Here is a 72,089-nt window from a genome sequence, read left to right on the forward strand (position 1 = left end):
TTAATCGCCATGCCTTTAGGACAGCATTAACCTATATTTCAATTCGTACTGACATCTTTCACTGCAGGTTCCTGTAGTACAATGAAGGCACATCTAAAAGTAACTTGAGGCAATTTTCTTTAGGTTCTCTGTTCAATTTTCTTCTTTTCTTTCACCTGAAAATGGGGACTCAGGCTAGTGTGAGATTCCAAGCACATTGGCAGCCTATGTATAGATCCACAGTGAATGTTATCGAGTTAAACAAACATACATGTGAATGTACAGACTGGGAGCAGGAGTAGACCACTCAGTCCATCGAGCCTGCTCCACAATTCAATAAGATCAAGGGTGATCTGATTGTAACCTCAACTCCACATTCCCGCCTACCCCCAATAACCTTTCACCCCCTTGTTTATCGAGGAACTATCTACCTCTGCCTTAAAAATATTTGAAGAAGCTGCTTCCACTGCCTTTTGAGGAAGAGCTCCAAAGACTCTCAATCCTCTGAGAGAAAATAATTCTCCTCATCTCTGCCTTTTTTACCACAAAAGCAACCACTTTTTAAAAAATGGTGACCCCATGTTCTAGATTCTCTCACAATGGGAAACATCCTTTCCACATCCACCGTGTCAAGGCCCCTCAGGATCTTATATGTTTCAATCAAGTCGCCTCTTACTCTTCTAAACTGCAGCGGATATAGGCCTTGCTTGTGCAACCTTTCCTCATAAGAAAATCCACCCATTCCTGGTATTAGTCTAGTAAACCTTCTCTGAGCTGCTTCCAATGCATTTACATCATTCCTTAAATAAGGAGACCAATACTATACACAGTACACTAAATGTGGCCTTAGCAATCCCCTGTATAACTGAAGTATAACCTCTCTACTTTTGTATTCAATTCCCCTCACAATAAACAATAACATTCTATCAGCTTCCCCAATTACTTGCTGTAGCTGCATGCTAATCTTTTCCGATTCATGTGCTAGGACACCCAAATCCCTCTGCATCTCAGAGCTCTGCAACCTCTCACCATTGAGATAGTATGCTTCCTTTTCATTCTTCCTGCCAAAATGGACAATTTTACATTTTCCCACATTATACCCCATTTTCCTATATTATACTCCATTTGCCAGATCTTTGCCCACTCACCTAACCTATCTATATACTATTGTAGCCTCCTTATGTCCTCTTTGCAACGTTCATTCCTAACTATATTGGTGTCATCAGAAAATTTAGCAAACATACCTTCGGTCCCTTCATCCAAGTCATTTGTATAAATTGTAAAAAGTTGAGGCCGCAGCACTGATCCATGTGGCACACCACTCGTTACATCTTGCCAACCATAAAATGACCCATTTATGCCTACTCTTTGTTTCTTCAATCCATGCCAATATGTTACCCCTAATGCCATGAGCTTTTATTTTCCTTATCAAATGCTTTCTGGAAATCTAAGTAAAGTGCATCCACTGGTTCCCTTATATCCACAACATATGTGACTCCTTCAAAGAACTCCAATAAATTAGTCAAACACAATTTCCCTTTCACAAAACTATGTTGACTCTGCCTGATTCCCTTGAATTTTATTAAGTGCCCTGTTTTAACATCCTTAATGATAATTTCTAACATTTTCTCTAAGGCAGATGTTAAGCTAAGTGGCCCGTAGTTTCCTGCTTTCTGTCTCCCTCCCTTTTTGAATAAAGGAGTTACATTCGCTATTTTCCATTCTAATGATACCTTCCATAAATCTAGGAAATTTTAGAAAATTAAAACCAACACCCAACCATATCATTAGCCGCTTCTTTTAAGACCCTAGGATGAAGTCCATCAGGACCCAGGTTGGTATATTTGTATGACTTGTCAGCCCACAGCTCCAGCACTTTGTAGAGTGCCACATTCCTGGTGATTGTAATTTTCTTGAGTTCCTCCCTCCCTTCCATTTCCTGATTTACATCTATTTCTGGGATGTTACTTATATCCTCTGTAGTGAAGACTAATACAAAATACTTGTTCAATCCATCTGCCATTGGCTTATTTTCCCTTATTAATTCCCCAGTGCTAACCTGTATAAGTTTTTTCTTTTTCAAATATCTGTTGAAACTCTTGCTATGTGTTTTTATATTACTAGCCAACTTTCTCTCGTACTCTGATTTTTCCCTCCTTATCAATCTCCTAGTCATTCTTTGCTGTTTTTTGTATTCTATCCATCTTCTGACCTGCCACCCATCTTTGCACAATTATATGGGCAGGATTTTTCAGTCAACGTGCGGGGGCGAGCCTGACACACTGATACATAAAATGACGAGTGATGATGTCGGGCGTGTGTCCCGACATCATCGCGCAGTCCCGCGATTTTTCGTAAACGGTTTATTAATGCCATTAAGAAAGTAATTGAAGTAATTGTTAACGCTGCCTGTCCAACCTTACGGTTGGCGGGCAGGCGAAAAGACCAAGTGGCCTTCACGTTTTTTAGGAAACCTCATCCACGAGTGGGATGAGGTTTCCTAAAGCTTTTATTAAATAAGTAAATAAATTTCCTAATTATCAAAACATGTTTAAATAAATTTTTTAAACATTTATTTAATTATTTCAATATCGATTCAATCTCCCTGAGGCAGCTCCGTGCCTCAGGGAGATTCCAACGTTTTTTCGTGCATATGGCCCCGACTCTCCCTCCTCCCCCCACCCGCACAGGTAGCGCTGAGTGCCAAGGCTTGTGTATGACGCTGGGTGGGCCTTAATTGGCTCCGCAACCACTTCGGCCTGCTCCTGATGAGCCTGCCTGCTGCCTGAAAAATTCATGCCTATGTTTTTTCTTTAAGTTTGATACTACCTTTAACTTTTTTAGTTAACCATGGATAGTCAGTCCTCCCCTTGAAAATTTTCTTTCTTGTTGGAAAGTGTATATCCTGTGTATTCTGAAATATCCCCTTAAACATTTGCCACTGCATCTCTATTGACCTACCCCTTAACCTAATTTACCCGTTCACATTAGCTTCTGCTTTCATGCTCTCATAATTGCCCTTATTTAAGTTTAAAATACTAGTGTTAGATCCAGTCTTCTCTCCCTCAAACTAAATGTAAAGTTCAATCATATTATGATCGCTTTTACCTAGGGGTGCCTTCACTATGAGGTCATCAATTCCTCCTATCTCATTGCACAATACCAGGTCTTGTGCTGTCCTAAGAAATTGCCCCGAAAACATCCTGTGAACTCTTCATCATGCCTACCTTAGCCCATCTGATTTTTCCGGACTATATGTAGATTAAAACCCCCATGATTATCACTGTACCTTTCCGACATGCTTCCATTAGCTCTTCCTTTATGCTCTGTCCGACCATGCAGTTACTGTTAGGGGGCCAATGCACCAATCCCACAAGTGACTTCTTGCCTTTATCACTTCTCATCTCTACCCAAACTGCTTCTGCATCCTGGTTTCCTGAACATAGGTCATCCCTCTCTTTTGTGCTAATACCATCTTTAATTAACAGAGACACTCCTCCATCTTTTCCTAGATTCCTGTGTTTTCTAAATGTCATGTACCCATCAATATTCAGGCACCAATCTATGACATCCAGCAGCCATGACTCTGTAATGGCCATTAGATGGTACTTATTTATTTATATTTGCGCTATCAGTTCAGCTGTTTTGTTTCGAATGCTACGTGCATTGAGATACAGAGCCTCTAGTTTTGTCCTTTTATTATTTTTGTAGCCTTATCTGCTAACTTTCACTTAAATGTGTACTTTCTATCCCTTCCTGTCATGTTTTCTTTATCATTTCCCATATTAATACCTTTCTGTCTTGCCTTGTCTTTACACTTTGATTTAACACACCTTCCCAAATTTGATCCCTTGTCCCCACTATTTAGTTTAAAACCCTTCCTACTTCCCTAGTTATGCAGCTCACTAGAATACCAGCCCCAGCATGGTTCAGGTGTAGACCATCCCAATGGTACAGTCCTCATCTTCCCCAGTACTGGTGCTAGTGCCTCATGAACCAGAACCCACTTCTCCCACACCAGTTTTTGAGACACACATTAATTTTTCTAGTCTTATTTGCCCTATGCCAATTTCCATGTGATACAGGTAATAATCCAGAGGTTATTACCTTTGCGATTTTACTTCTTAATTTGGTGCCTAGCCACTCATACTGACTATGCAGAACCTCGTTCCTAATTCTACCTATGTTGTTGGTACCTAAATGGGCCACAACAACTGGATCCTCACCCTCCCATTGTAAGTTCCTCTCCAGCCCTGAGCAGATGTCCTGATTCCTAGCACTGGGCAGGCAGCACAGTCTTCTGGACTCTCACTCTTTGCTGCAGAGCAAAGTGTCAATCCCCTACTATCACTATATTCCTTTTTTCTCCCCCAACTCGAATGGCTTCCTGTTCCATGGTGCCATGGTCAGTTTGCTCATCCACCCTGTAGCCCCCACTCTCACTCAAACAAGCTGAAAGAACCTCAAACGTGTTGGACAATTGCAGAGGTTGAGGCTCCTGCACTCTTACCCTCTGGGTCCCTTTATCTGTCTCAGCTGCAGTCACACCCTCTGTCCCTGAGCACTTTCCAAATCAGAAGACTTGATTTGGAAGGGTGGGTGCATCAAAGCAGAGTCCAATTTTGTCTTAATCTGATATCACACAAACGCATCCTAAATCACACTTCACCAGGTAGTAAACAGGAGTGAGAAACACCTATGATATTCACTCCTTGGTCCAAAGGCACCGAGACCAATTGTAATCCCTCAATTTACAATGTCAGCTGTAAACAGCTATTTAAGCACAGACTAGAATCAGATTTGAAAATTTTCTTAATTTATGTTGCATAATATTACACTCTATTGAATATTATATTGATCTGAATTTCACAGTCAGCAGCAAATTGATGGCGCTTACCACTGACCTAGAAGAAAGCTGCCCACAGTGATCTCTCTTTTTTTTATTCATTCACGGGATGTGGGCTTCACTGGCTGGGCCAACATTTATTACCCATCCCTAGTTACCCTTGAGAAGGTGGTGGTGAGCTGCCTTCTTGAACCGCTGCAGTCCATGTTGTATAGGTACACCCATAGTGCTGTTAGAATTTCTTCTTTCCTGATGTCAGTTTGAATCTGTTCCCAAGTCAAGGGGATCTCAAGGTCCCCAATAAGAGTGATCGCATCAAGCCGGGTATGCAGCCAGTCACATTTAAGTATGCTCACAGGTGGCCAACCAGGAAGTAAAATGCACTGACTTTTTTTCACTTCTAATTAAAATTAGAGGGTGAAATAAATGATTGGGACATCTACCTGGGATTAAAGTATAAACTGAAATATCGGGAAAAATATTTTAAAATTAAAAATGTGAATTCTTTTTATCATAATGGAGAAATTGGACATTCCACAAATCTAAACTTATTTTTCAGGGCCAATGAGGTTATTCATTAGTAATTAAGAGTTTAATACAATGTGCACTGTTGACCTTATCCAACAAGGTATACTTTTTCAAGGATTTTTACAGCAGAGGCAAGAGGGGCAAGTTCTTGTAGGTTCAGTGATTTCTGCTCGATTGCAGACTGGGGATCTTTGACGGTTCATCCTGTGAGGAAGCATAGAATCATTAACAGCGACTTCTGGACCTCCGTGTTTAACTGCACATGTACAGACTCCAAAAGTTGCCGTCAGTTTTGGAGGGGTATTGACAGTAAACATTCAGTTTCACTGTTATTACTACTGTAAAATCTGGGCCATTATGTTACACAGGCCAAGGAGACCACAGATACCACATGATAGCGATGATGGATTTTCGCATTGCTTCTACGGATGAGTGTTCAGCAAAAAAAAAACTCTAAGGTATTAACCTTGGCATAGTGTCAGCACTCTCACCTCTACATCAGAGGATTATGGTTTCAAGCCCCATCCTGGGACCTGAGCGCTAGTGTCAAACTGAGGGAGTGCTCTACTATTTTCATGTGAAAGAGTAACCTGATACTCATGTGGATCCATGGCACTATGTAAAGAAATGCAGGGGAGCTCTCCTGGTGTTTTGGCCAACATTTATCCCTCAATCAACGCCACTAAAGCAGTTCAATTGGTCACTTACCTCTGTTGTTTCATGGGCCTTGCTATGTCCAAATTTGATATGAACTTCTTTATACTACAACAGTGATTACTCTTCAGAGAATAATAAATTGGCTTTGAAGTGCTTTGGGACAGTCTGAGATTATGGAAGGTGCTACATAAGTGCAGGTTCCTTAACTCCATGATGCATTTACCCACCAATCTGCAAGATTCCCCTCAATACTCTTGTTCTCTTTCCTCTTTCTCCCAGAGTGACACATGATGTTCCATTTAGTACCATCCTGCTGACTATTCAAGATGCAATTCCTGAGTGTCCAGTTGGAATTTTATACTTAGTTTAATATTTTTGCTATGTTGCATTTCTGTGCATTGCTTCACCATGTATTGTGAAAAATAGAGGTCACAGTTTAAGTTTAGCCTCTTGCATTTTGGAAGACTGAGGGGGTGGGGAGAATAATGGCAGTTAAGTGATTGAGTGACAAGACATTGATCTGAATGGCTGTTCTGGAAATGAGTGATTGTTGGCACTACCTATTCAACAAACTGTCACCACAATCCAGTGTCCTTGAATGCAGTAAATGAAATTCAATACAAACCTTAAATGAATTGGAGTGGGGGAGGGGATGTAACACACACCTTTGAATAGCTGTATTTTGAACAAACTTCAAGCTCAGCTATGATGATTTGTAGCTGGCTGTTTGGGGCATTAACTCAGCTTGTGGAGAAGTAACTTGCATTTTCCTCTCTATGCCATGTTCCCCAAGTACTACCCATAAAAATCTTCCTACTGTCAGTATCCTGTACACTCATATATTCAGGAATAATGGTATTGTGTTGGGATATTTATGACCTCTGATTCTCTGTTTAACGGTCAGCCTTGAGTTTGCTTCATTCATGGGGGTGGGTCTGGATGATGGGGGCACATGCATCCTGACACATTGCTAGCTCTGGATGGATCCTTGGTATTGCGTGTTCTGATTGGCAAATATCCTTGAGTTCTCAGGCTATAGATTTGCTGTGGGATGACTTAGGTTGATCAGTTTTCTTGCTCTTAAAGATGAGAAATGGATGAAAACAGTCAGAGTTTCTTGCTTCTCTGAAATTAGGATAAATAGGTTTGGAGACAGTGAATTCTATTGTAGCTTAGGTGACCTCCAAACCTTCAACCAGAAGGTCTGCCTGAAAAGGCAGGATACAACCACTTTTCCATCAATGTTCATACATCAGGATTGGGTGTTATGTTAAAGAGTATCGAGGTGTCCTTCTTTCATCCTGTTGTCTGGAGATAGGGAGGACAACATGGAATTAGAAAAGTGATGGGCCTGCAGGTGAGCTCCATGTTATGGAAAATAGTTTGAATAGAGTTAATAGCTTTTGATCTGGAAATAGCAGAAGATAGCCTATTCTGAAATATGTAACTTGGCGATGTTACTTCCTCAACTGTATGAACTGAGAGCTGAGCTCATTAAGATTAAGTTATGATTCTACCTTAATCATTATCCTCCACTGGCAGACCACAGCTTTCTATCTATTAAGATGATTGGTTGGGAAATTTTGTGCTCAGAAGGGAAACCATAGAACCTTAGAACCATAGGGATAGAGGTCATTCAGCCCATCATGTCTGCACCAGCCATAAAAGGAGAAAAAAGAAGCTAGCCATTCATTTTTTATCCTACTTTCCAAGTCCTGGTCCATAGCCTTGCAGGTTACAGCACTTCAGGTGCATATCCAGGTACCATTTAAATGAGTTGAGCGTTTCAACCTCAATCACCAATTTAAGCAGTGAATTCCAGGTGCCAAGTTTTTCCTCATGTACCCTTCTAATCCTTCTACCAGTCACCTTAAATCTATGACCCCTGGTAATTGACCTCTCAGCTAAGGGAAACAGGTCTTTCCTATCTACCCTACCTAGGCCCCTTGTAATTTTGTACACCTCAATTAGGTCACTCCTCAGCCGCCTCTGTTCTAAGGAAAACAACCCAAGCTTATCCAATCTTTCTTCATAGCTGCAATTTTCAAGCCCAAGCAACATTTTTGTAAATCTCCTCTGTACTCTATCCAGAAAATTATGTCCTTCCTGTAACATGGTGACCAGAACTGCACACAAAATTCCAGCTGTGGCCTAAGCAGCATTTTATACAGTTCCAGCATTACACCCTTGCTTTTGTATTCAATACTTTGTCCAATAAAGGAAAGCATTCCATATGCTTTCTTTACCACCTTGTCCACCTGTCCTGCCACCTTCAGGAACCTGTGGACATGCACTCCAAGGTCTCTCACTTCCTCAGCCCCTCTCAATATCCTCCCATTCATTGTGTATTCCCTAGCTTTGTTTACCCTCCCAAATGCATTATCTCACACTTCTCTGGATTGAATTCCATTTGCCACTTTTACATGCACTCAACCAAACCATTGATATAATTCTAGAGACAACAGCTATCCTCTTCACTATCACCTACGCGGCCAAGTTTTGTGTCATTTGCAAATTCCCCAATCATGCCTCCCACGTTTAAGTCCAAATGATTAATATATTTGACAAACATCAAGGGCCTCAACACCGAGCCCTGTGGAATGCCACTGGAAACCGCTTTCCACTCACAAAAGCAACCAACCTTTGTTTGCTCTCACTGAGCCAATTTTAGATCCAACTCACCACCTCCCCCTGTATCCCTTGGGGTCTCACTATTCTGACCAGTTTGCCAAGTGGTACCTTGTCAAATGCCTTACTAAAATCCACGTAGACAACATTCACTACCCTCATCAATCCTCCTTGTTACTTCTTCAAAAAATTGCATCAAGTTAGTAAGACACGATCTTCCCCTAATAAAGCCACACTGACTATCCCTAATCAATCCCATGCCTTTCTAAGTGACAGTTTACCCTGTCTCTCAGAATTAATTCCAATAATTTTTCCATGACCGAGGTTAGGCCTATAATTTTCTGATCTATCCCTTGCACCCCTTTAAATATTGGTACAATATTCGCAGACCTCCAATCCTCTGGTACCTCGCCTATATCTAGTGAGGATTGGAAAATGATCCTCGGAGCATCCACTATTTCCTAGATTCTGCTATTTCTGCTTTTTATTATTTCTTAAATCCTTTTCCCCAACCCCGCACCGCCCCAACACAGGGCCATCTGTCACTTGTTTCTATGCTGTGTTTTCATAGACCGCTGACCTTTGTTCTGCTAATAACGCATTCTGCTATATTACCTTTTTGCCACTTTCAGCACCTCCTTTCATCTGTAACACTACCATTAACACTCCCTTGGTTTTGTGTCCATGACATCTTTGTCAATTTTGCCTGAGCTCCAACCTATCCCTGACCTTCTATTTTGCTCCACTTGCTCCACCCCCTCTTAAGCAGTATAAAAAGCCATCATATTTCTACTCTTTAACCCTGAAGAGTCATACAGGCTTGAAACATTAACTCTGTTTCTCTCTCCACAGATGCTGCCAGACCTGCTGAGTTATTGCAGCATTTTCTGTTTTTATTTCAATTTCCAGCATCCACATTATTCTGCTTTTACCTGCTATTTCCTCCCTAGCTTCCTTTAACAATCTGAGATACTTTATTCCTCCCCCTTTACTTTTGTTTTATCACTCTTATTTACAAAATTATCTTAACCCATATCAAAGACAATTATGTATAGTTCATGCAATTATAGATTTAGTCTTTGAGGTGTTTTTTTAAATTCACTCATGGGATGTGGGTTTCGCTGGCTAGGCCAGCAATTATTGCCCATCCCTAGTTGCCCTTGAAAAGGTGGTGGTGAGCTGCCTTCTTGAACTGCTGCAATCCACGTGATGTAGGTACACCCACGGTGCTGTTAGGACAGGAGTTCCAGGATTTTGACCCAACGACAGCGAAGGAATGGCGATGTATTTCCAAGTCAGTGTGGTGAGTGACTTGGAGGGGAACATCCAGGTGGTGGTGTTCCCATCGATCTGCTGCCCTTGTCCTTCTAGATGGTAGTGGTTGTGGGTTTGGAAGATGCTGTCTAAGGAGCCTTGGTGAATTCCTGCAGTGTATCTTGTAGATGGTACCCGCTGCTGCTACTATGTGTCACTGGTGGAGAGAGTGAATGTTTGTGGATGTGGTGCCAATCAAGCGAGCTGCTTTTTCCAGGACAGTGTCAAGCTTCTGGAGTTTGGGACCTGCACTCATTCAGGCAAGTGGGGAATTCTCCATCACACTCCTGACTTGTGCTTTGTAAATAGTGGGCAGGCTTTGGGGAGACAGGAGGTGAGCTACTTATTACAGGGTTCCCAGCCTCTGACCTGCTCTTGTAGCCACAGTGTTTATATGGCTAGTCCAATTCAGTTTCTGGTCAATGGTAACCCCCAGGATGTTGATGGTGGGGGATTCAGTGATGGTAATGCCATTGAAGGTCAAGGGGCGACGGTTAGATTCTCTCTTGTTGGAGAAGATAATTACTTGACACTTGTGCGGTGTGAATGTTACTTGCCACTTGTCAGCCCAAGCCTGGATATTGTCCAGGCCTTGCTGCATTTGGACATGGACTGCTTCAGTATCTGAGGAGTCATGATTGGTGCTGAACATTGTGCAAGCATCAGCGAACATCGCCACTTCTGACCTTATGATGGAAGGAAGGTCATTGATGAAGCTGCTGAAGATGGTTGGGCCGAGGACACTACCCTGAGGAACTCCTGCAGTGATGTCCTGGAGCTGAACTGAATGACCTCCAACAACCACAACCATCTTCCTTTGTGCTAGGTATGACTCCAACCAGCGGAGAGTTTTCCCCCGATTCCCAAAGACTCCAGTTTTGCTAGGGCTCCTTACTGTCACACTCGGTCAAATGCGGCCTTGATATCAAGGGCAGTCACTCTCACCTCACCTCGGGAGTTCAGCTCTTTGTCCATGTTTGAACCAAGGCTGTAATGAGGACAGGAGCTGAGTGACCCTGGTGGAACCCAAACTGGGCATCAGTGAGCAGGTTATTGCTAAGCAAGTGCCGCTCAATAGCGGCATGATGACCCCTTCCATTACTTTACTGATGATCGAGAATAGACTGATGGGGTTGTAATTGGACAGATTGGATTTGTCCTGCTTTGTGGGCAATTCTCCACATAGCCAGGCTGATGCCACTGTTGTAGCTGCACTGGAACAGCTTGGCTAGGGGTGCAGCATGTTCTGGAGCACAAGTCCTCAGAACTAATGCCAAAATACTGTCAGGGCTCTGATTCGGGTAGAGTGACGCAACTCTACAACTTGAGATTCTTCCATTGGATCCTTGACTAGGAATGCAGCATCAGGGACATCCTTAGACAATGGCAGTTCAGAATTATTTACTTCAACAGAGACTTCAGGTATGTCTATTCTTTGTCAACCTGGCACCTCAGGGATCAAAGGTTTGACTTCGATTTCAGGTGGAGTAATTGGTTGTTGAAGTGCGTCTCAACTTCTGAGATGATCCATGTGTTTCCTAACAATCCTGTTTTCCACTTCCACTTGATATGACAAAGGTCCTGTTTCAGAGACAATTGTACCAGGAACCCATCTTGGTCCAGTTGCAAAATTTTGCACAAAAGCTGCCTCTCTCACAATAAATTCTCAACTTTTACTGTGAACAGCATGATTCACTTTCTGACTCCTCTGGTTCTTCTCTACCTTCCCCTCTAAGTTAGAAAATACTAGACTCAATCATGTACGAAGTCGGCATTTCATTAGCAATTCCAATGGTGTTGAACCCATAGTTACATGAGGAGTTGTGCGATTGTTGAACAGAAATTTTGAAATTCGTGTTTTTAATGTTCTCTCGGATAGTTTCTTCATGCCTGTTTTAAAGGTTTGTACTGCTCTTTCTGCTAATCCATTGGATGAGGGATGATACAGTGTTGTTCTGATATGTTTTATCCCAGTTAGGTTCATGAATCTTTGGAATTCAGTACCAGTGAAAGCAGTAACATTATCCGACACAATAACTTCTGGTAGACCATGTACACTAAAACATTGGTGCCGCTTTTCAATAGCTGCACATGATGTAGGTGATCTCATTTCATAAACAACCATCTACTTTGAATATGCATCAATGATTACTAGAAACATGGTAACTAAAAATAGACCTGCATAGTCTATATGTAGCCTAACCCATGGTCAACCAGGCCACTCCCACGGATGCAGTGGAGCTGAAATGGGCAACTTCTGTTGTTGCTGACACCAGAGACAGTGTTGAACCATATTTTCTATATCGCTGTCTATACCTGGCCACCAGATATAACTTTGAGCGAGTATCTTCATTTTCGAAATAGCAGGATGTGCACTGTGAAGCTCTGTCAATGGTGGTTCTCTTCCTTGCAAAGGGATGATGACTCTTGCTCCCCACAACGAGATACCATCTTGACAACTCAGTTCAGATTTACAGGCATAAAATGGTCTTTTCAAAGACTTGTGCATTTGACCATCCTTGCAATACCTGTTCTCGGACTCTTGAAAAAATTGGGTCCTGGTTTGTCCAATTCTTTATCTGCTTCACACAAACCAGCAAGGAGTCCAGGAAATTCAACACAAGTACAACTTCTTGAGGTAATGGAGCATGTGTAATGCTATCTGGCAAAGGAAGATAACTGAGGGCATCTGCATTTGCTATATGCACACCCGGACAATGCATAAAAGCGTACTCATATGCCAACAAAATTAAAGCCTATCTTTGAATTCTAGCAGAGGCTATCAGTGGGATTACCTTATCTTCACTAAACAAACACAACAGTGGCTTGTGATCTGACATTGTGGTGAAGTGACGACCATGCAAATATTGATAGAACTTCTTTACTGCCAATATGATAGATAAGCCTTCTTTTTCGATTTGTGAGAAACCTTTTTCAGCTGCAGAAAGGATTCTAGATACATATCCTTTTGGTCTTTCAGATCCATCCTCCATCTTGTGTGACAATTTTGCTCCCACTCCACAGTGAGATGCAGCACAAGTGATTATTAATTCCTTAGATGGATCATAGCATACGAGCAGACATGACAAGTGTAAAAGCTTCTTGATTTTTATGAAGGCTTCCTCTTGCTGTGCCTTCCAGGACCATCTGTTGTTCTTCTTCAATAATAAGTGTAAAGGGGCTAACACTGTAGTTAGATTAGGCAAGAAGTGACTGTAATAATTTATCATGCCCAAAAACTACTTGAGCTCAGTGACGTTGGTAGGAGAAGGTGCTTCGTTGGTTGCCCTGACTTTCCCCTCTAATGGATGCAACCCTTGGGCATCCTCTCGATGACCCAAATATGCGACTACAGTTGCTTGGAAACAGCACTTCTGTTTTTTCAAACATACGTCAGCCTCCAAAAATCTCTTCCGAACTTCTTTTAAGTTGGCCAAATATTCTGCTTCTGTCAATCCTGTGATTAGGACATCATCCAGGTACAGTATAATTTAGGGAAGTCCTTGTAGTAGGCTTTCCATGGTTCTTTGGAAAATCGCCCAGGCAGATGGCACACCAAAGGGTAGGCATGTATATTGGTACAGGCCTATGTGCGTGTTTATAGTGACATACTCTCCCGATGTTTTGTCCAGCTGTAGCTGTAGGTATGCATGGCTCATGTCCAGTTTAATGTAGGATCTTGCTTCTGCAAGTTTAGCGTACAAATCTTCAATCCTTGGGATTGGGAATTTGTCTAATTTAGCAGCCTTGTTCACAGTTAATTTTAATCTCCGCAGATGCAAATGGTTTGATCTGGTTTCATCACAGGGAGTATGGGTGCTGCCCATTCTGAAAATTGAACTGGATGTATTATTCCTAACTTCTCCAAATGGTATAATTCCGCATCTACTTTCTCCTTTAGGGCATAAGGCATAAGCCTTGCCTTAAAACACTGAGGCGTTGCTTCAGAATCCATGTATACTTTAGCTTGTAGACCTTTTACTTTTCTCAACTCACCTCAGAACTCCCTGTCATACTTTTTTAACATCTCAGGAATTCCTCCTGTTCTGACTTTAAAAAATTCTGACCAGTTGAGTTTAATTTCTTTCAACCAATCACAGCCCAGAAGGCTAGGACCTTCACCTGTTACAACAATCACTGGCAGCTGAGATGTCTGTTGCCTGTAGGATACAGGCGCAGAGGCAATGCCTTTCACCTGTATTGCCTCTCCAGTGTACATTTTTAGCTGAGCTGCGGTTTGCTCCAGACTCTGGTACCTTTGCTGAGGTATTTAAAGATGTATTCTCCCACCACTGCGGTCGATGCTCTTGTGTCAACCAGTATGACTAGAGGCTTTCCATTTACTTGAAGGGTGACAGTGATTGGTTCAGTTTTCCTGGCCTTGAGGTTGTACAGGGAATAGATATCAGTATCAGCAGCTTCTGGTTCATTTATATTGTACACTTCACTCAACTTGACCTGCTGTCTGAATGGCTGTCTTGATCTCGCCCTGCACTGTTTTATAACATGCCCTTTTTTGTGACAGTAGTGGCATTCTGCCTCTTTAAACCTGCAGGTTTCCGGGACTTGATTACCCCCACATCGGTAACACTTTAATTTCTGAAATACTGATGAGCTGCTTCCAGTATTTCTTTTTGTTTTTCGAGCAGTAGGGGCCATGTCCCGCGAAGACCAGGTTGCCTCCCTGGTCTTTGTGTCACATCCAGCGACAGGTTCCAGCCCTAGTTGCAAAATGGTGCCACGTTGCACACTCTGCAAAGCCTGTGAGTCCCTCTCAGCACTCTCCATTTCTAGCGCTATCTCCATGGTGCACTTCAGCTCTATATTAACTGATGCAAGTAAACAGCACTGAATGGCGTCATTGTGTATGCCACAAACCAAACAATCTCGCAACATGTCGTTTAGAGTATCCCCAAAGTCACAGTGCTCCGTTAACTGTTTTAACTTCATGACGTACATAGAGTTGAACTTGAATCTTTGCAATGGTTTAGGTTGAAAATGTGCCTTCTCATGATCCACTAGCTCATTGATGGATCTGGAATTTAGTGCATTCGGAGCCATCAGATTATGGATTAGTTTGTACATTTTGTTCCCGCAGACACTTAGCAGGATTGCCTTCTGTTTTTCCTCTGCCGTTATTTTGTTCGCCACAAAGTAGTAACCTAGGTGTTCTATGTATTAACTCCAGTCTTTGATGGATGAGTCATACGGATCAATTATGCTGAAGAGCGGCATTGCTGGTGAGTATGCTTTTCTTTCTGCCCTTAAAAATTGAAATATTCACATTCAAGAGGCGAGGTGCAGCATTGGAGCTATTTATCCTCGTCACCAATTGTCATATACTTGGAAAACTGGGCAGGTTTCTTGTAAGAAACAGTAAAATTTATTTACAGAGCTCCTGATGAAGCTACATGTTTGTACTAAGACCAAGGCTAGAAAGCTGTGCCCCTAAGATTACCCACGCTTCAGGCTGATTTGTCTGTACAGTCACATGATCCCATAACAGTATGATAGGTTTAACTTACAATTACTATAACCACTCTTTTTCTTTGTGGGGACATGTCTATCACTGTACCTACTGAATCTTGCTCTTGAGTACCTCCCATTGATTTGACACTGATTTCCCTTCTAGTAGCTGTATCCAGTCCACTTTCGCTAATTCACCTCTCAGCTTTGTAAAATTTGTCTTCCCCCAATTTAGAACTTTTACTCCAGTTCTACCTTTGTCCTTTTCCATAATGATGCTAAATCTAACTGTGTTATGGTCACTATTTCCAAAATGGTTCTCCACTGCTACTTCATCCACTTGCCCAGCTTCATTTCTTAAGACCATCTAGAATTGCACCCCCTCTCATTGGGCTTGTTACATGCTGCCTGAAAAAATTCTCTTGAATACAGTTCAAGAATATTGTGTCCTCTGTGACCTTCACACTGTTCGTATCCCGATTGATATTAGGGTAGTTGAAGTCTCCAACTATTACTGCCCTATCATTTTTGCACTCAGAAATTTGCCTACATATTCACTCTTCTAACTCCCTTCCGCTATTTGGGGGTCTATGGTTTAGTCCTAGCAGTGTGGCTGCCCCTTTTTTATTTCTGAGCTCAATCCATATGGCCTCATTTGATGCTTTATTTAGTACACCATCCCTTCTCACAGCTGTAAATGTTTCTTTAAAGAATAATCTACACCCCGACCTTTTTTACCCCCTTCTCTATCCTGCCTGAAAACTCTATATCCAGGGATGTTGATCTGTCATTTTTGCTCCTCTTTAAGCCAGGTTTCAGTTATAGCGATGATATTATGCTGCCATATATCTATCTATTCCCTCAGCTCATCGGCTTAATTTGCTATACTCCGTATATACATTTAAACACTGCCAAATTCCTGTGCTGTACACTTTTTAACCTGTGCTTCTTCTGTCTTTCAGAGTCACTCACTAATTCTCCATCTCTCATTCCCTGCTCTAAATTTGCCCTCAAGTTCCCAGTCCCCTACCAATCTAGTTTAACCCCCTGCCACCACCACCAACCCACCACCCATCCCCCCAACAGCACTAGCTAATCTCCCTATGAGGATGTTCATCCCAGTCTTATTCAGGTGTAGACCGTCCATCTTGTACCGGCCCCACCTTCCCCAGAACCTGTCCCAGTGCCTCAGATATCTGATGCCCTCCCTCCTACACCAGTTTTCCAATCGTGTGTTCAAACGCTCTATTTTCCTATTTCTATACTCACTTGCACATGCATCTGGAAGTAATCCTGACTTACTGCTTACCGCTTTAGAGGTCCTGCTTTTCAACTCCTTCCTAGTTCCATGAAATCTGCTCTCAGGACCTCATCCCCTTTCTTACCTGAGTCATTGGTATCACGTGAACCACAACCTCTGGCTGATCACCCTGCCGCAGAAAAATGTCCTGCAGCTGCTCCATGACACTTTTGACCCTGGCACCAGGGAGGCAACATACCATCCTGGAGTCATGCCTACAGCCACAGAAACGCCTGTCTGTTCACCTAACTAATGAATCCCCTATCAGTACTGCTCTTCCCTTCTTCTTCCGCCCCTCCTGTACAGCGGAGCCACCTGTGGTGCCACAAACCTGGCTCTGACTACACTCCTCCAAGGAATCAACGCCCTCACCAGTATCCAAATCAGAAAACCAATTGGTAGCGTGTCCCCAGGGGACTGCTGCCCTACCTGCCTAGTTCTCTTGGACTGCCTGGCGGTCACCCATTCCCTATCGGCCTCCAGGTTCCTAAGCTGCAGTGTGACCACCTCTCTGAACGTGCTATCCACGTAGCTCTCAGCCTCACAGATGTACCACAGTGGCTCCAGCCACCGCTCAAACTCTGAAACACGGGGCTCAAGGTTCTGCAGCTGGTGGCATTTCCTGCACATGTGGTCATCTAGGACACTGGTAGCACCCACAACTTCCCATATATTACAGGACACACATTCCACATGACTTGGATATCCTACCATTGATTCAATTTACTTCCTTTATGTTAACTTTATTTTACCTTGGTTCACTTATACTACTTTATTTTACCTGGCCTTGACTTAACTTTACTTCCATGTTGCTTGTGTTTCTTTCTGAAATCTAAGTAGCTCCTTCTTTTAAGAAGAATGTGTTTTTCTAATTTTCAGTTTCTTGAAGACCCTCCCTAACAGCAGTTTCTCACCAACCGATGACTTGTGTGAATTGTTTGATGTTAACCGTCACTCATTAAAACCTGTGCAGCCTAATCCTTTCAATGATTTGTATGTGCAACCAGCATTACCCATGCTGTTCATTGGCTGCAAAGCTCTTGGAGGAGGGTCCAAGAGGAGCTCAAGCTACTTAAAGGCAGCCAGCACCTCTCACAGGGGCAGTAGATTGTGCCTGCAGGCATTACTGTGTAGAACTCGTATGTAACGCTCATGGTTAAAGATGAAAAAGTGCAGGCAGCAAAATTCTCAGATGCTGCAATGGAAGGCATGGTGCAGAAGAAGACAGGAGGAAGGACATTCTTTATCCTCCACTGGGCAGGAAGCACTTGAGGCAGGTGAGGAAAAGGCAATGGAAGGAGAGTGACTATTAAGCCAAAGCCTGGAGCATTGCTCCCAGGTCATGAATGTAGTGCTACAAGAAGTTTAATGATCTGACTAGAAATGTCAAGGTAAGAGCACTGAAATGCCTTCCCAATACAGCTGTACCACTCACACCAACATTCATTGCAGCAATCACATCAATCAACTCTCCCACCATCAGGCATTCTGCTCCAAGTTGCGTAACACACTTCACAATGTTCTTTGCCTCCCCTTCACATACTCAGCGCGATTACAAACTTCATATCCACAGCTTACATCTCTTTTGAATGTGGAACGGAAGTTAGCTCCACCAGTAAAGCAATGCAACCCAGCATTATGGAACCTGTGATTATGGAGCACTGCATAATGAATCTGCCAGCTGCTATCGCAGCACAAAGACCTGGCATGGAAGCTCAAACGGCTGGGAGCCTCTGCTAAATGGGTTTCCTAGGTTTCACATCATTCAAGCACTCAATACTCCAGCAGAGCATGAGGAGCGCTGAGCTACTTGTCAAGGAGGATGGCCTTAGCTCCTGGGAGAGGTCCTTCCTGTGGATGACAGCATTTCTGTTCTCACCCCAGCCACTCTTCAGTGCCCTTGCTGGGGCACTTCAGTCTGTCAGTCCAGACTGCTGCAACCCAGGTTAAGAACATGCAGTCTTCAGCTGGGCCCTCTGAGCCCAGAGCTGCTTGTGGTCATCCAATAAGGTTATCTGGAGTATCCTCAATGGAATCTCAGCTGCCTTCCACCTCCCAAGCTATAGCCAATGAAAACTTCAAAGAAGCACTAGGGTAGACAAAAGAACAGGAAAGACAGGCACAAAGTAAATGCAAAAGGTTAACAATTATATTTTCTGTAAAGCCTTGAAACATTTATTTGATAACTTTGGCTTTACTTCTAGATTTGATGTTGGAATTATGTTCGCACTGGTGTGGAGTGAAGGAAGGCAGTGTGACGGAGGTTGTAAAAAGAGCTAATGACTGTGGGACTTTTGGTGAATGAGCAACTGGAGCATGGATTTGGTTGACCTCTTCCTTGATAAGCAAGTCCGAGAGTTTAGACTATGGGGGCTCTCTTGGTTGTTGCCTCTTCTCCTGCATTTCTTCCTTCTCCTCCTGAACGTGTTGGTTTGCAGGTAGTGGTAAGAGATTCTCCTTCATAATGACAAAGTGTGGAGCATGCAGCAGATGAGCACAAATCTGTGCACCCATGCAAGGATGTACTGCAAAGCTCTTCTGGAATGGCTGAAACAATAGAAGTGTTGTTTGAGTACCCTGATCACTGATGATGTGTCTTATGAGTATTATGCAACTGTACATGTGTTTACAATTGGAGTCATGAGCCATGCCCAGAGGGGATAACTCTTGTTGTACAATGGCCAGCCCTCAACTTGAAAATCTGGTTGAATAAAGGCAGCGCAAAGGATTGGTTCAAAGTGAAAGATTTCTTACTGTTGTTGGGGGGTGGGCACAGGGTTGTTTATAGTTGTAATTTTAGTTGTATGTTGAGGCAGTGGAATCCCTTAAGATGGAAAAATATTTCAGGGTGTTGTTGTGGGCCAGGGCAATGTTCATACAGTGAATTACATCTTGCTCCATGGGGATGTCTGCCATGGGGGTAAAACCAAGGGCAAAGTTTAATGCCCTTGCCCAAGACAAGTTTGGTGGGTGAGAGAGTAGGGTTGGGGTTAGGGAGCCTACTGCCTTCATGCCTCTGCCCTGATAAAGTCCAAGGTGGGAAAGCTTGTTGAAGAGCTTCCTAACCCACCGCCAATTAAGGCCCTTAAGTTGAGGATTTTTAAAAATTCATGCATGGAATGTGGGCATCGTTGGCTAGGACAGCATTAATTGCTCGTCCCTAATTGCCATTGCTCAGAGGGCATTTAAAAGCCAGCCACATTTTTGTGGGTCTGGAGCCACATGTAGGCCAGACCAGCTAAGGACAGCAGATTTCCTTCCCTAAAGGGCATTAGTGAACCAGATGGGTTTTTGCAACAATTGACAATGGTTTCATGGTCACCATTAGACTTTTAATTCCAGATTTTAATTGATTTCAAATTCTACCATCTGCCAGGGCAGGATTTGAACCTGGGTCCCCAGAGCATTACCCTGGGCCCCTGGGTTACTAGCCCAGCAACAATACCACTAAGCCATCATCTCCAACTTAAGGGCCTCCTCCCACCACTGGAATTCACCTAGCGACAGGCACACCATGCCAGAAGCTTGGAAAGTTAACCCTGTAGGGGTTGCTTCCAGGCTTCCAGGGTGGAGGGTGGGGTGGATGTGGATGTTCATTATTCAAAAGCAATGCCTGACCAAGAGACCTAGCATTGGGAAGGGAGGGGACAAACTGAGAGTCGGACCCCCTGTACTTGCTGCTAACCACACCCCCCGACCCATCTGTCCCGTCCTCTGCACCTCCCACCCCACAATCCCCATCCTGCCATCAGTCACTGTGACCTGGGTCCCTTGGCAATCCTAAGCCTCGGGTGGCTACATTGCCGACAGGGCCACCGTTCCCACTGGCACAGCTGAGCGACGCAGAGCTGCCAGTCTCTGATTGGCTGGCAGCTGTTGAGGGGGTGGGATTTACATCCTTGATCCCATGGAAGGCCCACTGCTGCCTAGTTAAGTGCCTGATTGGCACTTCATTTGGCGGGCCTTCTCAAACACAGGTGATGAGGGCTCGCCAAGTGGGTGAGAACCCCATAGCCTCTAATAAATACTGCCCCTAGTGTGCCCTTGTCCTCCTTCTCATCAGATAGGAAAATAGACATAACTATTTCTCCTGATGTAAAGAGCCTAAGTGACCTTCTTATTATATTGGTGAACTAAGAACTGGTGTGAGATGTTGTTGTCACCTCCTGGAAGGAGCCTATGGCATAAACTTTGATGGTGCAAATGACCTTGACAATCACAAGCTGTGCTGAAGTTTCAGGCTGATTTCAGTTGTAGTAGTGGCTGCAACAGCTGATATAGCTCAGTAAGAATCTCCTTAATAACTGGAGCCTTATATATTGCTTATCAGTGAAGTTCAGGTATTGGTGCCTGAATCTATTCTGTGAATATGGCCTCCTGTAGGCAATCCACCCCCTCCTCTCTCATTTGGCAGCTTGCCCTGTTCTGTGGCATCTTGGTGCTCTCAATCGTGCACTACTTACAGAGGCTGCCCGACAAGATCATCCAGGCTTGCGACTAAACAATAAGTAGGGCCAATATAAAGAGCAGTGTAAAGGCAGCCAAAAACGCTCTCTGGGTAGAGAAAGTGAACTTTGGAGAGTGGTAGAACATTGCATAAAATGCCTAGAAGTCAAACAGTAGTCAAAAGCAGTGAAGCAACGACTAACCTCTGAGTATTGCACTATCCCTTTAAATAGAACTGGCGAGGGGACCTTCATGTTGGCTAGCATCCCATTATGCTGAGCGAGGTCAGAACATGTTGTTGAATTAACTGTGGCAGTCCAGAATAGTGAGTGCACCCTGTACACAGATGACCCTCATCTCCATAAATGATTTTTAACTTTAAATGATATTGGCATGTAAACCTAATGTCAGCATTACCTCTGAAATGAAAATAACACATGTACATACGAATTAGGAGCAGAAGTAGGCCATTTAGCCACTTGAGCCCACTCTGCCATTCAATAAGATTATGGATGATCTGTTTGTGGGCTCATCTCCACATTCCCGCCTACCCCCGATATTCTTTCACTCCCTTGTGAGGCAAGAACCTGCCTTAAATATATTCAACGACCCTGCCTCCAGCAATCTCTGGGGAAGAGAGGTCCAAAGGCTTACACCCTCTGAGAGAGAAAAACTCTTCTCATCTCCAACTTGTATGGGAGACCCCATATTTTTAAGTGGTGGGTAAGCGCCGCAGTTCTAGTCACAAGTGCATATGTGGTGATCAAACCAGCCATTTTGGACCTTTAGGTGGCCGTGTAGCCTGAAGGGCCCAATTTCTAGGCCCATGATTCTTAACCTAAATCAGGTCATTACAAAGCTGTGTAGCTTCCCAATGAACAATTCTGATGAAAGGTCATTGACCTGAAACTTTGGGCGGGATTTTCCGACCTCGCCCATGGCGGGCATCATGGCGGGTGGCAGCAGAAACATATCGCAAGATGGGAAAAATCAGTTTACCGCCGTTCCTAAAAGCAGTCCAGGATGTCCGCTCCAGCCATCAATGGCGGGCCGCATTTCCCGCTGCAGCACCTTGTCATTTTAATACATTTGCATCTCATTATAAAGGCTGCTCGCCAGAACCATCCCCCCACACTGGATCAAGAGAGCACATTGGCGTCCAATTAGACCGACGTGTTTCACAACGGTATATAAGCGACGCGAACCTGGCGACCTGCACTTCGCTCGTGTCTTCGAGGTTCGTTCACCTACCTTGTATTGCACAACGCTCGCGGCAAGTCAGATTCAATGCCAGGCTTCGCCGGCAGCACCACATCACCTTCAGGGAGTGTCAGAGGCAAGTCTCTACCTAACAGACCAGCGGTAAGGCGGGGGTGGCTTTTAATGTGCTGCAGGTCAAGGTCTCCACTAGGGAAATGGGTAACGGGCCTGAGGCAAGGAAACGGGCTGCAGGGCGAGGCCTACACTGGTGGGGGTGTGGGGGTGGTGGGGGGTGGGGGGGCGTTGTTAAGAGTGGAGAAGGTTGCACTCAGACATATGTGGGGGAGGCGTGTGGCAGTGGGGAAGCGTCCTCAGCACCAGGATTGGGGGAGAGTCAGTTACAGAACGGCATAAGTGACTTTGGGCCAGAATCGGAGGACCGCTGAGCAAAGAAGCACTTCAAGGCTGAGTTTGCAATGACTGTCTTTGTCCAACTGCAGACAAGGGGGAGGGCATGTCAGTCAAGCCTCAGTCGTGCCCAAGATGTTGTGCGCAGGGCATTGTTGTAACATCACGTGCATATGTCCAGGGCATTTCTGACATCATACTGGGCTGCAGATGGCATATTGCAGTCTTTGGATAGAGGAAAGGTATTGTGGGAGCATTTGAGGGTGTCAGAAGTGAGGGGGGGGGCACTGGTTTAGTTATATGTCAGACTGTGCAAGTGTCCTCAAGATGGGGAGGGGTGAGGCCCAGACGGGGCATAGGCACATCTACCTCACAATGTTCCGGGGGGTAACGAAGGTAGATCCACCACAATCACAATGGGATCAAGGAATACAGGGGGAGGATTGAGAGGTTCTTGGAGGGAGGGAAACCTGAACATTAAGCTCCTGAAGGACGATGGTATGGATTTCCACACATACAGGGAGAGTCCAAGCTGGTCTGGCAGTGAAACTCAGCAGCACCATCTTCCAACCTGCAGCGATAGCGCAGTACAAAATTAAAATGAAATGACACTCTGCTCGAAAGGGCTCAGAGGGCCAATTGGAGGGCAGGTACATGCACTGGCAGGGACCGATTAAAGGGCACCCAACTGAACTGTGCATTCCCAAATGAGGAGAGATGCACAGCTGAGACATGTTAGGAGCCTTTCAATGACAATGCAGGGAATCAGGAAAGTGAAGCTATGATGCGCTTTGATGGAGACTAACCCTGCAGCTGGCACTAATCAATCTCTTTTTATTAACCCCTTTCTCACAGCATGGAGATTCCCCAGAGCAGTAACATACTCCAGACCAATTGGGCTACTGGACAAGCTTCAAATGTGTGTTACAATTGTGGCGCTGGCAGCTTAACACAAGGGAAGCTTCAGGCCCCCCTCAAATAATCTCAGTTCCTGACTAAACATTTTCCTTCATGCGTATTCCAAAGAGTGTAGTATTAAAGGGCAGTGAATGAGGATCCAAGCAACTTGCCTGAAAGCAGCACACTCAAACACCTGGCCAAGACAATCTCATAGCAGTCTGTCATGTAAAGTGGGGTGGTGGGCGGGTGGGGGGAAAGGCACACCTTGAAACGAAGCCTGCACTGGCCTAGATTTTTGGGATGATTAGTTTCCGACACTAGAATAAAGCCCTTGAACCCACATTCACTGACGCGTCATTGACAGAAATAGGATCTTTACAGCCCGATTCTGACTCATGTCTGTTTCTGACTCATGTCTGATGTTGCAGAGAGGAGACCATCAGGAAGATAGGGCCTGGATTTATTGTTGCCTGCATAATCGCATATAGACAGGAGAGAATAAGATTGCGACAGGGATGCCAGGCTCGCCAAAGGGAGGAACTAAACCTTCAAGATCAAGGGGCAGCACGGCAACCTCCAGACGCAGAGACGTCATGCGTAGGCACCTCACAAGACCAAGGATGTACAGAACTCACATGTCTTATCTGCTGATGAGCAAGAGACAGTGTCGCTGACGCATCCACATGTCCAGGGATCTGGAAACTCAAATTTGCCACTTTCTCCAGGAATTGGTGCCATGCGGACTGGGATGGCATCCATTGCCACCGGCTGTGAAAGTAACCACCACACTTAACTTTCTATGCCAATGGCTCCTTCCAAGGATCTAATAGGGACCTCTTCAGGATCTCTCAAGCTTCCATTCACAAATGCATAATGAGGTGACGGACGCCCTTTTTGCCAAGGCCCACAATTACGTAAACTTCGACAAAGTTCAAGCACGCCAGGATGCCAGAGTACTGGGCTTTGCAGTGATTTCCAGATTCCCACAGGTGCAGGATGCCATAAACTGTACTCATGTGGCTATAAAAGCTCCTTGGTAACAGGCACTCTAACACATGAACAGGAAAGGCTCGCTCAATGTATAGCTGGTCTGCGACCAGAAGAAACTTATCATGCAGGCTTGCGCCAGATATCCAGGAAGTGTCCAAGGTTCATACATCTTGGGTAGATTGCAGATCCCGGACATCTTTGAGTGATCACACAGGATCCAGGGTTGTCCCTGGTGACAATGGGTACCCACAAAGGAAATGGCTGATGATGCCTGTGCGGTGGCCACAGAATCCTGCAGAGAAAAGGTACAACGATGCTCATGCCACTACCTGAACATTGGGGGAGAACACTATGGGCATCTTAAAGATGCGATTCCGATGCTGGATAGATCTGGTGGAGCACTCCAGTACACTTCTCAAAGGGTCTCACAGTTCTTCAGGGCTTGCTGCGTGCTGCATAACCTGGTACTGCAAAAGGGGGAGGACTTGCCAGATGCCAACATGGAGGAGCTGCACGTCTCCTCTGATGAGGAGGACATCGAAGGGGCGAGGGCATTGAGTTTGAGGAAGTTGAAGATGCAGGGGAAGAGGCAATAGCACAGGCCAGACGAGGCAGGTATGCGAGTGAGGCCCTCGTAGCCACCAGATTCCATAAGGAGGATGATAAGTTGCAGTGAATAGCTCTGGGACAAGTGCATTCCATCATTGGATAACATGAACACCAGCATTGCTGTTCCTCTCATTTCAACCATCCACTTCAATATGAGAGTGAATAGTTGCAAATCAGGCTCACATTGTTCTGATGCTTTGAAGGATGATGAAGCCTTGGGAGCATGTGTCCTTGCTAAGATGAGGTGCTAACTGGAGGAGGGAGTCCTGGCATCAGACATCAGAAGCTGCTGCCTCTTCAAGCATCTCACCAGCACCCTAGTCGCAATGGCAGCCAGGATCTGTTCCACTATCCTCAGTGGACTTGTAGCTATATGCCTCCAATGTGACAAAGCTCACCAAGGAGATCCATCTCAAACAATGGGACAATGCATTCTGTGTAACCTTGATGGTGAAGCTAATAGATGACACTTGGGCCAAGACAGCTGAGGACGTTCCACAAGTCTGCATTGATTCAGAGATGACTCAATCCTCTGTGCCACCTTCTTCTCTAGCAAATTCAATCCGGCACTCTCAGCTAAGATTGCTGGCCCATTTTTATCCTCACCTTACTATGCATGTGGACCGCCTGAAGATGACAACATTCAACCACTTGCTCGTCAGACATTAAAATGCCTCCTCTTTAAGTCACACATTGTGCCCCCATGGCCAGCCCTGGCCCTTGCAAAGTCCAAAATGCTCAGACACTGTGAGGCCCTCAAGGTGGTGAGTCATTGCTAATAAAGAGCAGATTTCAGCTTCAGTACATTGTCGCTTCTATCCCATTGCTTCCCTCAACATTGTCTAAAGCTACAATGTATGCTCCCAGAACATGCTCAAAGGCTCTGTTGACCGCCTAAATCAACATTTGCCATCAGCATCACACATCTCGGTGAGTGGTTAGGTGATGGGACGCACAGCGCTGCATCCCAACATTGTGATGAGAGCCTTGTGGCCGCAATACAGACAATTACAGGTTGAGAAACAATCAAGGTTGTGGGTTTGAGCTCCAGGGCAATAATGTGGCTGCGAGAGGGAGAGCGTTGGCACCTTGAAGTGGCAAAGCGCTCCCGCTTATTGGTGAGTTTAGCAGATGTACACTCTGAAAGCCAGAAATGCAGTTGGCAGACAGGAGCGCACATGAGCTCTGAGTGTGGGCTCGTAGCACGAAAACCCTGCCGGATGACAGAGAGCACATGGAATTGCATGATATACGACACTTCTTCATGCATAAACATATCTCTCTTTGTACACACCTTCACTCTTCAAGAATGCAAATGAGACAGCCAAGAATACACATGACATGACCCTGCAAAACATGTGAACGAGGTTCCTTCGACAAGTACACTTAACATCAAGGTCAAGGCATCACTGATGTCGAGAATGATCTGAAAAAGAGGCACACACAAGGTACAGAAGCACATTACATAGATGAGAGGCTCATGATAGCAACACCTGTGATAAGTGGTGGAGGCCCCATGGTATCACACCGGATTGACAGCATCACAGCTCATCATAACAAGTAGGCGTACACAAGAGGAGATGTGAAATGGGTGCGATTCTATTTACATTTGTGAATATTATATACATGTTGTGAACACTCATGCCACCGTTGTGGTCCAAAATTTTCTTTATCTTCCTAACCCTACCATTACATCTTGGTGCATTCCCGACTCCACAGCGGAGCTGGAAGCAGCCTGCTGACTGCTACACCCTGTTGCCCGTGATGACTTTGGCAAGCTTTGGAGGGCCGAGACCTGGAGAGCCCCGGCCTGCTTTGGGTGTCCTGCTGTGCGACATGTGGACACTCTTCGGCCTGTGGAACTGGAGGTGATGGGGTCACAGGAAGAGGGGACTGGGATTAGCTGGACAGTCCTGGAATCACCTGGGTGGTCCATCTTCTAATCCGCCTCCCTGTAGATGACCGAGGGCCCCAGCTGACTCTTTGAGGAGAAGGGGCAGCTGGACTGAGGTCAAGGTGCCCTGCCGTCCTCTCACATGGCCACTGATGGATGCCACCAATGGCTACAGCAATGGGGTGCAGCTCCTGCACCAGCTCAGAACCGATGTGCTGGACTAAGGTCTCCATGGCAGCCACCATCCTGCCAGTATTGACCTCAGTACATTGGCATACCAGCACTATCACCTCAGACTGAACATGGACAGACTCCTCCGTCGTCTGTTGCAATCTAAGGAATGCAGCTTACATTCATTCCTGATTTTCCCGTGATTGTCACTGCAGCTCCACCAATTTAGGACCAAGTCTGGAAGCTCATCATCTGACTCGGACTCAGCAAAATCCTGGCCTCCATCACTCCTCCAAGTGCCAGTGACTTCAGATGTCCCTGCCTCTGTCTGCTGTGGACCAGATTGTGTGCCATGCTCAACAGATTATGACCCCAAGCCTGGTCTAGAACTAGGTTCTACTGAGATTTGTCTCTCTACGTTGGTGGCGGGTATGGGTGAGTGCTGTAATGGGTCTTCTGCTGTGGTTTCCTCAGGATGCTCATCCGAGGTGTCGTTGGGGCTCAAGCTAAGGGCTTGGCTGGTTGAGGCTGTCGGGTGCAAGGCTGAGGTTCCTGTGAAAGAAAGTAGAGATAATTACTGCATGGCAGGCAACTCTAAAACAGGACAATGCACTCACTGTATGGTCGTCTAAGGGATGAGCTGGTGCAGGACCCTCACATGGGTGTTTGCTGCCAATCTCACCATTGCCGCACACATGGTCCACATCCTCTCTGGCCAGCTCAATGCCTCAGTTTTCAAACTGAGAGAGGACTTTGAGTTCCGGCACTTCACCACCCGGCCTGGGACCTCTCCTTGCGACTGTGTGCGATCTTGTCCTGCATAAAGACAGATGGAAAGGGTGTGAGCACAACACATGCCAGAGCAAGTGATGAGGATGCCTGGCATGTGTGGGTGGGTGAGGGGAGCCATGGGTGGAATGAGGACGTGACCTCCAGAGGAAATGAGCCTAGGTGGAGATATGAGGTTGTGTGAGAGTGAGTGGTGATGTCCCTTGAGCTGGCAGTGAGTGAGGTGCCAGTGAACGTGCAATGGGCTTGAGAGTGATGAGATGGTCAACTTACCCTGGCGGCACGAATGAGATCATTCCTCCTCTTTCTGCACTGGGTGCCTGACCTCTTCTGTGCACCGTTGGCACTGACCACCGCTGCCACCATCTCCCAAGCCAGATTGGTGAGCTTGCCAGACCCCCTGTGGCCAAAGCGGGGGTAAGGGACATTGCGACGGGCCTCAACTGCGTCCAAAAGGCACTCCGATGAGGCATCACTGAATTTGGAGGCTGCCATCTTCTTGGCTTTCAAGACCATGTCTTCAGCGGAGCAGTCCTGTGCTGCAGACATTGAGAATGCTGTGCGAGACCGCACTTTACATATAGCTCTCGGTGTGAGGAAGCGGTGAGCTCAGGTGAGTCAGAAGCTGCCTGCCAGTGATCTGGTGTGTTTCCTGTGTATGCAGATTTAATGAAGCGGGAAGCCAACGATGTGGGGAGAAAATCCACCGTTGCGGCTGGCCGGTAAAATGCCAAATTTCAGGCCCACCACCACACTTAGTGCACTGAGGGGAAAATCCTTAACTCTGTTTCTCTCTCTCTCCAGATGCTGTCTGAGCTGCTGAGTATTTCCAACAGTTTCTGTTTTTGTTTCAGATTTTCAGCATCCATAGTATTTTACTTTTGTACTTAGCTGCATGGTTCAATCTGCCACTCCCCATGCCACACATGCAAACGGAGAAAGTGGGATTTAACTGTTTTATACATGTTCAGGACTCTGTCCTATTAATGTTCCCCTTCTCAGATCATTTCTTTTGCTGTTTCTTCTGTATTAGGATAAGTTTGTCCACATTATATGTAACATAGGTCAATCTGCCTGTGTATCTGACAAACAGTCATATTTATGGGTTTTGTACCTTGGTCGCCAAACAGCCTAAGTGCTTGTGTAGAATAAGAGTAACTAAACTTAAAATGTAATTCATTGTATGAAACATTTTACGGCTATTTGATATAAAAGACATTATAAAATAAAATTATTTTGTGTGTACGGAGAGGATATCCTCGAGGAGACATTAGGATATATATGATTCATGATCTTAAATAGATTAAACGCTTCAAAATACCATAGATGCAGTGAAAGGCATGTACGTAAATACAATTTGCACATGCTGTACAGAGGATGTATTGCTGAAAAAAGCATGAGGCATGTTTATGCCTCAACTTATCCATATGGATGATGCAGTATATAACGTAATAAAATGTATGAGATAGATATATATGTATAAACACACACGCAAATGAATACACACAGATATAGATATAGATATACTGCACAAAGGATACACTGTTAGAGGCAGCAGGATATAAAATTGATTTCCACTTGTGAATCAAACTGTAACTCATGAATTATCAAGCTTCACTCACACAAGGAAATCAATTTATGTTGTACTAACTCTTGCAGTGTTTTGTGTGTGTGAATACGTATGTCTATATGGTTGTACAGTATACATTTCCTGATATCAATTCATCTGCAACGTATGGTTGCATCTTTTTTCATTCAGTGTACCTTCAGCTTATGGTTTATTAGCCAATAAATCTTGTTCCAATAGTCACTTACTTTTTTGCTTCACATATAACAGAGAGGTTAAGTTGGATAGCAGGACTGAGAAATGACTGCTGTCACTGAAGTGGAGGATGGAAAGAATTGCAGAAGAAAGGATTACAGGGTAAATTACTATCTCAGGGGGGAAAAAAACATGCTGCTGGCTTTCTTCACCATTGTCTCATACAGCCACCTCAAATTACAAACATTAGTTTTCTTTCAAATTTTGCCATTACCAACAGATTTCTGCATGTCCTGCGGAAGCTAGCTCATGTAAGTTGAAAGTTAAAGGAAAGTCTCTGCGGAAACTGGCATGACTAGCATTTCTTTAAATGAAGCAGCAGTTTTAAATTGTACTGCTAGTCTCTCATTTGAATTAAGACATTTACATTGTTCTAAACTTGCTGATAATGAGTCATGTCGATTCCTTTTCTCACCCAAGTTTTATCCCCGTCAAGAAATCGTGCCAAGTGTTCCACCACTCACATTTTAAATTATTTATTTTTCTGTTACAAGCTGATTCAGGTATAGTTAGAATCCATTTCTTTGCCTTATGTTTCTAAGATGATTGATGAAACCCTTTAACTGTGGATTCGGTTAAGGGCATGGTTTAGAATTTTAAAAATGTAAAAACTGTAACTTGCATATTAAAATGTCACTTTTACATTTTGACTTTTGTGAAACTGCTCACCATGTAATAGATTTTTTTGCAGACCAAGGTACTGACACACTTCGGTAGCCTGCAGCTAATGGTGAAAACAGCTTTATCTCAATGATGTGTAATCGATGACAAATTAAAACAAAAATTGCAGGAAATACTCAGCAGGTCAGGCAGCATCTGTGGAGAGGGAAACGGAGTTAACAGGTAGAATTTTCCCAGGTCGTTGGAGGCAGGTCCAGGGATGAGCAGGGCGGGAAGTTCTGAAAAATAAGCTCAATTGCGAGCTCGATGGTACTCCTGGTGATGACATGGCTGCTGTTGTAACTCTTTCGAGTTATCAACAGTCACAGATTGTAACTCTTTCGAGTACATTCACAGTTCTTGGTTTCCGGGAGTGGGACATGAACCCACAACCTTCTGATTCAAAGGCGAGGGTGCTATGAACTGAGCCACAGCTGACACCTCATGGCTGCTGTTGTAGTTGTACTCTGCCTCTGTTTGTGGTCTCATAAAGGGGTCATTATCTAAGTTCTTAAGGAATAGCCCTTGTCCCCTAGATACCAGCCATGGATCTTTGTTGGTGGCTGAAATAGCTGAGGGAGTTGGAAACTTCTCAGTATGAAGGAGTTGTGGCAGCTGCAAGGGAACCTTGTGCACTCACATGAAGGAAGATTCTGCTATGGTCACAAACCACCTGTACATTGATTGAGTGGAAGGACTTCAGGTTGACAAAGGAGTCTGCATGTTAAGTTGGGGCCTTTATGGCAACATGGGTGCAATCAGTAACACCCTGCGTCTGAGGGAAGCCTGTTAGTTGGGCAAAGGCCATGTGTCAGAGATGCCAAATCTACAGGGAAATTACAATGATTCCCCCACATAAGCTTACAGGGGAAGCAATGGTGTAGTGGTATTGTCAATGGACTAGTAATCCAGAGACCCAGGGCCCTGAGGACTTGGGTTTGAATCTCTGCCATGGCAGATAGTGGAATTTGAATTCAAAGACCATGAAACCATTGTTGATTGTTGTAAAAACCCATCTGGTTCACTAAATCTGCTGTCCTTATGTGGCCTGGTCTATATGTGACTCCAGACCCACAGCAATGTGGTTGACTCTTCAATGCCCTCTAAATTGGGGATGGGCAATAAATACAGGCCTAGCCAGCAACACCTATATCCCATGAATGAATAAAAAGCAGGACATTACATACAATGTTAGTGCAGTTGTCTACTGCTGACTGGGATATACCAGATAGATCTCATGATGATTCCCAAGAAAGATCCTGAGGCAGAGAAATTGTGAGTGATGGTTACTTTCACAGCCACTGGCAGGGCATTGGTTTGTGGCTTGAGTTGTTGCTGGACCATGCAACATATGTCTGTCACCACCTCATGACTTAGCCTCAGTTGCCTTTGGCATTGGTTCTCCATCATATTGAGGATGTCCTAGGCCTTTACATCCTCCCAACAGGGTGCTACATTGTTGTTGTGCCTCACCTCCTCCTCCTTCCTGGTGCATGGACAGCAACCTCTTTCTCCTGATATTCTGCCCTTCCTCTGGCCTCCGGCTGCTCATGGTGACTGACTTCTATGGCCTCTATGGGCAAGGGTGCCCATGCACATCTTCTATTGTTCCTTCACACAAAACACTATGCGCCCTTCTCCAGCACAAAGTTCTTCCTGGAACCTGGGTGCACAAGTCTGTAGGGGCAAAAATAATTGCCCTGTGGCACCAGGAACCACACCTTGGGTTCAGGTAAGGCTGTTGGAATTTGTTTTGTGCCACTTCTGGAGCTTTGAATAAATTTTTAAGCAAATCCCACAGGGATACCCTGCTTCTCTAAAGGGGTCCCCTGGTTAGCAAAATAAATACACCAAGTTCAGACCTGTTTTTACAAGGTCTACCTTGCACGCTTTGGGGTCCATGCTCCTAGGCTATCAAAATGCAACTAGAGTGGAGGCAGCTGATGATACAAATGGCCAGCTGCCTGTGTAAAACCCGCTACACGAAACTGGTCCCGCCCCCATTCCTGCCGCCACAAAAATGGAAAGTGCTGTGTTCACGGGTGGGACTTAGGATCTTCAGGCAGTATCTCTATTTTTGCCATGACAGAAAGGCTCTCTGTCATGGTGAAAATCAGGGCCATAATATCAAGGTAGGATTCCAATTTGTTTTTGCAAATTTGTTTTGATGAATGCAGCAGGGAACCGCCATGGATCTCACAGGAAGCCAACTGAAGTACATAAAAAGACAACTAGGAGCCATTTTACACATGCATTCCCCCTTTCCCATCAGCTCACAATTTACATGGTGTGATTGCAACCTGTCAGTTTGGAGACAGTGTTTGCATAGCAGGAAGTCATTGTAGACTGAAACCGACCTGAACAGAGCAGTATAAAGAGTGGAACAAGTAAGCCTGACGTCAACCACTCTGAAAGACTTGAGTTGACAGGAAAACTTTCTTCAGCCAAAACACACTGAATTTGTGCAGGGACAGCAACTTAGTGCCAATTATTTCAAGTGCCTTGGATACCTCTGGGGGGGAAAGTCGTCGTCTTATTACCTGTGAGACTCCCTGTGACATGGGGTCTACATATCCTAGAGCTGGTTGGACCTCTGAAGAAGAGGTGCAGCATCCTCTAGCTCAGCAGCCACTGTGACAGGAGCAGCATTCTCCTAAGTCACGTGGAGCTGGATGGAAGAGTGGGATGGACTCAGGGCTGCACCTCGAAGGAGGCAATATCCTCAGCACAGGGTCTATAGGTCGAGAGTCAGTTTCCTCAACCTCTCTGAATAACAATGCCTCCAAAGGCACCAGGGCCTGTGGAAGATGGTCGCAGACCTCTGCACCCTCTTGGAAGAAGACCCAAAGCAAACATGATAGGGACTTTGTGACATCATAATATTGGACACCCCTGCCCTCGAAGAGTATGTTTTGTCCTGTCTTACAATATTCCCTCCATCATAAGGTCAGAAGTGGGAATGTTCGCTGATGATTGCACAATATTCAGTATTGCAATGTCTCAGCTACTGAAGCATTCTTCAGTCTACATGCAACAAGACCTGGGCAACATTCACATCATAAAAGTGCCAAGCAATGACCATCTCCAACAAGAAAGAATCTAACCACCTCCCATTGATATTCAATGGCATTACCGGCATTGAATCCCCCGCTATCAACATCCTGGGGGTTACCATTGACGAGAAACTGAACTGGACTAGCCATATAAATATTGTGGCTACAAGAGCAAGTCAGAGGCTGGGAATTCTGCGGTGAGTAACTCACCTCCTGCCTCTCCAAAGCCTGTCCACCATCTACAAGGCACAAGTCAGGATTGTGAAGGAATACTCTCCACTTGTCTGGATGAGTACAGCTCCAGCAACATTCAAGAGGTTCAACACCCTCCTGGACAAAGCAGCCTGCTTGATAGGCGCCCCATCCACCACCTTAAAAGTTCATTCCCTCTACCACTGACATACAATGGCAGCGGTGTATACCATCTATAAGATGCATTGCAGCAACTCACCAAGGCTCCTTTGACAACAGCTTCCAAACCTGCAACCTCTACCAACAAGAAGGACAAGGGCAACAGATGCATGGGAACACCACCACCAGCAAGTTACCCTCAAAACCACACTCCATCCTGACTTGGAACTATATTGCCATTCTTTCATGGTCAAAATCCTGGAATGCCCTCCCTAACAGCACTGTGGGTGTACCTACACCACATGGGTTTGGTTACAGCGGTTCAAGAAGGCAGCTCACCACCACCTTCTCAAGGGCAATTGGGGAAGGGCAATAAATGTTGGCCTTGCCAGCAATACCCACATCCTGTGAGATAATAAATAAAAAGTAAAACATTTTTTCAATATGGCACAGTTCTCTTAGATTATTTTTAAATGAGAAAACTTATTTCCAGGTTTGCACATTGACTCTGTAGCAATGGATCGAGTACCAGTAGTGGCAAAGCAAGCTGGTGCCTTGGTGAATGAGGGCTAGAGTTGGTGGAAATTTGCAGGGGTGGGGAAGGGCAGTTAGTGGTAAGAATCATTGCTTCTGTAACACCACTGAACTATCTAAAATTGTCTATGCCCTGCAGTACATCAGCTTTGGAATCAATAATATTCTTCTTATTCTCACAAGAAAATAACAGAGCACACTATCTACGATGTGGCTTTTGCTATCTAGGAATGATATTGCATCAGTTTGACAGATTTTTGTTAGGTAAGGGTATTAAAGAATATGGAGACAAGGTGGCTACATGGAGTTAAGATACAGATCAGCCATGATCTAACTGAATGGTGAAACAGGCTTGAGGAGCGGAAGGTTTAGTCTTATGCTTAAGCTCCTAAATTTGTTGAAACTTGCTTCCTATTCATTTCAGTTGGAAACAGTGCCTCCAAAATTATAGTACTGAATGTGCTGCATTTACTGTAATTTTAAAAAATATCTTTCTTTCCTGTATTTAAATCTGTCCATCACCTGCACTGTAGTCTATCCAAGGTACTTGATCTGTGCCTGGTACCTATCTATCCAAAGTACCTGATCTTCTTCAAAGCAGCTGATAAGAGTAACCATGGTTTACTATGTCTGAATTTTCCATCCTATCAGTGGTAAGTCCTTCAACCTTTATGTCTACTGTCCTCAAGGAGACAGGGAATGCAAAATGGGGCTGATGGTGGGATCCCAACACTCCAACGTAAATGTCAAGGGCAAGCCCACCTCTGCTTGGCCAAAATGGCCCCACTTTAATTTTTCAGGCAACATCCATTTAGTTATTATGAAGTGGGACTTCCATTCTTCTTCAGGAGGAAGTCCCACTTCATAGTGCCGCCAGCCAATCGAAGCCCAGCAACTCTGTGCCACACTAGGATCAGTGGCCACTTCTGAAATTGCGGGAGGCCACAGGGGAAGAGGAACCATGGCTGCCCCAAAACACAGTTAAGTCTTGGATCTCGCTGGGGCTGAGTTGGCAGATTATACAATTGGCACAAGGGCCCAGAGAGAAGGCATTGCTCTCCTTTAACTGACCAGCAGCCCACAGGGTTAAACCTGCCGAGCCACATGTTGAGCACAAGTTAAATCGGGAGCAGCATTGGGATGAGGCCCTTAATGGGGCACTAACTGCCCACTTAAGGGCCTCAAGTGGGCCATGGGCTGGCAGCCCACCCGGCACCGCCCCACCGCTCGTAAAATTATGGCTAGGGGTGGGCTGATGATGGGCAGATTGCCAATGCCCTGGCGCCCTAATATACGGGTCCATCAACCTGTTTTCCTGCCCACGGGTGGCCCATAAAATTCAGCCCAGGGAAAACTGCAAATGAAAATGTGAACCCTTCTGCTCCATGGACAGAATTTTACGGCCATGTCATGGCAGGGGCGGGGCCATAAAAAGCAGCAAACTCCATTGAGTTCGGCGGGGCCATAAAAACCTGCTGGCGTAAAATTCCACCTCATGATATAGAGAGTTGGAACTCCAAATACGGCATGCCATTTGATCCTGGTGATGGTGACTGCTTTCTGTTTTGATCTTTACCCTTCAGCTAAACTAGTTTAATACAGAAATGATGCAAAAATTACATTGCTTCATTTAACAGATTGTCCTTATTCAACAAAATCTATTAGTATTGATATAAATACAGTAGAAATCTGAGAAAACAACCTTTGTGAAATGTAGTTAAGCTTCACTGCACTCCATATTTTGTGATGGACAGGGTTAGCCAGGCATGTGAAACAGGAAAGAGTTCCCAGTGAAGCTGAATTGGGATCTCATGGATGAAGGAAATGATGTTTCAAACAGCATACACAATTTTTCTGAACTGTTCTAATCAAAAAGCGTTCTGCCCATTGATTGTCCACACTATTCCCATATATTAGAATCAACTGAAGGCTCAAATCAAAGTCTATACGCTTAAAGGCATCTTGCATGGCAACCTGTGCCTCGCAATGATGCCAGAAAGTCAAATGAAACAAATGAAAAATAAAGACTTGTGCATTGTAATGTGTGGGTGGCTAAATGGAAGTGCCAAAACTATAACAAGGCCAAGATTTGGGGTTTCATATTCAATGGAATTTGGCATACTGTTGGAGCTCCTTCCCATGCATCATTGCCAAAGCAATGTTGGCATAGTGGTGAAAGTGCCCCAGCAGACTGGTAACACAGCGGTAAAAACAGGCTTGTTTTCACCTCACAAACCCTTGATGTCATCTGTACTTTTTGTAAATTCAGTTTGTAGTGACTTGGGATATCAGGGAAAGAATGATTTGGTAAACTTTGGATTTTTGTTCCTTCTTCTGGAATTCTTCTTTTCAAATTTCTTCAACTTCCATCCGATTCTTCCCTCTTCCCATTGAAAGCAATCAGGGTGCAGGTGGATTTCTGAATGTCATTGTGTATGTGGGAAAATATATTTTCAATGTCTTAACATAATCTCGTTTCTAGACACATGGTCACAAAATATTAATCCATTCAAGGGATTCAGCTGGTTGTTCAGATGATTTACAACTGAATTCCAATGAGATGAGATTCCAACTTTGAGATCAGGCCATTTTTTAAAAGGTGCACTGTATATTACAAAACTGCATTTTCCCTTTTTTATATGTATAAATTGTGAATAATGGTACCACATACCCAAAATATATGAAATGTGGGCCAGGATTTTTAAAAGGGTATAAGGTCTTGGTGGATGGAGGGCAGGCATGCCATTTGGCATTGTCATTCTCCATACCGGTTCCCCACCACCATCTCGACCTCTGAGCTGTCTTGAATGAGGCCAGCTAGCCGGCAGCAATGGGCAACCAAGAGACGCCAATTAAATTGAATTATGGTGCCTCTTGCTGACTGGAATTTCCAATTAGCAATGCGGGCAGCCCAGTTGGCCTGGACCAGATGCAGGGCAACATGGTGGGTTCAGTGCAGGAGGGGTGAGGAAGCCCAGAGGAATATGCAAGGGCCCCAAACACCATCCCCCCCACCTCCTCCCCAAATGGACCCAAAAAACAGCTGCTGGCCCGCAGTTGGGGCCACCAGCTGTCCTCTGCAGGGTTTCCCCCTCCAGAATGGTGGGCATGCAGCTGTTGTTTTCTAAAAAGTAAAAATAAACTTAACTTTGCTTGTCCCTCTCAGTCTCCATCTTCAGATCAGCAGTTCCCACCTCGGCCGATGAGGGAAAGATGTTATACACATCTTTGGCCAAAGCACCTGACTGAAAATCCAGCCTGTGATACCATCATCTCTGATGATTTTGAAGAGTAATGGGTTAACTTTGGCTTTGAGTGATAAAGAAAAGTGGGTAATATTGATCCACCTGCCCAAACCTGGAGAGATGTAAAGTTCACGGTTATATCAATATCGCATGTTTACATTATCTCCCAAAGTCAAAATTACCCCCACTGTGTTCATTATAAAGTGTTTTACAAAGCTTTTCTTTTAAATTTCCTTAAAAACATCACAAGCTAAAAATTTCTGCAAGGGCAGCTCATGATGTGTGCCATGGATTAGACTTTTCTTGCATCATTCATCTTGGCAGATTTTTGCATCATAACTTGCTAACAGTGTGAGCTGCTAACAGTGTGGTGAGGCCAATGGGACACCTGGGACTGAATGAACAGTGGGACCAATAGTGTTTCTCCTTAACCAATAAGATTTAAGGATTGAGAAAAGAACAAAGGAATGAGAGTGAAAGAGGGTAAATTAAAGTGGAGGAATTAGGGATAAATCAAGTACCGACAGAAAAATAAAGAGAGGACAAGAAAGAATCTCCAACAAGAATTTACTACGTGAAGGAGTAAAATTAAGCAGTTCAAACTGTTTCCTTTCAAAGTTTGATTGGCTGTAGATTAACAATTATTATGTTGTTAAAGGGGCACAATGCTTTTAATCACCAGCCCTAAATTTCTGCAACAATTTTAATGGACAGCAATGTGTAAATCCAGCAAGCTCTTAAAAATAATAGGGGTCCTAAAGGTGAGATGTTGTTTGTGCAAAGCAAATGTTGGAGTGGTGTAAATCAAGCGACAAGTTCTGAAGATTGATAACTTGTGGTGTATCACATCTTTCCCTGATCTTGCTGGCTGATTTGGGTATTAATAACGGTCTGTTTTGTGAACTCGCCATAATTTTTCTAGCAAAATTTGGCCCATTGGCAAAATGAAATGCATAATTATGCTAAATACAGAATTCTGTTACTTGCATTTGATGTCTTCATTGTGGAAATGATATACAGCTTTTCTTCCTCCCTGAAAGAAAGGCTTTCCAAGCGCTAGTTTCGACGAGACTGGTACCTCTTTAACACTAACATTGTTTCTACACTTTGCACAGTTCAATTTTCTAGGGATGCTGCCTTATTTTAGGGAGAGCATGTTGCAATTGTTGTGAACTTTAAACAAACCAAATACATACTGCATTAAAACAATCTGTCAAATCAGAAAACCTCTGAGGAAATTAGCTGAAGCAAATATGGTGTGTTGGAGGATTCTGGCCCGTTGTATGCCAACAAATGCAGCCCTGAGCTTTTATTAGTTTTACTTTAATGGCTCAAAAACAGTTCAGGATAATGCAGTCTGGAAACAGAAATAAAAATAAATTCCAGCAGCACAAAGGTTTGAAATATTGTAATGTCATTGCTTTATTCACTCTAAAAGGATTAGTAGCTGCAACCCTATGCCACTGAGAAAAAGTCACCAATGAAATTTGTAATGGGTGTGCTCTATTTTGTAGTTCCTCTGTGGATCTAAATAGGGTTGTAAGTTGATCTAGCCACTTCTGATTACATCATGCAGAGGTAGGTGGTTTGAAAATGACAGAGTGTGAATGGGTTTTAATAGTCAGGGAATTGATGTGTGATTTATAAAACTCGACAAGTCTCCATCACTGGTATTTGAAAGTTAGCCACACTGAATAATGCCACCAAAACCTCAGAGATCAGATTACGTCTCAATTTTCAAAGCAGAGGATAAATTACAAATGGGGGCTGGGGGAAAAAGATAAGGGGTGCCCTATTGGAAATCTCTGGAACCATTTTTTTCTTGTACAGGATGACAGAAAGTAAGGGATGGCTTGTTTATGTGTTCATGTTGATGCTTTTCCAGCTCTTTGTCAAAACATTCACCATTTTGTTTACTAAAGTGATGAGGCTGACGTTTTAGTTCAGACATATTATTAAAGTAATTACGTGTCTTAGGCGGTTTGATTCCTCGGGAAGGTGATGGGAGCTAATTACTAATTGGATTGATGAGTACTTTGAAAACCGCAGTATTGACTGAATCCATAAGCTACAGCATTCTTTAAGAACACTCTGCAGAGCCTGCATTTCAAGGTTAGAAGGCACATACATTTCCATTTTTCAGTTTATGAATTCTGATGTTTCCAAGGTTGTCAACCATAAATATCCTGGGCAAATCCTGGAGAACCTTTAGAAAATAGGAACTTAGTTCTCAGAAATTGATTACCATGAGAGGAAGGAGGTGGTCATCAAAAAATGATCCTTATTAAAGAATCTAAAGTTGACAAATACACCAAAGCATTAACAATCTTTTTGGTTCAATGCCCAATTGAGTTGCAATTTTCTGCAATTTTACCATTTCCTGCTGCTGCCTTAACTAAATTGGCCAGAATCATGAAGGAAAATTCAACCCATGGAAAGATTCAAGATTTTTTTATTCTCTCATGGGACGTGGGCATCACAACAATTAGGGATTTGTTTTTCATCCCTAATTCCCCTTGGGAAGGTGGTGGTGAGCCATATTCTTGAACCGCTGCAATCCATACGAACATAAGAATTAGGAGCAGAAGTAGGCCATTCAGCCCCTCAAGCCAGCTCAGCCATTCAATAAGATCATAGCTGATCTGTATGTATCCACAACACCACATTCCTGCCTGTCCCCGATAACCTTTCACCCCATTGTTAATCAAGAATCTACCTAGCTCTGCCTTAAAAACATTCAAAGACTCTGCTTCCACCACCTTTTAAGGAAGAGAGTTCCAAAGACTCACAGCCCTCTGAGAGAAAAAAATTCTCCTCAACTCTGTCTTAAATGAGCGACCCCTTATTTTTAAACAGTGACCCCTAGTTCTAGTTCAACGTAGTGTGAGTGCCATTAGGAAGGGAGTTCCAGGATTTTGATCCAGCAACGGTGAAGGAACAGCATTATAGGGCAAAATTTTCCCCCCAACCCGAGGTCCGACCAACCCCCACCCCTCCTAAGGTCCGAACACTCCACCCCTTCCGACACCCTCGAAGCCAACTCCCTCCCACATCCCCACCCCTTCCCGAGGTCCCCAAACCTCTCATTTACCTTCTCCCTGGCCTGTAAACTTGTCCAGAATTATCAATTGTAAAAGCTTTCCTGGCACTGAGATTAAACTGATTGCCTTCTGGTTGCTGGGCTTATCTTTAAACCCTTTTTGAACAAGGGTGTAACATTTACAGCTCTCCAGTTCTCTGGCACCACCCCTAAGTCTAAGGAAGATTGGAAAATTAAGGCCAGTGCCTCCACAATTTCTGCTCTCACTTTCCCCAGAATCCTTGAATGCATCTCATCCAGACTTGGTGCTTTATCAACTTTAAGTGCAGACAGCCTATCCAATACCTCCTCCTCATCAATTATATGAACTATCTCTTCTTAAAAGGCAGCCCATTGTTCAGTTACAGTTTTGTCTGTTAATCTTTGATTCCTATTTACCTGGGCCAAATCCATTCTTATGCCATTGAAGTTGCCTTTTCACTAGTTAATTATTTCTACTCTAGATTGCCCCTTGTCCTTTCCCATAGCCAACCTAAATCTTCGGATACTATGATCACTATCCTCTAAATGTTCCCCTACTGGTACTAGACACAGCAGATGGCTAGAATGGACACAGATGATAGTATTCTCTGTTAAACTTGGCTTTACATCCTCAAATAGCTAGAAAACAGGCAGTCCCAGGCTGCCGCCGCAGTGAGAGAAGCGGCAAAGCCTGTGACAGGTCCATACCAGGATTCAGATGCTACCATGTTACTTCAAGTGGCAGAAAAATTATATTTGTGAGTTTCCTGGAAGACTTAAAGCATTATATAGCGAAGGTATATTTCTGCAGAGCAGATAGGAAGATGCAGACAAGGCTATCAATGCAGCGGCTACACTTTCGAGTTAAGGGAATGTCTCTGATATGGGATCTTTGTTGATCAGTTTTCACAGTGAGCATTTGGGCTCTGCTCTTTGGCTCTTTTTGTTCTGCTGCTTTTCTTAAACATCTGCTTGATGTATTGTGGGCCTCCGTCTGGAACCTCCATGTTGCATCTCTGAAAGGCAAATTTACGCGGCATGCAATACACAACAATCCTTGGAACCTTAACTAGGATGCCCCAACAAATAAATCATCTGAGTATCTCTTCAAAGTGCCAGCAGTGTTGATGGCTGCTCAGGTAGATATCAGCACATCACAATATCTGTGCTCAGCTGATGTGCACAAGTGCCATGAATCATGGCTCCAGAAGATAGTTTTAATCAATTAGGAACCATTCTTGGACTTGTAAATTGGATAAATATTAATGGGGAAATGGACTGTCTTAAGGATGAAGGCTTTGTGAAAATTACCAGGGAGTGTGGCATTGATTTGCATAACTCAGCATAGAAAAATTGAACATTTAAAAAGTGGAATTCTTTCCTATTCATGTAGCTAGTAGCATTGAAAAATGGGGCAGGAGCAATCCATAACCCCCTGCACCTTTGTGAATCCACCAGGAGATAAAATTGCATACTCCTTTCATGTTTGCTGCTGGCTGCCTATCAGTAAGAAATTGGGATTACGTTCTCGAGTAAACAAGGGATGGGTTTTACGGTCCCCCACAAGCGTATTTGAAGGCGGGGGTTGGGCTCATAAAATAAAACGGATGGCCTTCACATGGTCTTTCCACCCACCATGACCTGTCCCCATATTACAATGGGCAGGGAAGGCACCAGGTATTCCGCCAGTCCTTGGGCCTATTGTGGTCCTTAAGTGGCCAATTATGGGCCTCATTCCATAAAATACATGCAGCAGGGGAAGGCATAAGCATAGCAGGGAGCCTGGCAGCTTTCACTGCTGTCGGGCAGTCCTTTAGCAAGTCCACTCTCCCCATTGGAGGCATCCCCTAAGATTGTACCCTCCTTTAATCCTCCCCCAGCCTCCAAAACCAGGTCCTCACCCTCTATGCCCCTCACTGTGGTCTGCCAGGCAGGGCAATCCAAAATACCCAGGCTGACCTGAAGTTTGGGATTCATCACACTGCTTCTTCAAGGACTACTTATAGTCCCAGCAGTGGCCACTGTTTGCTTCTGGCGCTGCTGAGACTACAGAGCTGCTGGCCAATCAGACTGATTGGCAACGCTCTATGGTGGGCACTTCCTCCTAGATGGGGGTGGAGCTCCCACATTAAATCAATTAAGGCTAACCCAGGGTAATATCACTACAGGGCAGCCAGGTTTTGGCTGGGCAGGCTGACAATGGATCATTCGGTTGGGGGCACGGGAAATATGCTCCCCCCCCGTAAAATCCAACCCCAAGGCACCTACCACCTGCTTTACACTGATTATTGGTTTTTATTGCACAACATTGAGCAACCATGTCCCTCTTCATTTGGGCAAAAAAGATGGAAACCATGCTAGCCTTGCAGAAATGATGGAAAATTGCAATCATTATGGTATCATTTTGATCTCAGTTGTATGCATCTATATGCAAGTTAATGGGTGCTTCCTAGACCTATTAGAATTACACCTGCAAAATTTCCACCCAACTTTCCAAGTGGTGATGCCTGAAAAGTTACGCAGTGAAGTCCAAATTGAGGAAGTATTCCATCTGCCCAGTAGTTGCCTTGATGTGCATACAAGTTCAGCAACATTTTGCCTGTGCATTTAGCATTAATTGAACAACTCACTTGATTTTCTGCTGTCTTCACAGCACCATATAGAGAGCTTAAAGCAACCTGCTGCAAGATCTTTGGCAATGGCACCCAGGAACTTATTCTATGGAGGAGTTAAGGTTGTGACTCAGTGTTGTATCTACAGCGAGGTGCGGTACATTGTTACAACGGTGCAGCACCTTGCCACCAGATTAATTTTTTAACATAGCAATCACAAGCTCCAAATTTGAAATTTATAATGCAACATTCTTACATTTAACATTCAAAAATGCCGTTATTAGGACGATGTTACAAATGTGCCCTTCTGGCCGGAAGCCTTGCATGCTGGCCGCACATATCAGAGAATATTTTCCATCCTTTGATATTTCATAAGAACACACCTCCAGTCACATTGAGTTCCCACTTCATTTGAACATACAGCTATGAGAGAACTGTCACTCTAAAAATAGGTAAATGTTGTACAAACTGAAAAGAAGAATATTCTGATTTAAAGGTGGTATTTTCTCTCTTTTTTTTCTAACAGTTTTGAATTTGCAGCTTCCATTGACCAACAACCGAAAAATAAACCGCTGTTGCAGGTTTCGGTTAAACAACTGTTAGCCTGACTGAATAGTACAAACCTTTGTATGATACGGATGTTCAAGAGCTTTCACCAGACTGTCTCGTTTTATCCAGGGATGTCTGACATACTTAGCTACTGCTCAAATAAAATGACATTTCCTTGTCCTCTTTTACTTGACTAGTCAAACTTGCAATAGGGGAATGCAGTTGCCAGTACATTTTAGACAGTCCCAGGCTGTTGCTTGAAAACCTTGTGATGCTTTAAGTAGGAGCTTCCCTTGGTAGAAATGACTATAAACATGTAAATAAGTGGCTCTAATGGAAGGACTTTGTCATCCTGGGAATCATTCTGTATTTGATGGTGGCTGCTCTGCTTAGGAAACATTCCTTGGGAATGGTTTTGTTCGCTCAAGGGATGGGTGCAGGACGGTGTGGATCAATTGTAATTAACAGGCTAATGCACTTTCCATTATCGGTATGCACACTTGTGCATCCATGATGGCCTATGCTACAGGTGGCATCAGTTAAAAAACACAGCATCGCTTCAGTGGTGCAAATCTCGAAGTACGTTTTGTATTTTAAATAACATTGAACTTTCTGCAAAGTTGCAATGAGATACAATGATATGAGCAACAACAGATTAAATGTGATGTTTGTGTATAATTCATGTTCAGCTCAATGCAGTACTATCGAGAGAATATTTCATTATCAGAACATCAGGATTTCATATTATGCATAATTTTTTTTAAAATTTAAATTTCAGTGTTGAAAAGTTGACAGAATGTTAATGACTGCTGCATAATAAATGAATCTATTAACTAACTAGAACTCTTCAGCAAATTACAGGTCTAATTTTCGTACCAGCCATGAACACACAATTTATGAGGTTTTGATAATAAACAGATCAGATTGCAATAAAATAATTATTTAGTATATATAATCTGTATTAATTTCACGACATGTTGAATACAATATGCATAGCTTGAGATGCCCATGAGTATATCTCCTCATCAATAATTTCTGTTTATAGAAATGAGCCTGGATATTTTAATTCTTTCCATTCTCTGATGTCCAGATTTCAGTCCCATACAGAAGATGTTTTTCTCTGGCACAGGAATTAGTTTACAGTGCCCCTGAATTTCCCTGGAGGCTCTCCCAATCTCCTGCTGTAACAATTGTTCCCACTATTTCTCCAGGGTTTCCAGCAAAATGATGGGCGGAGATCAGAACATAACCTCTGTGAAAGTTGAGATCTAATATTTTTACATGACAATTTTCCCACTTCACTCCTTTCACAAAGGTGGTGGTGGGGTGTCACAGTTCACTCAGGGAGTCCAAGCTGCTGCGGCAACAAGTACTTTTTACATGCACGATGTAGAAAGGAGCTATGGAGAATGTTGTAGAGGCTCTAATTTCTTTCAAACACTTGGCTGATCAGGAACCTCTTTTATCACCTGATGGAAGGATTTGCATTAATACTCAAACTGTTTTATGAATGCACCTTCCTTATCCGTCAACTCCCGGGGTGGGCCTTCAACCCAGACCTTCTGGCTCAGAGACAGGGATACTACCCATTGTGCCACAAGACCTCCCCTTTCATAAAGACAATTTTAACTTTGGTGGTAGGAGATCATCGGCTATATCGAGTTAGCCGCAACATACTTAATTCTTCTCTCCTGTTGCAGTCAATCAAATGTAAAATTGGGCAGGGCATATAATGGATTATTTATTCAATAATGACCACTTTCCACCATAACCCAAAGTTAAAATTACTCCCAGGATTTCTACTGAGGTAGAGTTCTAAAGGCACCAATTCCCCCTCTGCTATCCCATGAAAATCCCCATTATTTATGTGGAAGGCTTAGCAGTGATTATTAGCAGGCTGTTTGACCATAAGGAGAGTGGGGGGAAGCATCACAACTGAATCCTATCCTGTCTTTACCTGATGTCTGTACAAAAGCAGTTCCGAAAGGGATCATTGAATAACAGTTAGAATCAGTAATACTAGCCAATATCCATTTCCTTAACCAAGGAATGCTAAGGATAATTGGAAACTGAACCTGGGACATTCCTAATTAGTATGGCTTAACTCACTGGACACATTCATTGAGACACCAGGGGTGTCCCTCAGTATATTTTGCGCTCAAAATAGTATGCAATGCATGTTCTTTTCTTGTGTACTTGACATCTAGTCTATGTAAATGGGATAAGAACCCAACTACTACTTTCCCGTGAGCCAGCAGCAGTAAAAGAACAAAAAGTAAATGGCTTTGACAGCCCTCACTGACAGAGAACAGTTGCTGTAACCATGACAACTCCCACACATTTGGTTCTCAGATATCACTTTCACAATAGTAAGGCTTCTTTACTCTACGGAAATTCCAAAACACATTGCTATATACTGTATCATGTCAGATCAATCTTCCAGCTTTAAAACAACATATTTTCCAAATTTTAAACCGTGATCACATTTATAGCTCACAAAATTGGGAGTGTATAACATTTGTCTCTTAGTAGGTCACTTGGGGATTACCTCAGAGCCTTAACATGGCATATATAGAGCTTAACTCAATGTTTCTGTTAAGTTGCATTTATCTTAATCTGTGAGAAAGTCTCTAGCCTAATGCAGTCTAAAGATTTATTCACTCATGAGATAGCATCACCAAAAACAACCATTTCCACATCTAAAGACCTATGAAATTTGAACCAGATGAAGCAATGAATTAGTTTCAACTTATGTTTGTACATCTAAGTTGCCTGGACTTTGTGGGCTATAGTGCAGCAGATTATGAGCAACATTGAATTTGCAAGTTGCAGCTTTGATATTTTATTACAGTAAATTAAGTTGTTGTTTGCCATTTTTACACCACTCCTGGAGGAGATAATTTTGACTTGATCCTGGCCTTCTTGAGTAATACAAATTGTTCCTTGACTCGTCAAATAAACATCATATTCAATCATTTCAGATGCAGTATACTTTGTTTAATGCACATGTGGGATAGGAACCTGTGTTTACTGATACCCAAGCTGGGTCTTTGCAATACCATTCCTGCGCTTGGTAAAAAGTGGGGAAATCAGAGTTTAGTTCAAATGTTTACGTTCTCAAAAGATTCCAAGACGTTGGACATGAAATAAACATGTTGTAATATCCATTTACTTCAACTCAGCATCAGAAACCAAATAACCCACTTGTTCTTTGATCTCTGCACTTATTTTGTTTTTGTAAATTGTCACAATCAGCCAATCTCAAACGTTCAATCCAGTACTTCTGCCTCATTGCTAATTCTTCACAATAGAAGTTAATTGCCTTCTTTATGAGTTTGTAACAGACTGATGTTTTCAGTGCTACAGCTGTAAGCGTCCTCCTCATTTGTTGGTGAGTAATGATGTAAACGGTGGATGCTTGCAACATTGACCACATTGCCAACAAGCATCTGATAAACGAGATATGAGTGGCTTATACCTGAGGAGTGAAGCTGTGATTAACTAAATTGGATTTATCAAGGAAATTACAGATGTCAATAACTTCTGTGAAGATCTTCCTGATCGCTTGTGTAACGTCAGTGAGAAATTGGTGGGAATCACAGACAAACTGCAGAAGTGCGAGGAGCTCATGGACTTGTCACCAGGATTGAGATCATCTGATCTGATGCCTCTGCCGCTTCCATGCTTTCCATTAGCACACTGAACCAAACATCCACCAATGCTCCCCCGCCAACCCTCGCCTTGAATACACACTCATTGTCCTCTAGTTTCTCTCCTATTTCCCCTCACGCTCTCCAAGTTCATCTTGACCATGAGATCCACCTCCTGCTCCATTGATCTTATTCTCAGTAAATTTCTTTAACTGGTTCCCACGTTAGTTGATATTGCTAATGATTCTCTCTTTTCAAGTACTTTCCTTTCTTTCATCAAATCTGCCTTCTCAAAAAACAAACCCTTATCCCCACTGTCCTTGCAAGCTATTGTCTCATCTCCAAAGTCCTTGAGGGTATTGTCACCTCCCACATCAGTGCTTATCTCACCAGTCAGGTTGCTGCCCTTGTCACATTACCAAAATGGCTCTTATCAAAGTCATAAATGACATTCTATGTGATTATGGAAAAGGAAACTATCCCTCCTCAGCCTTCTCAACCTGTCCGCAAACCTAATGGTTGACCACACCATCTCACTCCAAAGCTTCCCCACCACTGTCCAATTGGGCGGAAGTGCTCTCGCCTGATTCCATTCTCATTAATCTAATCATAGGCAGACAATCACTTGCAATGGCTTCTCTTCCAACTCCTATATGATTACCTCCGATATTCCCCAAGGATCTATACTTGGCCCTCTCATTTCTCATCAATATGCTGTCCCTCGGCAACATCATCCAAAGGCAAAGAATTAGTTTTCACATGTACACTGACAACACCCATCTCTACCTCACCACCACCCGTCTTGACTCCACCACAGTTTCTAAATTATCAGGCTGTTTATATGACATCCGACATTGAATGACCAGAAAGTTCCACCAATTAAATGTTGAGAAGAATGAAACCATGGCCTTTGGTGCCTGCTAAAATCTCCATTCCGTAGCCACTGAATCCATAGGCAGAATTTTCTCACCTGAAACAGTGGGACCATTTGCGTGTTAGAACCAATTAAACTCTTCAACGGACTTTGCTGAGGGTCTTTAACTGAGCCATGGCATTAGTAGTTCCCTCCAAGTTCCCTGGCCAATCAGGAAGGTTGGGCAGATTGGCACATTGATTCTGCCAAAGGTAGGATTTCTAATCGAAGGGATCCCAGCATGAGTTAGAATGGCTGACGTGCACAATGGTTGTTGAAGCTCCAACACTCAGAGAAATGGAGGGAGACCTGGGAAGGCTGCTCTCTGGGTCTCTCATTCTTACCTGCAGGATCTGAGGGATTGTGCTGAGGTAAGTTTTTTCAAGAATGGGAGGAAGAGGATAACCTGTCCGACCAAGCAGGCATTGATGGAAGTCAGCAGCAGAAATGAACACATGAACATACAACCATATTGAATAGGAGCAGAAGTAGGCCATTCGACCCCTCGAGCCTGCTCCGCCATTCAATACGATCGTGGCTCATCTGTTTGCTTTTCAAATTCCCATTTATCTCTAATAACCTTTGATCCCCTTGCCTACGAGAATTTATCTATCTCCGCCTTAAAAATATCCAATGACCCTGCCTCTACCACCTTCAGAGACAGAGTTCCAAAGTCACACAACCCGCTGAGGGAAAAAAATTTCTCCTCATCTCTGTCCTAAAAGAGTGACCCTTAGAGCAGGATTTTCCCCCCGGAGGGGCGAAGTTGAATTGCGGGCGCACACAGGCGCACATCCAATCGGCACCCCTGACCAGGGGCAAGGCGCCATTTTACCTGGGCAGGCCAATTAAGGCCCGCCCAGCGTAACGTCCGCAGGGAAGCGCTGTGCACTCCCTGTGCAGGCGGGGGGGAGTCTCTAAACCCGAGAGTGCGCTCTTTCGCGCATGCGCACGAAAGAACACACTCATCTCCCTGAGGCTAAGTGCTGCCTCAGGGAGATCGGCTGTTCTGTCACAAATATTAAAAATAGAGAAAAAAAATTCCTGACATGCCTCCTCATGTGACACTGTCACATGAATTGGGACATGTCTATAATTTTTTTTAAAAACTTTAATAAAATGTTTTAAAATCTACATAAAACCTCAGCCCACCCGTGGATGAGGTTTCATGCTTTTTCTAATTCCCGCCGGGTCTCCTGGCCTGCCCATTAGTTAAATGACTCTGTCAATGGCCTCAATTGACCATTGACAGGTCGGTGGGTGCACAGCTGATTTAGCTGCACCCCCGCCTACCGGAAAATTTAAATGGAGTGCGGTGACATTGGGAGGTCTGCCCGACGTCACCGCGCGTTATTTTACTCGTCGGTGGGAGGGCGCCATCCCCCGCTCACCAACGGGAAAATCCTGCCCTTAATTTTAAAACGGTGGTCCCTAGTTCTGGAATCACCCACAAGAGGAAACGTCCTTTCCACATCCACCTTGTCAAGACTGTTCAGGATCTTATATACTTCAATTAAGTCACAACTCGCTCTTCTAAACTCCAATAGAAACAAGCCCAGTATGTCTAACCTTTTCTCATAAGACAGCCCGCTCATTTATCAATCTAGTAAACTTCCTCTGAATTGCTTCCAGTACATTTACATCCTTCTTTAAATAAGGAGACCAAAACTGTGCACAATATTCGAGATATGATCTCACCAATACCCTGTATAACTGAAGCATAACATTTATGTTCAATTCCTCTCATAATAAAGGATAGCATCCTATTAGCCTTCTTAATTACTTGCTGTACCAACATATTAACTTTTTATGACTCATGCACTAGAACAACTAGATCTCTCTGTGCCTCAGATTTTAGCAGCCGTTCTCCATTTAAGTAATATTCTGCTTTTTTATTCTTCCTGCCAAGGTGAACAACTTCACATTTTCCTACATTATACTCCATCTGCCAGATTTTTTTCCCACTCACTCAACCTACCTATATCTGTCTGCAACCTCCTTATGTCCTCTTCACAACATTCTTTCCTATCTTCCTTTGTTTCATCTGCAAATTTAGCTACCATGCCTGCACTCCCCTCATCTAAGCCATTGATATAAATTGTCAAAAGTAGAGGCCCCAGCACAGACCCCCTACGGGGCTCCACTCATCACATCCTGCCAATCAGAAAAAGACCCATTTATGCATACTCTCTGTTTTCTGCCAGCCAGTCAATCTTCTGTCCAGGCTAATATGTTACCGCCTACACCATGGGCAGAATTTTTCGCTCAGCAGGTGCCCGTGTGCCCGACCTACTCAAGCATGAAATGACACGTGTTGATATCTGCCGAGCATGTCAACATCAACGCACAGTCGGGTGATAGTTCAGTCGGCGGGCAGACAATTAAAAGGCCTGTTAAGGCCATTAAATAATCAATTAACTTAAATTTTCCACTGCCCGCCCAACCTTACGATTGGTGGGCAGGCGAAAAGGCCAAGCGACCTTTGCATTTTTTTCGAAACCCCATCCACAGGCGGGATGAGGTTACCAAAAGCAAAATAAAAATAAAACAAAAGTTTTAAAATTTAATTAATAACATGTCCCTGCTCATGTGACAGTCACATGAGGGACATTTTTATTTTATTTATTTCCTTTTTTAAAAGTGCTTCATCTCCCTGAGACAGCTCTGTGCCTCACTCATGCGCACGTGTGAAGTTCGCAGTCGGCCTGCTCGCCCACCTCCCCCACTCCACCGCCGCACAGGCAGCACTGAGGGCTGCCGCTCACATTTCACACTGGGTGGGCCAATTAAGGCCCGCCCAGCGTGAAATCGCTGTCCGGCCCCAATCGCGGGCAGCGGTCAGCTACCCATCCGCCCCGGCCCCACCCACGCCCAAGACCACCCGCCAGGGGCAAAATTCTGCCCCATGAGCTTTTATTTTCCGCAATAACCTTTGATGTGGCACCTTAACAAATGCCTTCAGGAAATTCAAGCACAGCATGTCTACAGGCTCCACTTTATCCACAGCACAAGTTACTCCTTCAAAGGACTCCATAGTTTAACATGGTTTCCCTTTTGCAAAACCATGCTGACTCTTCTCAATTACTTTGAGTTTCTCTAAGTGCCCAGCTATAACCTTCTTAATGATCAATTTTAATACCTTCCAGACAACAGACATCAAGCTAACTTGCCTGTGGTTTCCTGTTTCCTGCCTCCCTCCCTTCTTGAATAGAGGGGTTATATTTGCTTCTTTTCAGTCTGATGGAACCTTTCCAGAATCTACTGAATTTTGGAAAATTAACACCAACACATCTACTACCTCATTAGTCACCTCTTTTATGACCCTAGGATGAAGTTCATCAGGACCTGGAGACTTGTCAGCCCGCAGCTCCATCAGTTTGCCCAATATCATTTCCCTAATGATTGTAATTTTGCCAAGTTCTCCGTCCCGTTCCACCTCCTGATTTACAGCTATTACTGGAATGTTTTTTGTATTCTCTATAGTGAAGACAGAAGTAAAATATGTGTTTATTTCTTCTGCTATTTCCTTATATCTACTATTATCTCCCCATTCTCACTCTCTAGAGGATCAACACTCACTTTACTTACTCTTTTACTTCTTAAAAACTTGTAGAAACCCTTGCTATCTGTTTTTACATTTCTCGCCAGCTTCCGCTCATACTCTAATTTCTTTCTCCTGATTAGCCTTTCAGTCATTCTCTGCCGTTCTTTATATTTTGACCAATCATCTGACCTGCCACTTATCTTTGTGCTGAGATATGCTTTTTCCTTTAGTTTGATGCTTTCCTTAACTTCTTTAGTTGACCACGGATGGTGGGTCCGCCCCTTAGAATTTTTTCTTTATAGTAGGAATATACCTATTCTGAGTATCTTGAAATATCCCCTTAAATGCCTGCCACTGCTTCTTTTATTGATTCATCCCCTAGCCTAGTTTCCCAGTTCACTTCAGCTAGCTCAGCTTTCATACCCACATAGTTGCCCTTATTTAAGTTTAAAATACTAGTCTTAGAACCACTCTTCTCCCTTTCAAACTGGATGTAAAATTCAATCATATTGTGGTCGCTGCTACCTAGGGGTGCCTTTACTCTGAGGTCATTAATTAATCCAGTCACATTACACAATACTAGGTGTAATATAGCCTGCTCTCTGATTGGTTCCAGAACATACTGCTCTAAAACACTATCTTGAAAGCATTCTATGAACTCCTCATCCAGGCTACTACTGCCAATCTGAATTTTCCAGTTTATATATAGATTAAAATCACCCATGATTATTCCTGTCCCTTTATCACAAGCACCCAATATTTCTTCTTGTATACTTTGTCCCACATTGTGGTTTCTGTTAGGGGGCTTGTAGACCACTCCCACTAGTGACTTCTTTCCCTTACTATTCCTCATCTCCACGCAAACCGATTCTACATCCTGATCTCGTGAACTAAGATCATTTCTAGCTATTGCATCAAAGCCACCTTTGATTAACAATGCTACCCCTCCACCTTTACCTAGCTTCCTATCTTTCTTAAATATCGGATACCTCTCAATATTCTTGTCATTCAGCAGCCATGTCTCCATAATGGCTCTCAGGTCATATTTACTTACTTCAATGTGCGCTGCCAATTTATTTGCTTTGTTGTGAATGCTACGCACATTCAAATACATAGCCATTACTTTTGTCTTTTTGTTACTTTTGTAACATCAATCTTGACTATTGGTGTATTCTTAGGTTTTCTCTCTGTCGCTTCCTGCTATTCTATTACCCTCACTTCCCATATTGCTATTGTGGTCTCCTGCCTTGAATCTACCCCATGATTTGCCACACCTACCCAAGCTTGATCGCTCACACCTCCCCCTTTCTTTAGTTTAAAGCCCTCTCTACTTCCCTAGTTATGAGATTCACAAGAACACAGGGCCCAGCATGATTCAGGTGTAGACCATTCCAACGACACAGCCCCCACTTTCCTCAGGACTGATGCCAGTGCCCCACAAACCAGAACCCACTTCTCCCACACCAGTCTTTGAGCTAGGCATTCATCTCTCTAATCTTATTTGCCCTATGCCAATTTGCATGTGGTTCAGGTAATAATCCAGAGATTATTACTTTTGAGGTTCTGCTTCTTAATTATGTCCCTAGCTCTTCATACTAACTATGCAGAACCTCCTTCCTCATCCTGCCTATGTCATTGGTACCTACATGGACCATGAAGACTGGGTCCTCCCCCTCTCACTGTATGTTCTTCTCCAGCCCTGAACAGATTTCCCGAACGCTGGCAACAGGCAGGCAACACAGCCTTCTGGACTCTTGCTCTTTGCTGCAGAGAACAATGCCAATCCCCCTCACTATACTGTCCCCCACTATCACTGCATTCCTGTTTGCTCCATGATTGAATGGCATCCTGTACCATGGTGCCGTGGCCAGCCTGCTTATCCACCTTGCAGATGTCACTTTCGCCCACACAGGTTGTCAGCACCTCAAACCTGTTTGACAATTGCAAAGTCTGAGGCTCCTCCGTTACTGCCTGTTCGGTCCCATTACTGGCTTCACTCACAGTCACATCCTCCTGTCCTTCAATGCTGACCAGAACATACGACCCTGTTTTAAGAGGTGTGACCATCTTCTGGAACAAAGTGTCCAGGTATTTCTCTCCCTCTCTTATGTTGTGCAGTGTCTGCTGTTCAGCTTCCAGATCAATAATCCTGATCTGGAATTCCTCTAGATGCTTACACTTTCTGCAGATGTGTTTGTCCTGGGTCACCTTGGCGTCCAAAAGCTCCCACATTTCACTGCTGCAAAATAACACCTGTCCTGCAATTGTTACTTATTTTATTTAATTAATTTAATTTACTCACTTAATTAACTTAGCATAATTCCGAAGTACACCACACCTCTTTCCCCATGCACCAAATTCCCACGCGAACTTAGTTCGCTACTCACTCAGTCTCCATCTCACACCGGCATAGTCGCCTGTCTCCTCACAGGCCCTTTACTGATCATGTGGTTTAAAAAGCCTGTCCCTTTTTAGTGTTATGATCCCAGTTGAGGTTACCCCTGGACAACCCTGATCCCAGAGTGGCACCCGGCTTGATAGATCCTAACTTTTATTTGTTTGTTTAGACATGTGGAGAGTGGATACTGAACAGAGTCACAGGATTCAGCTAATGAGCTTTTAACAAAAGAATAAAACAGTTATTAAACACAAAAAGATTAATTATATTACAATACTCCTTCACCCACAACTATACCTTTACAGATATATACAGATTTGTAAGGATAATACAAGTTACAAAAGCTATCTTATACTTTACTGTCCACTGTAAGTACACAGTCCATGTAAAGCTATGGCACCCTGTGGTCAGAATCCCCCACTCTTTGAAACCAAGTGGCAGATGCCACATCAACCAAGTGCTATGGATCTCTCCTCAACTCCCCCCAGATGCTTGTCACACCATGAGCCAACTGGTTTCACTGCACTCCGTCTTTCACACTATGGTTCCCAATCTCCACTTTCCAAGAACTCTCCTTAGAACCTTGTCCCAAACTGACAATTTTTCCCAGATGCCTTCTGCAAGGGTTCATCCCCAAGGTTTCAAACTCTCCTTCTGATGTCCCTCTCCCCTGGGTCACCACATGCATTTTCAAGTTGTCGTCCATGCACTCTCTCTCTCACCAACCCACCCATCAACAGTACCACTGCTTCACATGCCATAGCAAAGAGTTATAGACCTTCAATTGTCTCTTTGGATCTTCTTGCCTCTTGTAAGCTGTTCTCACTTTAAATCTGCTTTCTGCAGCTTTTGTCTCTTTAAATATGAAGCTTGGAGCCTTCCTTTCTGTCCCTCACTCTTATAACTTTATTAACATGACCTTTTCCAGATTCCTGTCCTTCCTTTGGCTGGAAGGTCTGCTTGGGAATTTCCCCTGTTTCACTCCCCTGGATTTTGGGGTGTTTTCCTTAGCTTTGGACTGGCTATCTATCCCTTTTGCTCCAGTTTCTCTCTCTGGCAGCAATTTTCAACCAATTTTAGCTTGGGTCTGGCTGTCTGCCTTTTCTAGGTAGCTTCTGTTTGGCAACTATTTTCAACAGCTTCCAAATCCAACAGCTTCCAAATCCAACAGCTTCCAAATCAAAACTGCTGTCTCTAGCTTTTCTGTGCCTGTGTGCCTGTGGGAAGGACCTGCCTCCCTGGACCCCTGTTGCTAGGCAACAGCACTGTTTTTTTCTCCTCTTGTGTTTGCTTAACTTTATAAATCATAGAACTCTCATTAGAAATGCAAGCACCTTTTAAAGTGAACCTAAAACTCAATTTGACCTTTTCAACACACAAATACAGAAATACAAATCAAACTTATACATTAAAGCTAAAACTCATTCCTAAAACCCACAAATACTAATTTAACTTACTTACCTATCTCTATTTCCCAACAATAGACCCTCTGATGAGTCATTAGCTAGTTTAGTTTCCTGTTAAAGTAATTAATATAACTTGAACCAACTACAATGTGATCCCTCCAACATATAGACAGTGTACTAAGATGATCCAGGACAACAGGAGGGCAGGAAAGGTGAGCAGCACAACATTCAGGTGCCAAGTACCACACAATGACTTTCCCAGCATTCTCCTCCACAACATGTGTTCAACACACCTTGCAGCTCCATTTGTTTCCCTTCCTCCAGGTACCCACATCCCCATCTGAATAGCCAGGGCTCACACTCACCTTCATCCCATTGTCCTCTTGTGCCTATGACCCTCAGTCACCCTCCACAAATGCTGACCTTCCCAGTTACCAACACAAGCTATTGCTAATATTCATAACTCTCTGCTTTCTCTCCCTGCAGAAGAGAGCACGTAATCGCAGGGAGAGGCAGAGACCTGGGAGGTGGCACTCCAGTGACAGGTACCTTGATGTCCATTGGCAATGCATGCTTACCTGGCCCACTGGGAAGGAGGTCTTGTTTCAGAAGGCTTCAGAAGTCATCAACGATCTGTCGTGAAAGCCTGAGCTTCCTGAGGCACTGGTGCTCAGGCATATTGAGAACACCATTTCTCTGACTAAGGACCCTATGTTGGGCTCTTTACCCCTTATGGCTGGATCTCTGCGCCCATCCCCTTTGCCTAATGGAGCAACAAACGGCTGAGGAGAAGACAACTAATGTTGCTGCTGGTTCTGTTGGCATTTCTTCTCCTCTTACTCTTTGTCAGAGTGCAAGGTGGAACTGCATAGACTGCTCATATGTCACGGTGAAGGCTGGTAGCAGAGCAATGCAGCTGAGGTGAGTGAAGTGAACCACCTTCAAGAAGTTGACAATTACCTGTCAAGCAGTCTTATTACTCTCTGGGAGAAGAAGTGCTTATAACAGCAGCCTCTTAATGGCCATGCCGGGAGCTCTTCAGTGAAACTGATCAAAGCCTTTGCAGCTTGTCAGTTTCACTGAAGTAGCAATCTCCACTGTGGATTCGCAAATAGGTCCACTGTCCATTAAATGCAGAATTCTTGCTTAAAACAAAACTTAATTGCTGATTATAATATTTAGATGTTTTACCTGACAGCTACACAACGCTTCCCTGCCCACTTTCAAAACCCATCTGGTGAAACCCAGATGATATTGGGATTCCAACCCAACTTTACACTTAGGGGATTAAATTCCCACCATAAGAGAAGGGTTAACAGACTGGCTATGAGTTCAGAACAGTGCTTGGCATGTGGAAACAGGATGGATGCAGTACAGTGATATGTGCTGAATCAAATAGAACAATTTACACCAAAGAGGACAATTTGAATTGAAATAGTTAGCCACAACAAACCAGACAGGTAATCACAGTAGGACAAGGAGAAGTTCATATATGGCTAATTCAATGGACGACTACTTGGGAGTACACTAACCAACCTACATCTAATCAACCCACATCCGGAAGAGATCATGCAGGAGTTATTTCACAAACTGTATTCTTTATGGGAACCCTGGAAAAGTCCCTTGCGAGTGCATTCAAGAAAGAAGGCAAAAGGTATGTATTGATGTGATGAGTCCCAGTGAACCAAGCAGGAAGATCTCGCTCATAGATTGTTCACAGGCGACCTACAGTCATCTCAAATCGACCACCTGAGTGGTAACTGTATGATTTAATTGAACTGCTTTGTTTAAAATTCTCAGTAAAGGTGTTGGATTTACTGTGAGATTGTGTCAATCATAATACTCTGTCTCCAAATTTAAGAAAGAGGTAAAATCACCTACACTGCATGTAACCAAGCTGCCTCTCCTTACCTGGGAAAATCCCCTCTCCCTCCTATCCTCGCACCACGCCCCCCCACCACCCCCCCACCACCCCTGCAGCAACTGTCTTGAGGCTGAACCAGTCTGTAACCTTAACAACATATTTGAGCATGAGATGAACTTCCGGCCAAGTATCTGCACCATCGCTAAGTCCGTCTATTTCCACCTCAGTAGCATCACGTGACTCTGCCCCTGCCTCAGCTTATCTGCTGTTGAACTCCTCATCCAAATCTTTGTTACCCCTAGACTTGACAATTCAGGTCGGCCTCCCATGTCTACCTGTCACAAACTCGAGATCATTCAAAACTCTGCTCCCTATGTCCTTACTCACACTCAGTCCCGTTCACCCATCTTGGTGCCCATTTAAGCAATGCTCAATTTTAAAATTCTCACCCTTGTTTTCAAATCGCTCCATGACCTTTCCCCATTTTATCACTGTAATCTCCTCCGGCCTTACAAATCCCCTAAATCTCTCCGCTCCGTCAATCCTGACCTCCATAGCATTCCCAGTTTTATTTGTTCCACCAGTGGTGGTTGTTCCTTCATCTGCCAAGGTCAAAAGCTCTGGAATTCCCTCCCTATAGCTCTCCACTTCTTTAACTCTCTTTCCTCCTTTAAGGTGTTTTTTAAAATCTACCTCTTTGACAAGCTTTAGGTCATCTGCCCAATATCTCCTTCTGTGGCTTGGTGTCAAATTGTACTTTATAACACCGCTTGGGAGTGCCTTTTGATGTTTTATTATGTTAAAGGTGCCTTATTGAGACAACATATTTTTATTGTTGTGGTGAGACCTACTCCTGCAGATATGTGGGATCTTCATGGGATTATGCCTGGATTTCTAGGTAGAGTTTGTCTCCTTACCGAAGGAAAGATGTACTTGCCTAAGAGGGAGTTCACCGAAGGTGCACCAGACTGTTCTCTGGGATGATAGCATTGTCCTAAGGGGAGGGATTGAGTAGACTGGGGCAGACTTTTCCGTCCCCGCTGGCGTCAGGCATCATGGCGGGCGTGAGCAGACAATATGGCGGGAAGGCCAAATATTGGTTTCACGATGCCGTGAAACCAGTTTGCAATCGTCCGTTCTGCCCGTCAATAGCGGGCCACTTTTCCTGCCACCTCACATTGAGAATTTCATTGGAATACATCTGCATATCATTATAAGCCCAGGTCACCGGAATCATCCCCCCACACTGGGTCATCTGAGCTCAAGCCAATGTGTTTCACTACTATACATAAGTGACGTGCACCTGGCAGGCTGCACTTCACTCGGGGCTTCAAGGTTTATTTGCCTACCTTGCCTTGGGCAGCACTCGCAGTCATCAGCGCCAGGCTTCACAGGCAGCACTACATCATCTTTAGGGGGGCTCATGGGCAGGTCTCTACCTACCAGACCAGCCATAAGGCAGGACGGCTTCTTAATAGTTGCAGGGCTCGGGCTTGCTTGAGGAAGGGGGAAGAAGTGGCCCCAGGCAAGGGAAGGACGAGGACTGCACTGGGGAAGGGAAGTGGTATCCCATGGTGTGTGTAGGGGCACATGTTAATCTGTGCAAGTGGCCTCAAGATGGTGAGGGCTGAGGAGGCAGCCTCCAGAGGAGATGAGGCCAGGTGGAGATATGAGGCTGTGCGCGGGAGAGTGAGTGTTGATGTCCCTTGATCTGGCAGTAAGTGAGATGCCAGTGAATATATGATGAGCTTTTGAGTATGTGAGTTTAGAGTGATGAGATGGTTGCCTTACCCTGGTGGCACAATGAGATCATTCATCCTCTTTCTGCACTGGATGGCCAACCTCCTCTGTACAGCCTTGGCACTGACCGCCTCTGCCTCCACCTCCCAAGTTGGAGTGGTGAGATTGCTGGACCTCCTGTGGCCAGAGCGGGGTTGGAGGACATTGCGGTGGGCCTCTAAAAGGCATTCCACTGACGGGTCTCTGAACTCTTCTTGGATTTCAGGGCCATGTCTTCAGTGAAGCAACCCTGGGCTGCAAACATTAAGAACTGTATGGGCGGCTGCAGTTTAGATAGGGCACCTGGAGTGAGGAAACAGTGTGGTAATGGTGTGGTGGAACACTAAGAGGCCGTCTGCCAGTGAGATGGCGTGTTTCCTGTAGCTGCATAATTAATACGGCGGGATTGGGATGATATGGCGTGAAAAGCCGCCATTTTGGCTAGTGGGTAAAACGTCCTTTTTACCACCCTCTACCACACTCCATGCAAATCTGGGACAATTCCACCCAAGGACTATAGTCCCTAAATTTAGAAGGGTGAAATGTGATCTAATTTAAACATATGAAATTCTTAAAGGATATGACAGGATATATTCTGGGAGGTCAACAGTCTCAGAATAAGGAGTTGAGAACTGAGATGAGGAGAAATTTGTTCTCTAAAAGGGTTGTGACATTTTTCGAATCCTCGCCCCCAGACAGCTCATTGAGTATATGGAAAACAAGAGATCAATAGATTTTTTTGCACTTATGGAATTAAGGGGCCTGGGAACAGTGTAGGAAGGTGGGTTTGAGCTATATGATCAGCCATGATCTTGTTGGATGAACTACTACTATTCCTTGTTCCTATATGTAAATTTGTGGAGGTGGAATTAAAGGAAGGATGGCCATGAACATACAAATGAGATTCTGCACAATATACACAGCTGTCCTGAACAAGGAATTGCTATTGAATTTGTATGAACTATTAGTAATGCCATCGTTGGATCATTGTTTAGATTATTGTGCACACCACAAGCTGCTCCAATGGAAGAAAGATATCTAAGCTCCGGAAAGTGAACAGCAAAGATTCACTACAGTGATGCCTGAAGCAAAACATATAACTATGAATAAAGGCGTGAGAAACTGGATCATTTTTTCACTAGGGTAGAGATTAAGGGGTGGGGGTTGGGTGGGAATCCAGTGGAAGTTTTCAAGACTACAGAAGGTTTTCAGGGTATAAACTGTATATGATTGTTTCCACTCGTTGGAAAACTAGGAACATATGGAGTTATTTTAATGCTAGTTACCTGATAGGAATGGGGTTGCAACATCCTAAACACCAATGCAATTCGCTTACCATTCTATTCTTACTCAATCCCTGCTCGCCAACATTTTGGTGGCTTCCAAATGGTTGGCAGAAGATGTACGTCGATTTTTGTGGGGAGCTTTTCTGTTATACACTAATTGGGGTTGATTATGATACATAGGACAGCATCAGAATTGGGAGTACTAATTGACAGGATATGTGCCAAACACAATCTCTGGCTTCGTCCCTGGGTTTGAGTAGCATGACCAATGGTCATCAAAGACCATTCCTAAAAAGGAAGAATTTGTGTTGGATCCTGTAGATCCTCGTCGCCAGTTTGTTGCGAGAGGTGGCTAAGTTGGTAGGGTTGATCAGCAGTCACTTCTTAGGTGGAAAACTTCTAGTTTATTTACAAAGGTACTCAGCAGCAACTATATGTGTGCTCTCACTTCAAACTCTATCTCTACCCTACTAACCACTAACTACGAACTACTGAGGTAGCCCGTGCTACTCTCCTATCGGGTATTAAAGATCATGCGGTCTTCCTTAACAAACTTTCTTCTTAGAGGTATATTACACATTAGATAAAACCATAATTACCACAATTTGTTTTTTTTAATATTTTTGTAGGCAAGCAGGAGCATAAATGCTTTCCCGAGAACCTTAGAAATCTCAGGCCTGCTGCTGACATGTCAATAATCTCACCCTACCCCCGCCCTGACTAAAATATAAATTTCAGCTTGAATTCAGAACCATTGGAACTTGCACACCCCCTGGACTGGCAAACTGCCTATGAACGTTGGTTAGCATTCACAGTTTGGCAGAAATATGTAAATGCAGTCCTGCCTTTAAAATGACTTGGGCAGGATGTCAACGACATGAGGGATGCAATACCACCTACTTGATGTTCACTCGGGGTTCAAATTGATCCCACAGAGACTGAATGAGAGGGGCTTCCAATTGGCCGTAGAGGCAAAGAGTAATTACAAAAAAAAAGAAACTGAACAATGCTTTAAAAATGATGTATGTAAAAGGATAAGGCGAGAAGACAGAGAAATGGGACTAGAGTGAACAGGATAAATTTTCACCTTCACCACACATGCAGATTAATCACCCATTAGAGAACCTAATCAATGAATTGAAAGTAAGGCAGTTTCTATAATGGGTGGCTGTTTTGCTCCAGCAGATTATTGCCTATAGGGTACAATCTGGAGGAAAATTTATCTTGATAAATCCAGTGGAAGAATGAGTACCAACTCGATAGACTAAATAGCCTCTTCCTGTAATTTCTATGAAACACAAACAATATAATACTTAGGAACTAGACTTAGTTGCTGGACCACTGGACACAGAAAGTTAGGGTTTAATAGTCCTTCTTCCCCATTGTTTAGAGAGGGTTCCTTTTCCCAATGACATTAGCAATAATAATAAGAAAGTGATGGACAAAGATTGACCGAGATTCGCACAAATCTTTTGACTTCATTATTTATTAGGAGGTGAAGTACATCAGTAATAGAGAACGTAATACTTTTTCAATTTTAGCATTAACTGTCAACATCAAGTACTCAGCCAATGAAGCACAGCATATAATGTAAAGCTGGCTACATTTTGTACTGAATTGTGTCTTAACAATAACCTCAGAAAATCGCCTTCCAACAGCACAGTATTTCTAATTTCCATTGCAGTGGAACACGACAGTGCATTATTGACAAATACTCAATGCTACTTAACGTGCAGTTTTTTTAAAACTTTGAAGTGATGTGACTAGAAACTGGATTAAGGCAGCTCAAACTCATTCCCCATCAAGAGAGAATGGAGATTTTCATTCCCTCACTTTGGCCTTGATTGAACTTCTGGTCTCAGAGGTGAATAAGTGTGAGAAATTGGGAAAGTTTATGCATACTTTGGGGGCACTTTGAGGGCTCCTAGAGCTCTAAAATGATGTCCGTGGCACGAGAGCATATTTTTGGAGTGAATCATGTTAGACAGAAAATTGGTGAGGGTATCAATGCACACAGTGAACACCCATTAGCAGTATACAGAGCTGGCAGACCATGACATGAATCAAAGTGCAGGGTGATTTAATGTGAGCGGTACTTCTTTGGAACTCAGTTCTCCAGCTAACGCATTCTGTTATCATTGCACAGCTGAGCATGCATGAAAGATCTACTTAAAGCGATCATCAAACATTTAGTTGCTGCTTGATTTCTTATGACTTCTGATTTGATTCTATAAGTGCTAGTGTTAATTGCATTTAATTGTATGCAGGTAGTGGACATTATCTGGGGATTCACTTGTGCCCTAAAACAGACTGAAACTGTGGCGGTTGAGTTAGGAGATGTATGTTTGTAATGTGCTCTGTAAATAAATGCTTATAATAGTGTGTAAAGATTGGCTCCAGTTCAATCCTTCACCATCTTTTTTTGTGGGGTAAAGCATGGTTACAAAAGATAGTTGCCTAAAAGTGAAGGCTAGAAACCAACAGAAAACGTAAAATCCTAGTTAGGCTATTTTGGAAAATGGCAAAAAGCAAGTGTAAATTGTCAGGCTATGAATTTCTCCCGATGTTCTTGGAGTCTGAACTGTATGACCAGTAGATGAATTCAGTGGATATGTGGAGACAGGTTATAGTCCTACCAAAGGGAAAACAAGTTATGGCCTTGTCACTTCCTACAAGAAGATAGATACCCATCAGTTGGATAGTGATGAAGGTTTGGACCTTCTATTAGAGTTCTTGGATGAAATCTGCAAGAAAAATGATCTGTTAAATGCTTGTGAGGCACAGTCAGAATTTGATACATTTTAGAAAACATATAATCGTTCCATGGAAGAATATATCATGCACCTCCAGGATGTCGATGGTGGGGGATTCAGTTATGGTGATGCTGTTGAATGACAAGGGGACATGGTTAAACTATCTCCTGCACTTCTGAGTTATGAATGTTACTTGCCACTTATCAGCCTAAGTCTGAATGTTGTCAAGGTCTTGCTGCATGCAGACACAGACTGTTTCATTATCAGAGGAGTTGCAAACAGAACTGAACACTGTGCAATCAATAGTAAACATCCCCACTTCTGAAATTATAATAGAGAGAAGGTCATTGATGAAGCAGCTGAAGATGGTTGGGCCTGGGACACTAATCCTGCAGTGATGCCTGAGACTGAGAAGATTAGCCTCCAGCAATCACAACCATCTTCGCTTGTGCTAGTTATGACTCCAGACAGTGGAGAGTTTTCCCCCAATTCCCACTGGCTTCAATTTTACTAGGGCTCCTGATGCCACACTCAGTCAAATGCTGCCTTGATGTCAAAGGCAGTCACTCTCACCTCCCTCTTGAGTTCAGCTCTTTTGTCCGTGTTTGGACAAAGGCTATAATGAGGGCAGGAGCTGAGTATTCCTGGCAAAGAATCTGAGCTGGTTTTTTACGTGATCGTGCATCTTGAGCACCACCATTTTCTGGCTGTTCCTCCACTACCTGGCCAGGTTGCATTTCTTTGGTATTTGAAAAGAGGAAGGCAGAAATATAAGGTTCTGGTGTGGGGGGAGGTGCAGCCTGTAAATCAGGAGAGGGGACGAAGGGGAGGTAGGATGTAAGAAAGACAGTTATATATGAATATATCATTTTTGATGGCTTCAGCCCCACCATGGCCACATCAATGACTGTCCCAATAATATCCAACATCATCTCCTCTTGGGTTTTAGGACATGCGGACAAACCTGTCCCTGCCAGTTAGTTCCTGCTGTCTCCAGTTGTGCACCACCATGTCCTGCAAGAAAGAGGGAAGGGTGTCAGTGAGTTTCATGCAATCTGTTAGGGGAATGTGATTGCATGATTTGTGATTGAATAGCTGGCAGTGTGCAGCCTGTGAGTTGTGGGTGTGAGGCTTTCAGCAATGTTTAGTGTGTGAGGGTGAAGTGAAACTATGAATATTAGATATGTGTCCTGATTGATAGAAATTATTCGTAGATGAGTATTAGGGGATGCGGTGAATTGAGCAGTGCTTGAGACTAGTGATGCAGTTGTTAGGATATAGCAGCTGAAGATGCATTGACTAACATTGACTACTTGTGTGAAGTCATTGAACCTCTTACGGCACTGCATTCAGATCCTCAGAGCTTGACACCAAGCCATTGACCTCAATAGTGATCTGCTCCCACTGCCTTTTGACTGTGCCTGGAAGCCCCCTGAAGTCTTTACATTGAGCATACCCTCCATCGTGTTGTGTGGCACTACCACCATGCTAAATGGGATAGATTTCAAACAGATCTAGCGACTCAAGACTGGGCATCCATGAGGCATTTTGGGCTAGCAGCAGCAGCAGCAGAACTATACTCAACCGCAGTCTGTAACCTCATGGCCCGGCATATCCCCCACTCTACTGTTACCATCAAGCCAGGCACCAACCCTGGTTCAACAAAGAGTGCAAGAGCAGCACCAGGCAAACCAAAAAATGAGGTGTCAACCTGGTGAAGCTCCAACACAGAACTACTTATGTGCCAAACAGCATAAGCAGCAAGTGATAAACAGAGCTAAGCAATTCCACAACCAACGGATCAGATCTAAGCTTTGCAGTCCTGTCACATCCAGTCGTGAATGGTGGTCGACTATTCAACAGCTCACTGGAGGAAGAAGCTCCACAAATATCCCCATCCTCAATGATGGGCGAGCCCAGCACGAGTGCAAAAAATAAGGCTGAAGCATTTGCAACAATCTTCAGCCAGAAGTGCCGAGTGGATGATCCATCTCGGCCTCCTCCGGAGGTCTGCAGCATCACAAATGCCAGTCTTCAGCCAATTCGATTCACTCCATGTGACATCAAGAAACAACTAAAGACACTGGATACAGCAAACTCTATGGGCCCTGACAATATTCCGGCAATAGTATTGAAGGCTTGTGCTCTCCATGACCCGAGCCAAGCTATCCAGTACAGCTACAACACTGGTATGTAATGACAATGTCGAAAATTGCCCATATGTGTCCTGTACACAAAAGGCAGGACAAATTCAACCCAGCCAATTACCGTCCCACCAGTCTACTCTCAATGGAAGGGGTCATCAACAGAGCTATTAAGCAGCACTTACTTAGCAATAACTTGTTCACTGATGCTCAGTTTGGGTTCCGCCAGGGTCACTCAGCTCCTGATCTCATTACAGCCTTGGTTCAAACATGGACAAATGAGCTGAACTGCTGAGGCGAGGTGAGAGCGACTGCCCTTGACATCAAGGCCGCATTTGACCGAGTGTAGCATCAGGGAGCCCTAACAAAACTAGAGTCAATGGGAATCAAGGGGAAAACTCTCCACTGGTTGGAGTCACACCAAGCACAAATGAAGATGGTTGTGATTGTTGAAGGTCCACCATCTCAATTCCAGGACATCACTGCAGGAGTTCCTCTTAGTCCCAACCATCTTCAGCTGCTTCATCAATGACATTCCTTCCATCATGAGGTCAGAAGTGGGGATGTTCGCTGATGGTTGCACAATGTTCAACATCAATGTTCAGATACTGAAGCAATCCATGTCCAAGTGCAGCAAGAGCTGGACAATATCCAGGCTTAGGCTGAGAAGTGTCAAGTAACATTTGCACTACACAATTGCCAAGCAACGACCATCTCCAACAAGAGAGAATCTAACCATCGCCCCTTGACATTCAATGGCATTACCATAATTGATTTCCCGCATTTTTAACATCCTTGGGGTTACCATTGACCAGAAACTGAACTGGACTAGCCATATAAGCACTGTGGGTACAAGAGTAGGTAAGAAGCTAGGAATCCTGTGGTAAGTAACTCACCTCCGGACTCCCCAAAGCCTCTCCACCAACTACAAGGCATCAGGAGTGTGACGGAAATCTCTCACTTGCCTGGACGAGTGCAGCTCCAACAACACTCAAGAAGCTTGACACCACCCAGGACAAAGCAGCCCACTTGATTTACATCCCATCCACAAACATTCACTCCCTCCACCATTGACGCACAGTGGCAACAGTGAGTATCATCTACAAGTTGCACTGCAGGAACTCACCAAGGCTCCTTAGACAGCACCTTCCAAACTCACAACTGCTACCTTCTAAAATGACAAAGGCAGCAGACACATGGGAACACCACTGCCTGGAAGGTCCCCTCCAAGCCACTCACCATCCTGATTTGGAAATATATTGTTGTTCCTTCACTGTCGCTGGGTCAAAATCCTGGAACTCCCTCCCTAACAGCACTCTGGGTGTGCCCACACCACATGGGCTGCAGCAGTTCAAGAAGGCAGCTCATCACCAGCTTCTCAAGGGCAATTAGGGATGGGCAATAAATGTTGGCCTAGCCAGTGATACCCACGTCCCATGAATGAATGAAAAAAATACAGGATAGCACTCTTTCTTTCTGCCTCCTCCACCAGGGCAGTGTCCAAAACCTTGGAGAATGCCCTCTTCCTTGTTGTGCCCTTCTTCAATGTTTCCCAGGTCAGAGTAACTTCCTTCCGGCACAGCTTCAACAGCAATGCACCTCCTCTTTAAGAGATGCAGACCAATATGAAGTGGTGCTAGTCAATCTTGATATTGGCCCTCTGCTGGTGCATTCAGCCAAAAAGAGCTTTTAGTGGTAGCTGGACACATCAATCATTGAAAGGAGCAGGCTACATAAAGTTATATTGTTGCCTGAATTGCAATCAATTGGCATGGGTTTATCGCGCATTGTAATCCCTGTGTCCGTGTTTGGGGTCTATCAAATTTAGCCCCCAAAGTATTGAGCCACTATGCGACACAATCATTTTGCCACCTTTCTTTTTACAAAATACCAGAAATTTGAGATGAAGTAGTAGAGCATTTGGCTATCATTATAAGCAAAATTAGTAAATTAAAATACAGTGGAAAAGTATCATTTTATTGGGAAAAAGACAGTTGTGATCTGGCACCAAATTTAAAAGCCAATACTGTGAGTAAAATTTTGGCATTGAGTGATAGTGTGAAGCAGATGATGATGAATTGCCAGCCTGTTTTACATCCTCCTGACTTTTATTCCCATTAACTTTACATGAAGTCAAAATAATCCTGCATAGTTCATTCTGCACAAGAACACTGCTAGACAAGCAGTGTTGACTATTAGTTAAGTTGCTTCATGCCAGGTACATTATTGATGACCTGCATTCCTCTAAAAATTAGTCACTTGTAAATGGTGCACACTTTGCTTGGATTGACAAGTTTGGCGTTTAAATCAGAGTTGGGTAATTAATCCCCACTTTAGATTAAGTTCAGGAACACAAAGCATTCCAATCCCTGGTGAATGTATTTGAACCCTTAAATCAATGGAGGTGTTCACTGAAATTCTCTTTCTGAATATGTGTGAAAGCTTTGCTTATTTTTTTTAAACTCTCTTGATTCAATGGAAGTATAATGAATTAAAAAATGCCTTCCAAATAAATATAATAGCTTGGATAACACAATTTATACTTTATGCTCTGTAACTAGGTCATTAAATTAACTTTGAACTTGACAGTGAGAAAGTGGAGCATCTGCTTTTTATGAGATCTATGTTCCAGTTGCATTTCCAATAAAGACATGTTTTCAAAGAAGCTTGAGGGTCCAAACAGCCTCACTGGAATTTTAAATTATTGTCGACAGCTGCATTAGGGGCATAATTAGTGTTGCTTTCTGATAACATACTGCTGAACTGTAATCTTTCTCTTTGTAAGTTCTTGCTTTTAGGGACTAATGGTGTTGCGGCTTTTCTGTGCATTAGAATTCAGATTTCCCATACTTTATCGATAAATTGTAATAATTTTTAAAAATAAATCTAATTGAATTTTGATGCTGGGTTGATTTTGGCTGTTTTCATGGGCTTCGTATTAGAAATATGAAAATAAGGAAATTAGAAAGCGATCTGCTATTACAGATACAATCTAAATTAGTGCACTATTTACCTAATATTAGTGCAGTGAAGTAAGTTATATGCAGAGCAGGATCACACTCACTGTCTCCCACACAATAAGTTCAGCCAACAAGAAGGTGCCATGTGGAAGCTTTCTGTGAAGGCAGGGAAAATAAAATAGAGTGAATTTGCTTGTACTGAGTTGGGTAATTAATCCCCACTTTAGATTAAATTCAGGAACACTAAACATTCCAATCCCTGGTGAGTGTATTTGAATTCTGCAAATCAACAGAGGTGTTCACCAAAATTCTCTTTCTGAATGTATGTAAAAGCTTTGCCTTTTTTTTAAAACTCCCTATAGCTTAAGGCAGGGTTTTGCAAACTTTGGGTCATGTGTTCCGAGGCAGCAATGGCTGCTGTGCAGTTTACACTGAGTGCTAACAGCTGTGAGGCCCCTTTAAATCCTTGCATTTTTTTTCTAATGGTGGGTGCTGTCTAACGGACAGATCTTTGAGGCCTGATTCCTGCTGCATAAAAAGGCTACAAAACGGTGGGTTTCTTATTTTCAATAACCCTTGCAGTTTAAATATTTCCCACCACACCGAATCTCACTCCACTCCCCTGTTCAGCAGCTGAAGGCAGCTCCTCCTCACTCACCACACCCCAATCAACAACTCTCATACACTCCAAATTTTCTCTCTGGGGTGTGGGGCATTAAAATGGGGTCACACAGGGAAAAGATTTGGGAAGCACTGGCTTAAGGAATCTGACAAGGAAATTTTATTTTAATATTTAGATTTTGCATCAAATATGAAAAGGGGAAGTGTGTTGGATTGGGAGAGTATGATGAAATATCCTTCCCCTTCAACTCTTAGGTTTGGTTTTCTATTTCTCCTGATTCACTTTTTTTTTACATTGAAACAGAGGGTGCTGAGACTATCACTGCGAGAATTGACTTGGAAGAGTTACTCAGCTTGACAGTGTGAAGAAGCTGAATTAATATTGGTTGCCACAGTCATTAACCCAGGGTGCTTCAGTGATCACATTTCAATTGTGCTTATATTAATTCAGCTCCCTCACTGTGGGTATAATATCAACTCAAACCAGATTCTCATCACCACTCACCATTTAATACATTTTTTAATTAACAGGCACAGGCAGAAAAACAAAAGGACATTGTGGCTATCATAACAGTTTTAATTTAGTTTGAAGGGCATTGATGGATTCTTAACCCTATTTTAAACATTTATTTAATAGGCTACTTTTTTTTTAGGTCACTCCATATGATATACATCATTCATTGATCAAAAGTTACAGGCAAGTTACCTGCTCCCAGAGCTCCGTCAATAATTTGGTGAGAGCAGACCGCAATGTCTGATCTTGGTTCTGGGCCTCTCAGCTTGAAAACACATGCCTGGGAATGATGACATGAACACATATCCTGCTATCTTGATACATCAACACTCTGTTGACATCATTTTCAGTATTGCTGGATTACTAATCCTAAGTGTTTGACAGGATTTGTTTTTGAAAACATTCCCCTCTCAGTCATGTATCAATCCCAATGAATGCCTTTGAGTTTCCCAGGTAGGGCATTCACCAAGACCAACTCTAATTTGTAAATATTTTACCCAGTTCGATCCTTGCCACTGCGACTAGTCGCCAAGTTTTCTTGTTTAGTCTAGAATATAGAACAGCATGACCTTTGCTGGTGTTCAGTGGTTAGAAGGCAGGAGGTGTGATTTTGTGAGGAAGAAACTCATATGGCTGAATTTTTCTTCACCACAAAATAGAAATCTTAAACAATAAGATCCTCCTTGCAGCTTAGACATTTAATATGATCTATCTACTTAAGTTCAAATCGCTCTGTCAATACAATTACTAGACTGAAACCAGGTATTTCTCCCCATTTCTGCCTAAGCTTCTCCCTTATTTTGCTAAAGGAGCTGACTTACTTTAGCAGACAGCTTCAAGGGCAAAGGGTATCCTCCAGTATCTTGACAAAATAGCCATTTTCTATGTGTGAACACGAGTAATGAATGCCAGTGGGCCATTTTGTCATGGGATGCATCAGAGCTGAACCTACTCCTGTCCTCACCCAACATCCACACATGCACATTTCCCAGTAGGGGTCATTGAACCATAGAGTCATACAGTGAATAGCAATCAGGACTGAAAAATATTGCCTCCCTAACTCAGGGTGATGATATCAATTGTCACGTCCCAACTGCCTCAGGACATACAGATCGAATCTAGAGTCTATGGTTCAGTACCAGAGCATTGCTTCTTTTAACCATGAAAAATTCAATGAAGTGACTTGTGCTATTTCTGAAGTGGGAATTTAGCATGCATGAACATTACTGTTTAGAGAATCTCGTACTGCAAAAGAATGATATAATTGTTCATGTCGCTATGTATGCTCACGTATTACTCTGGATATTGCCGAATATGTTCTCTGGCACTATCAGTACTTTCACAAGTTTAAATTGGATTCAGCCTAAACTGACATCATTTCAAACACTGATTTGCTGACCAACAATGACCTTGCTTGAAATTTTCCCTCACAGACGAAGGTGTGTGTATGAATCTGGACTGGATCATGTCGAGAATGGAACATTGACACTGAATTTGTCAGATCCTTTGTGCTAAATGGAGTGCTTGGCTACAGCAAACACAAAGAATGTTGTGGCAAGGAATGTAAATGTAAATGTCTTTTCTCTTTAAATAAAATTAATTTTCTGTCGACATATTTCCAATCGTTTTGAAATTTAGCTTTCTGTGGGTTTAGAGAAAGGTAAAGAACACTCCAACTTTAATGTCAGTACATAGTGCGAACAACAGAGTGTAAGAAAATATTGGCACCTCAGCCATCAATATCGCAGGATGGCTGCAACATCCTTTCTCCAAAGCATACTGAAGTGGATTTGTCTAATAAGTATGTATTGCTGCATGGCTTTGATTCACTGCCCCATCTGTTTTGCCTATGCTGCTTTGACCTGTAGCCGTGCCTTGACTTCCTAGTTAATATTTTCAGTTGACTGATCTGTTCTATTGTTGTGTACAGCACTTGCATAATTGTTTCAAAAACAGCTGCAAGGATTCAACTAAAAGCAGCCATTGAAGATCTTAGTTGAACAATGATGAATCATTGCTGGATCCTTTTTTTAAAATAAAAACCTGTTTGTTATTTTACAGGAGCCGGGAATGCCCCATTAGAGCAAACCAGGACATGGTTCAAACCCGAACCACTGATCCAAGCCATGGTGAAAGAGATTACTCAGGAAGACGAAGCACTGTCACTGAAAAGTCACTGCACAAATAGAGATGACAATATTACAGAATGAACGGATGACAGGAGAGAAGAGACAAACACGTCACC

The sequence above is a fragment of the Cetorhinus maximus genome, chromosome 1, assembly GCF_964194155.1.
Source record: "Cetorhinus maximus chromosome 1, sCetMax3.hap1.1, whole genome shotgun sequence".
NCBI classification, from domain to species: domain Eukaryota; kingdom Metazoa; phylum Chordata; class Chondrichthyes; order Lamniformes; family Cetorhinidae; genus Cetorhinus; species Cetorhinus maximus.